The following is a 72089-nucleotide window of genomic DNA, read 5'->3' as shown; positions in this document are numbered from 1 at the left end:
TCTTGTTTGATTTTCTAGTCCCTCTCTCCTCTCTAATTTTCTCCTTTCCCCATTAATATATTATAGTCATATGTGTATATATATGTATACACACACATGTATATTTTTCTGCATTTTGGGATCTTTTTTTGTGCTGCTAAAAATGGGGATTCTGAGAGGGTAGCTAGCACATTTGTTTTAAAAAATACTTCAAAAAGTTTTCAAAAGTTTTGCAAATTTTAGCCAGATGTCTAGTATTGATTGAGGGAGGAAAGTTTCTCTGCCTAGGTAAGAACAATTTGGGGAAAGAGTTGGTGATATTCACCTAGAGAGGAAGCAGAAGGTTTCCAGGGTGAAGAGAGAGGGGCCTGAAACAGTGGTGGTTTGCCAGGGCCCACCCAGCAGGGTCAGGAGGGAAGGAAGCCCAGACGATGGGAATTTCCTGGTAGCAGGCAGAGCCAAGGGACTGGGGAGGCTACATGGCGGGTATTTTACCCCATCGCCTATATTGTGTTGTGCTGTAATTCCCCGTTATCACCTACAGTCTTGACTAAAAGTCTGTTACACTGTTAGCGGCCACGTGATATTAGGGGAAAGAATAACGGAGAGACCTACACAGTAAGGAAATGCAGTAGACAAGCCAAAGAAGAACAGTGGCAGGGCTGAATCTGAAAATGCCATGGAAGCAGGAAATCAGGGTGGAAAACTAGTCCTCAGAGAACCCTCAGAAATTCTGGGAATGGGGTGGCACTGTAGAATGTGGAATGGGAACAATACTTTGAGTATTAAAGGAAAATGTAACAAAGAAAACTCAAGGACTTGGGAACACTGAAAGGGCAGATCATTTAGATCATAACTTCTTTAGTGCAAATTTTCATAAGCAAAACCACCAAGTCAATGATTATATATTTTAATTATATTCCCATTAAAATGGGTATATAAATTTCTGCTTTTATCACATCCAGAACAAAAGTGGGTCTTTTTTTTTCCTTTTTGTCAACTTGGTAGGTAAGGTATCACATTCCCTGGTAAGATCCATTTGCAGTTCTTAGACTCTTAATGAGATTGAAAATCTTTTAATTTTTTTGTTTTTGGTATTTCTTCTTCTGTGAATTTAGATATCATAATTGAAAATGTAATCATTAGGTAATAGCCACCTAATTCAGTTATCTCCCCATAAATATATCTCATATTTTTTAACTAACAATTTTATAAATGTAGTAAAAAGGACATTTTTCAAAGGACCAAACTCATATTATAGAATTAGAACTCGATTTATCTTACTACACAATTAGCTGAAGCATGATTATCTATAACAAACAACAAATAACTTTTTAAAATAATAAACTTTCAATTAGTTTTTCATAAATATATGTTGGAAACTTTGAAATCCACAAGTAGTTGTGACCAATAGAATGAATTATCTGTGTCTTGATTAAGTTGGAATCTCTTTTCTATACTGTTATGTTCCCTCCCTTTTGGGTTCTACATTTGAGATTGGGATGGGAGGTATTCAATTCTACCCTATTTGCTAGAAAGAATATATTTCCAATTAGGATTTGGGTCAAAACATGGATCTTCCATTGCTCAAAAACATGAAGCCCATAAACCTTCCAGTATAATAGTAACTATTTTATTTGGATTCAGAATATATTAGTCAGCTTGGGCTGCTATAACAAAATACCACAAATTGGGTGACACAAACAACAGATATTTATTTCTTACAGTTCTGAAGGATGGAAGTCCAAGACCAAGGTGATGTCAGGGTTGGTTTCTGCTGAAGCCTTCCTTTCTGGTTTCCTGATGGCTACCTTTTCATTGTGTCCTCACATGCCCTTTTCTTTTGCATTTGGAAAGAGAGAGGTTGCTGGTGTCTTTTCCTTTTCTTGAAAGGACACCAGTCCTATTGGATTATAGCCCAACCCTTAGGACCTCATTTAACTTTAATTATCGTCTTAAAGGCATTATCTCCAAACACAATCACATTGGGGATTAAAGATGTAACGTGAATTTTGTGAGACACTCGTCAGTCCATAGTACAAGAGCTCAAGTTATACTATTTATAGTATATAGGCTGTGCTATAATAGTAGCATATTGTGCAAAGAGATACAAAGTGGGGTTCCATTATTCTGGTTATAAGATAGATGTGTCATTACTGGCTTTCAATGGGAAATGGATAATTCCAGACTGAGAGATAAATCAACAGAATATATAACATATGATTCCAGATTGACCCACAAAATATTGGAATAAATAGTTGTGCATGTGATAAATGAAAGACTATGTGCAAGTTATTGAGCAAAATCAGAATTGCCATTTAAAAAATCACACTCGCATTTCAACGTTAAGACTACAAATTGAAAATGGCTTAAAAGATTGGGCCTCTGTTCATAAACTGGTGCATTAGGAAAGCCAACTATCAGAAGTTTTACTTTCCGTTCTTCTGACATTTGTAAAGGTCCCCTCCTCCCTCCTCTTTTTATTAATCAGTTAGGGGCTTTCCAGCTGCAAGGCAGCTTTGAAGTTACATATCTTCCTAGGACTACTGACTTCCTCTAGAGATATCTCCCTAAATCCTCTTAGAGAATATGATGCTCAGAGCTTTTGTTCTATATAATCACTCCCTGATGAAAAGAATAAACTTAGAACCAAGCAACCTGACTGGGTGCTTAAGGCCCTTCTTAGTACAGCCAGATACCACCAGGTGGTGCAGGATTCTGGGGAGGGGACTCCCCCGGCCCCGCAGCCCTCATAAGAAGCAGTTCTCACCGGTAGTATCCACACTTGGAAGCATCACCACACCGTACGCTAACAAGAAGGGAGATGGAAACAGGCAGCAGTATCAAGAAAGAAACTTGTGAGCTGATTGGGTGTGCGTTTGCATACATAAATGCATGTATGTATGCATGTATGTGTATGTCACTCACACACACACACCCAGGAGTCACATATTTTCTTATGTACATTTATTTATTTTTCCCCTTTGAATACCATTGACCACCTCATAGAGCTCTTATAGGAAAAAATTGCAAACAAACTGTTCTCTTTATTATCTCTGAGGCTTCTTTAAATGTTGAGTGCTTCGTTTATTTTACTATTTAAAATCAGAATCGATTTGGTATTTCAAAGGCATCTGAGCACTTTCCACAAAGGTCTTGTATGCTTATCCTTTTGTTTATGAACTTTTAAGATCTCTAGACAATTCCAGAGCTTTTGAGTTATGTTCTGCAACATGACTTTGGCTGCTGACAAAAGAAAGAAGGAATCATTAAATATTGGCCTGAAAAGTCTGATTCTAACAGGCGGTTTCAAGGAGTTTTTCTAACCTGATACAATATTAGTGGTATAGATTTCTGTATAATTTGTTCTCTGAGGGTAAAGCAAAACTTTTTGTGCCCTTTTGAAATGCCATTAAAGAACATCATTAAAGACCACCTTGTAATCCTAACCGGGAATGCCAAAAATTTGATAAATTTCTAACTCCAGATGATGTTTTCTATGACTAAGAATGTGTTGTGCTACCATTAATGCCATAGGGAAGTGACCCGTTTTAGAGATACTCTGGAACCATGAAATGTAGAACAGAAGTGAGGCAGAGCCTTGGGCTTTTGCTTCCTGCCCACAAACCTCATGTCTACTATTTAGAATGCCAGGGTTTGCCCTGTGAAGTGGGGAATATTTCTTCTAAACAAATTCTATTCTGGCTGAGCCATCTTTTTAGCTTTCCAACAATGACTGCACCTAGCATAATAAGCTTTTGGCTTAATGTCATGTTAGGTCATCTCAGGCTTTCTGTTCACTTTGGAAGATTCAGCTCATAATGTCAGAATCTTTTAGCTTACCCCCAAGTGCACAGTTGAGCTTGTTTAAAATGAGGGTACATCATCCCTGGGGACTGGTCAAATTTTTATTGGTAACTTCTAAAACCTTCTTTTCCTCCATTTATGGTGCATTAGAGATTCAGATGGGTTCTGCTTTACTTGACCATCCCATAACCCAAAATATAGTGTTAAAAAACCTGATGAATGATGAATAGGCAGAACACAGAGAAATGTTAGGGCAATCAAATTACTCTGTTTGGTACCACAATAGCAGATACATGTCATTATACATTTTTCAAAATGCATGAAATGTACAACACCAACAGTGACCCTGATGGGAACTGTGGACTTTGGTGACAATGATGTGTCAATGTAGCTTCCTCCATTGTAACAAATATACCACTGTGGCATAGGATGTTGAGAGTATGGAGGGTGGTGCGAGGGGGCACAGAGGAACTCTGAACATTCTACTCAGTTTTTCTGTGAACCTAAAACTTCTCTAAAACATAAAGTTTATGTTTTTAAAAAATAAGTAGATATGATATAAGAAATATTTGTCCTTTTCCTTTGGTTCCTGGCACACAGCTCCTAAAACTCTTGAATTTCCTGAGTGCTAGGACAGTCTTTTGTTATTCATAAAGAGCCCCCTATTGGGTCAAGATAGCAAGAGAAAATAAAAGTTGTAAATACACATGCACCCAACATCCAAGCACTTAAATATATAAAGCAAATATTAATAGATCTGAAGGGAGAGAGAGACTGCAATACAATAATAGTGCAGGACTTCAACACCCCACTTTCAGCAATGGGCAGATCATCCAGACATAAAATCCATAAGAAAACATCAGGATTAAATTACTTTAGACCAAGTAGACCTAACATCACTAATCATCAAGGAAATGCAAAATAAATTCAGAATGACATATCACCTCATACCTGTCAGAATGGCTATTATCAAAAAGACAAAAGATAAGTATTATTCTGGTTGTGGAGAAAAGAGAGCCCATTCACACTGTTGGTGGGAATGTAAATTAGTACAGTGACTATGGAAAACAGTATGCTGGTTTCTCAAAAAATTAAAAAGAACTACCATGTGGCCCAGCAATATATCTCCAAAGTAATGGAATCAGTATGTTGAAGGGATGGATATCTGCCCTCTCATGTTTATTACAACCTTATTCACAAAAGCAAAGTGGTAGAATCAACATACGTGTCCAATGGCAGATTAATGGATAAAAATATGTGGTATATATACACAGTGTGATACTATTCAGCCATAAAAAAAAGGAAATCCTGTCATTTGCAACAACATAGATGAACCTGGAGGACACTGTGTTAAGTGAAATAAGCCAGGCACACAAAGACAAATGCTGCATGGTCTCACTCATGGATGGAATCTAAAAAGTTGATCTCTTAGAAGCAGAGAGTACTTCCACTTCTCTGATGGCAACCAGCACTAGGGGTGCCAAGGCCAGGGTTTGGTGTGTGTGGGGGGGGGTAGTTTGGAGATGTTGGTCAAAAGCTACAAGATTTTACTTAGATAGAATAAGTTCAAGAGATTTATTGTACATGGTGACTACAGTTAACAACAAAGTATTGAATTCTTGAAAAATGCTACAAGTGGACTTTAAAGGTTCTCACCATAAAAATGATAATTTTGTGACGTAACACACATGTTAATTAACTACATTTAGCCATTCCACAATGTATATATTTTAAAACATCATATTGTACACAATAAATACATATGACTTTAATCTCTCAATTAAAAAAATAAATGTAAAAAAGCCCCCTTTTATCACATCTGAGTTTATACTACTGAGATAGTTTTGAGTGAAGCCCCTAGATTTCCTCAGAATGGAGCTAATCATCAGAAAGACCAAATGATTAGAAAGTTGAAAATTTCAGTCCCAACCACCAGTCTTTGGGCATTGAATTATTAAAACTGTTGAACAATGAGATTTGGAGAGCTTCCCAGCCAGTGTGGACACATCAAGGTCCTGGAAGGGTGTTGCACCCAGAGAGGGCCGGGGAGCTCTTCACCACCCTCCACCCCTCATCACTTGCCCTTTGTGTCTCTTCTGTTTGTCTGCCCCTGAGTTGTATCCCTTATGATAAACCAGTATAGGTAAGTAAAGTGCTTTCCTGAGTTCTGCGAGCCATTCTAGTAAATTATCAAACCTCAGGAGGGGTTGTGGGAACCCCTGCTTTATGGCCAGTTGATCAGAAGTATGGAAGCCTGGGACTGGTATCTGAAATGGGGGCAGGCCTACAACTGGTGTCTGAAGTCAGGGAGTCCTGTGGGCTACAGCCCCTTTACTTGTGAGATCTGACACTATAGAACACCGAACTAATGTCAGAGAATTTGAGAATCTCATAGCAGGTGAATACAATTGAGAAGTGTTGGATAAAGTAAAATTGGACATATGCATTAAATACAACATTAATCTTATGTATTCTGTTTTAATGCATCAAAGGCATATAAATAAGACAGGCTTCTCATTTTCTATGAACACTCCCAAATCAAGATAAAGAACTAACTGCAAACCAATGTGGTAATATTTACCTAGAATGCAACTAGATAAGTATGTTGTCTTTTTTTTTTTCAAAATATTAAGGGACGTACACATGTTTTTGTTACATGACTTAAATCAAGGCTATAAATGTGTCCATCACCTGAATAGTGTTCATAGTACCCATAAGATGGATTTTTGCCCCTCCCACTCCCCTCCTCCCCTGCTTGGTTTCCAATGATTTTACCTCCCTCTGTCCACTTATGTGCCCATCAGTTAAACTGCAAATTAGTACAACCCCTATGGAAAACAGTATGGAGATATCTCAAAGAACTAAAAGTAGCCCTACCATTCAATTCAGCAATCCCACTACTGGGTATATACCCAAATGAAAAGAAGTCATTTATCAAAAAGACACCTACACTCAAATGTTTATTGCAGCACAATTCATAATTGCAAAGATCTGGAATCAACCCAAGTGCCCATCAATACATGAGTGGATTAACAAAATGTAGTATAAATATACCATGGAGTACTACTCAACCATAAAAAAGGATGAATTGATGTCTTTTGCAGCAATTTGGAAGGAATTGGAAATTATTATCCTAAGCAAAGTATCTCAAGAATGGAAAAACAAACACCACATGTACTCCTTAATGCAGTCCTTATTTGGATCTAACCTAACCCTTCTCAGGTATCCACTCCCAAAGACTGGAGGTAGAATGCTGGATTATCTTGGTGGTAATTAAAGCACAGCCCATATTGTGAATATCATTTCATCTTCTCTCTTTAGCTGTAGTTGACTCATAGTCATACTTCATGTATGTATAATACTTTTTATTTATAAGCATTTTTATATCTATTATTTCATTGGATCTCACTTACAACCAGTACCGCTCCTGCATTTGGAATGTCATCAATCAAATTCAGAATTCTAGGTGAAACTCAGAAAGAAATTCATTGCTCTTGCAGGTATTACTTTGCCTGAGTAGCACATATACATAAATGAACAAGCTGGGTGGTCCCATTCATTGCTCTGACTTTGTGCTGTGTGCCTTTGCAAAACTGAAAACATAAGTTATTGCGAAACTGAAATTGTAATTTAAGAGCTTTATTGCACAGCTTCAGAATAGTGCCACATTATTTGTTTCAATCTCTGTTTGCTCCTATATTTTCAGCCGTAAGTGAAATGCAAACATTCCCTGGTGTTCTATTTATGACTCAAAAGAATTATATTCCAAAAGGTCTCTGCAGATGATCAGTGATGAAAGATACTACCAGCATAGGTGGTTAAAGTAAAGAAGAAAAAAAATGTTCTTGATGGTTCAAAAATTTCAAAGGGAAGGGGAAACGGAGTGTCATTCTTAGATTACTAGGTAATAAAATAACATGCTTGTAGGACTAATTCATTAAAAATTTAATCTATATAAAATAAGACTAAAAAATCTTAATATACAAAGAAAATTATGACTAGATGTTTTTCCCTCATATTAAGAGGAACCACTAGTATTATAACAGCCCTATGCTTGAGATAAGGAAAATATTGATGAGAGATATCAATCGGAAATAATCCAGAGGGTCAGAATGCAGTTTAAACAGACTATTCAAGCAAAAAGTTTGAGGACTGCAGCCCAGGACACACTTCCAAGTTGCCCTGGGGACTGAACCGGAGTACAAAAGAGAGGATCAAGTTTTTAAAGAAAAAAAAGGATAAAAAAAAAAAGAGGGACTGATTACAAAAGTCATTTGTCAGGAATTCTCGTTGGTTTACAGAAATGACATTGGCTTGTGATTGGCTATACATTCTTGAACTATAACGTGTGTGGCCTTCTATGGCTACTGGGCTTCAGTTTCAGTGAGTCTAGAGCCCTCCAAGCAAGGGGTTTCAGGAAGTAATTATTTAGGTCAAGGGGGAGTGAGACTCCTGCTACATTTTAAATGCCCTTCTGGACCTGATAATTTAAAGAGGCTCCCATCCCTCAGAAAATAAAGGGGTTTGCACTTTCTCAGAGACATCATCAAGCTGTGCAATCTATTTCATCATATACATCAGACCAAGTGTTGTGAACTGGAGTACAAAATTGAGTCTTAGAAAATTCTTAGTCATCTTCAACTGAGCGAACAGAAAAGCAAAAGAATCTGAGAGTTTTCAGTCACGGAGTCTCCAAACCAAATCCTTTCTTCCTTGGGGCTACCAAGAACTTATATGTCTTACAACAAATCAGACAAAGTGAACAAGCAAGTTACACATGTTATTGATGTACATTTATTCAAAGCAATCAAAATATATGTACTAGAAAAAAGCCCTAGAACTTTAGTGATAACTATAATTTTAAATACCTAACAAGTGATCGAAATCAATTAACATTCTTCTGGATTAAGACAAATTCTGTATCTCGAAGGCCATAGGGAAGCTGCAAGAAGCTTAAAGAAAAGAATCCTAACGTTAAGATATATTAAGATTTAATCCTAGGTGCAAGCCACTTCTGGCCTTACAAAGCTGAGCAGGCTTCTCTTCTGAATGACTGGGGAAGGACGGTCCCATAGCTAGAGTCATTCAAGGTTCAAATCTCAGCTCTGCCACTCTTAGTCTCAAATCTCTAATTCCCTAATTGATAATATGGTGAATTCCACTTAGGTAATGAAATGAGATAACATTAGTTTGTGAAGTACTAACCAAGAAGAAAAAAAGAATGTGAGTTCATCCAACTGTTGTAACACAGGCCAACCACCTAAACTAAGCACGCTGGGAGGCAAGAGGTGACACACAAAGGACAACGTTGAGCAGCTGCATCCATTCATTTACCAAGTGCCTGTTATGTGCCTGGTACTATGCTAGGAGCAGGGTGTCCATGAGTAAGCAGAAAGAATCTTTGCCTTCAAGATACTCACCCTCCAATGAAACATTTAGTATTGTATGACAGGTTTTCTTCAGAGTTTCTTTTATATAGCATTAATTGGTTGTCTGTTCAAAGGTTTGGAAAATATTGGGTTAAAAAATACTAGCTCTTTTAAGTGCCAGGCATTGCTCTAAGAGTTTTACATATAATAACTATTTTAAGCCTTCAGACCACTCAATGAGGTAGTTGTCATTATTTTTTTTATAGTTGGAAAATGAGATGAATATTTTAATAGTTCTTTAAAATACTTGTGGATATTCTTCTTTAACACTACATCAAAACTCAACAAGTGATTGTTTCTTAAAAGTTAGATGCAAAAGGGAATTTGAAGTCACGTCAATGATCCTTTTATGCTCTTTCACGTTGGGCTGCCTTGTACTTTGAATGGATCTTTTACCTGTGCACTATGTTTCAATACCATACATTGAACATTTGGAAAATATTGGTTTGCTCAGTCATGCAGATCTTCCAGATGTTGACACAGTTCTTTATACAGTGTCATCACATGTCATAGAGTCTCTGGAAAACACATTACCATAAGAAAATGATAATAAAAAGGTAAATTACACTTTAATATTAATATTATTACAGAAATAGTTTTGACCTTGTGAACTCCTTATAAAGGTTCCAGGGACACCCAGGATTCTCTGGACCACACTTTAAGAGCTGCTGCAATCTGTCAATCAGACTCATGTCAATGTTCAATTATGGAAAATTCTCAGCCATTATAATGTTGCTTCTCTTCTATCTTTTTCATGCTTTGCATTTTCTATCATAGTAGTTTTAACTTCCATTTCACCAACACAATATTCTATTCTAATTTGTATACATTTAGCTCATCTGTTGAGATTTTTATTCTAATAACCATATTTCATTTTTTTAAATTTTATCTTTTTTTTCTTATTTGCCTATTTTTTCTTATACTATCAACTTTTGGAATGCCTGTTATACATACTAGAGCATATTTATCTGTTTTTTACATTTTTCATTTTTCTAATTTGTCTATTCTTATTTCCTAACTGCCTGTTCTTTCAGTTTGTATATCATGGCTATTTTTTTTAATTTCAAAATATTAAGGGGGTACTGATTTTACAGACAAGCAAACACAGAGGAGTTAAGTAGTTTGCTCAATGTCACACAGCAGGGTTTTTCAGTACTTCTGCATTTTGAATTTCTTAGAAAGATTAGAGTACAAATATTTTCCAATTTTTTTGATCATGGAAATTTTTTTCTCTAATGGACCATTTCATAGGATCAATGTTTTAAAGCAAATACCTAAGGAAAGATGATGAAACAAACTAAAGGTAAAGAATAAAACTTTATTTCCAATTCCACTTTGCTGTACATTATCAGCCACATTGAAGACTTGGTTTATTTCATTCACTTTGAGAAAGTTAAAGTCTCAAGACACTACCTCTATTGTCTAGCCTTTGTGCTCAGGTGTTATACTAGCATTTCTAACAGGTTTGGGAATACAAATGGTAAACAGACAGCACATGGAAGAGAAGTTAAGGCTGGCTTTTCAGCACACCTAGTAATGACAGTATTATGGAGACTGAGATCATTATGGAGCCATAACTTAGAGGAGAAAAAGAAATCTGACAAGTCTTTTTCATAACAAGATCAAAGAGATTGTGACAGATTGTGAAAATACAGCCTTATTTTTCAAGTTGCTAATTTGTCTTCTTATTGTTTCCCAGAGAGGCTGCTTATGAAGGGCTCTTTAATAGAGGAAGTTTAACAAGTGGTAGAGGATGCCCTTCTCAGCTGAACAGTTTGAGTGGTTTAACCCCCGGTGAGCAAATAGGGCTGTCATTGATTTGCAAGTGACTAGGTACAAAGGGGAAAAAGAAAAAATTATCTGTAACTTGAGTTTTTAGCAACACAATCATAGGTCATTGTGGGTTTCTTAAAAGTAAACTAGAATGCAATGTAGGCAATTTTGTATCACCTATATTCAGCATTGGAACCCAGTGAATAATGCTTAATGTTCTTTATCCCTCTAAAAATAAATATCCTAAAAAAATCAATGACAAAATGGTCAAATTGCTCATTTCCTTGATCAGACTTAAGCAGCTCCTTTTGTGCTTCATATGCTTCTAGCACACATTTTAATAAAGATAAATTTCACAATAGTGCGCTATGATTAATATACTCCTCTTTCCGTACAACAGTTTAATAGAGGTCAAATTTCAGAAGGTTTTTTAGAAAGTATTCCAAATGCATTAGATATCTCCAACCAAGAGTTATGAAACCATAATAATAATTAATATTCATAGATCCCTGTACTGTTTACAAAATACAGACGTGAAAAGGGTGAGAATGTTGATGGTAAGCAGATGAGAGGCCTCCTGTCTGATGCTTCCATTCTCTCAGAGGAATATGAAGCAAGGTCATTGGCAGGTAGGGCAGGGAGCAGGGGATGGGGTGGAGTGCCCATCTGAGATTTGTGACCAGAAATCTAAAGTAAAAATATCCAGTGAGCATGTGTATTTTTCTTTGGGAGCATTTGATTCAAATACAAGCCTAGAGTACAAAAGATTTTTTTTAACCAGAGTAGAGACTTTTCTATGAACATCAGTAGGAAAGAAAGAAAAGTAAGAGAATTATATTTGCAAGGGAATGTTACAGTTAGATGATAGAATCTGATCTGTGTGGGGAAAAAAAGGAAAACACAAGATAGAGTAACTGAGAGTGAGATGGTGGTAGAGTTAGTGGACAGGAGTTCTTATAAAGTCAAGGACGTGACCCTGGGAGTCCATGCTTTAGGTGGGTGGAGGATTAGAACATAAACCTTTCACGTGAATTATCTCACCTGCTCCTCACAAGGCCAAAAGAGAATTATTGTCACCATTTCACTGAAAAGGAAAATAAAAATCAGAGAATTTGTATGTCTTGTCCAAAATCACAGAGTAAATAACAATGGAAAGCAGGATTTAAACCCAGGATTGCAAACTCTGAACGCCAACCAAAGGATAAGGGTAATTATCTAAGAAGATATTTCATGACATTTCTACTATTCATTCAGTTCATTACTCTCAAAAAGACTGCTTCTTCTGGGAGGAGTCATAAAAAACAATGGAAAAGCAACAGGGATGTTTGGAACAAAACGTTGAGTGGCAAAGCAGCACAAGACTAAAATTGTATCTTTTTGTGAATATTCCCCATGCAACATGGGAAAATAAAATTGGGGGACCCCCACCAAGACTTATAAAATATTTTAAATGCATCATCAGAAGGAACCTACTGTTCAGATTCATATCCTACTCACATATTAGTAGTACAGCAGAAGAGAGCTAGTATGGAGCTACCTATGAAAACTCAGTCTCTCCCACATATCATTGTGACTGTAATTTAGGGGCCTACATGTAAAATTGCTTCTGTTTCTTAAGGTTACCAGGGGTCCTGGAGAGAATGCACATGAGAGACACATGATCAGAAACATGTGTTATTCTTGCTCATCCAAAGAGATAATAACCACACTACAGATGAGTTTTCACTGAAGGAAAATAAGGTCTATTTTTATTTCATGTCTTAAAGAAGTAAAAAAATTTCAGGTAAACAACTCCATTTCATTCCATGTAGATTGTGAATTTTGCCCAACAAGACAGATATTGGGAAGTAAATATCACAACGGTTAGAACACACAAATAAACCAGCCAAGTTTTATGGTCCATTCAATGCTTTTGCTTTATGGATGCAGAAATTTATTTATTTATGCCATCTTATTTTTTAAAGAATGGGAGTTACAAGAACCCCTACTATCAACATGGGAAAACATTAATAAAGATGCAAAACCAGAACTAGAGAAAATGTACATATGAACAGAAAATAAAAATGAGTGAGAAAAAAAGTACAAATGTTCAGGCTAAGAGGGTCTCCTTCCCTGTTGTAATTGATTGGTAAATGTCGTTTAAACTTCCTGGTAGTCTGTGTGGAGGGTGGGAGAGGTCACCCAAGTCAGGTTATTGGTTTAATAACTGATATTTATTATTTAAAACAGGGTTTCACATCTCTGAACTCAGAGCCCTTCCCCTCAGGGTTCTTTCTTTACTTCCTCATAACACAGGTGCAAATCTCAGCTCAACCTGCACCTGGTCCTAGACTGACCTCACCAGAAGGCCGGTGCCACCCCCAAAAAGAAACCCAGGACAGTGAATTTCCCTTATTAAACAGCTGCCTAGGGAGGTGTTCTGTCTGGTTAGTCTATAATTATCTCTATTTTGTTTCTGTTGTTGTTATCAATGTTGACAATAGTTAGTTGGTTTTTATACTACGTTTTTCAATACCTGGAACTTCTTGTTTTGGGATCACCCTCCTGACTTGAATGTGGCCCTAGATTATTGACTGATGCCCACATTAGAGCCTCACAAGTATCCACTGCCACTTCCTTTGGTCTCCTGGTCGCTCATTCTTGGATAATAACCCAATATAGTCCTGAAGGTGGTTAAAAGTCTTCTTTCCCACCATATGACTTAAACTGAGTGGATTTCAAATATATCCTCACATTGAATTAAAAAATCAGTGACAATCTTCCAAATTAAGAATAGCTAAGAGCCTTGATGAATGAGCAAAGTTATCAATGGAAATAAGTAAAATAAAATAAAAATAACCAGGCAATGCCTATGTCTTTCTTTCCTCCTAAATCAAAGGCCACGCACTGTCGATGTGTTATTAAATATACTGATCTCATTTGTGTTGTTTGTAACATGGCCCTAAAGCTTGTGGGGCAGGTAGAAGACATTTACAATCAAATCTGGCACAATGCCCAGCAGAACATTTACTGCATAGACACAACGTTACTGATGATGAAAACTTAAGAAGGGTGGAAATAATTTGGAAACCCTTCAGAGGAGAGCAACAAAGATGACTACTAAACAGTTGAAAAGTGATCTACACTTAAGGGAAGGTTGTAGAACTAGGGTATTTAGCCTGCAGAAGAGGCACTTAAGTGCAGCATGCTAGTAAATCCACGCTTACATGGTATCTGTTATAAAGATCATAAACAACTGTTCTTCCTTCAATCTATCACAGAACAAGGAGGAAAGAATCTGAAAGGCAAACCAGTATTTTCAGCTTTATTCAAGCCAATGTTTCCTTTGATAATCAAAGTTTTAATAACTAGATTTGTGTTTTGTAGCAAAGAGACAACAATTCATCTTCTGGAATTTTTTTAAAAAGATAGAACAGCAACCTCCTATCTCCCAAACATCTCCTTTTTAAAAATGAGAAAACTATTGCTTACCAGCTACAATATTCTTTCAGATTTTTTATATTTTACATATATGAGTTTAATTTACATCAGACACCTAGCTAGGAAGCAACAGGAACTTGGTGTTTTCGATTCTGTGCCTGAATACAGTTGTTTAAAGTGCCCAACTCTAGCACTTTGCAATAAGAACACCTTATAATGGTCATCTTTAGCAGTCTGTTTAAATCCCCTAGATGATCTATGCAGAAGTCATAAATGTGCTAGCACCCAGATACTGAACCTCCTATGAACCCTTGTTATTTTTTAAGGTTGTTATAGATGGATTTGGTTACTAATTTTTAATGGAGCGGGGACACACTGCCACAGAATATAAACAATTTCTCCTTGTGCATAAATCACCTTTCCCCTGTGCTATATAGTAGCCCTTGGAGCAGCTGGTTTCTGAGGATGGTTGTTTACTTAAGACTTTGTTCTCAAGTTGATAAGAATTGTCAAGCTGACTACGTACACACACACACACACACACACGCACACATATATACTATTACATAGGCACATACACTTCCGTTTATATATATTAATATATTTTATATATGGGGACATCTCAGGCACAAGGCATAAAATCGCCATGATTTAGGCTTTATTTCAGTATTTGAGGATCTAAACAGGTCCATTTGGTTGGATTTAGCTCTGCTCAATTAAAGTTGAATTTGTATAATACCATCAAGCTTTGGTATTGACATTTGGTGGCATTCAAGATGTTATTTACACTCAGTGTACTGAAGTCCATGCAACTGTTTGCATTAGGTTCAAGCCTGCAACTCTTTGTTTGTTGAGGTTCACCCAGCACAGTTTAGCCCCATAAAGATTCATGAAAGAGGCTCTTCAAGCTAAAGCAACTACATCGAGAGTCATGCACGTGCAGCACAGAATTTATCAGCCATCTGTCCAAAAAATGTGTCCATATGCTTCCTGGTGCATTTGTCAAATCAGACTTCAGCCCAAGTCCTTATAATCAAGTTGGAGAAAAAGCAATTCCCACCTCTCCCCTCATCAATTCATTGACCTTAAATGGCTTCCTATTTTACTATTTTCTCGTATGTTATTACATTTAATTGTCTCAGTAACTCTCAGAAGTATCATTACTCCCATTTTATAAGTAAGGAAATTGAGGCTGAGAGAAACTGAGACTTACCCCAGGTTATACAACCAGTAAATGGCAGAACTTCTGGACCCCCAGCAAAGGGAACAATACACTACTGCTGGGGTGGAGGGAAGTACGCACAATGCAAACACACAGAGAGAGCGCGCGAGAGAGATGCACACACATAAACCCATACATAGATATATGCATATATATACACACACACACGTTTATACACACACACACACACACACACACGAACAAACCATAAAGTTAGTAAATGTCCATGCCTCTTTGCATAAATAGTTTAGAACTTTAAAAGATGCAATTAATAAAAGCACCAGGGTTTGATTACATCATATTTTGAAGTCCTTAGAAGACAGGTTTAATAAATTACAAATATTATTAAATTCAACTTTACAAATAGGAGAGGGCTTGCTCTGTAATTTTCTTGGCACAAGAAAAAGGAGTCGTTTTTCTCTGCCTCAAAGCGTCCCATGTCATTGTCACATGCTAAATATTTAATGAATCTAGTTTTATCATCTTGCCCTCTACTTTTACACTGCTCAGGTGCCAGCCAGGGAAAGCTGGAACATGCCCTGTTGGTCCTTTCTTTGGCTTAAAACTCTAAAGGCTACAGCTCTAGAATACTAATACACTATCTGACAATGTGGTAACAGTGATTACCCATTAACATCTTAGCATAAGCTAAGTTAAAAAGTAACTAGTCAAATATATGGCAATATTTCAAGAGACTGCAACTTCAGGGAGATAAGTTTTTGTGTGATAGCTGGAAATGCCTAGAGCCAGGGAGTCCTGGCTTTTTAAATACTCGTCCACATGATTAGGAGTCAAAATGGTTGCCAAACAGTAAATTGCAGCAATAGCAATAAGGAGTCAGGAAGGTCCATCTAAATAGATGTGATTCAAATGTAAATCCAAACATGGATCCAGGGCATAAAGAGGAGACCATTCAGATTTCTTGTGCCAGTAATCTTCCTAAGTATTCCAGTTTTATTACGTAATTTAAAAAACAAACCTGAACTACTCAAATTCATATAATTGATTACATTTCCATTTACTTGTACAGTGCTAATTAATCCATTCAGCCAGCATGATTCCTGGAAGGAATTTATGAAAGAATGGTACCAGGGATAGATGCTCATGGCTGCCACATCTACTGGTTCATGTAGACTGGATGAATATGTAAAAATCCACCAAAACTAAAATTCCCAGGTGGTCACAGTTTGGGTAGGATTTTGGACACCAGAGGCTTGACAAATAATTTCTTGTGATCTTCCTCGACTGCTCTTGCTCCTCCACGGTAACTATAAGAACACATACAGTGCTGGAGGAATGTGAGAGAAATGTGGACACACGCCAAGGCCATTTTAGACAAGCCAACAGTCAGCTAACCTTCAAACATGTAGAAGAGCCCAGCCAAGATCAGCAGGGCCATATACACAAGTGCAACTGCCTACAGAGGCATGAGTGAATCTAGATAGAACTAGAAGAACTACTTAGCCAGCCTGTAGGCTCATGAACAATAGCAAATGGTTGATGTTTAAGCCACCCAGTTTTTAGGTGGATTGTTACATAGCAATAGCTGACTGATATAAAGAGTAACTATGAGAAGTAAATAAAGTCTACCGTATAGTAGCCATTTTATCCTGGGGACCTAGTGGACATATTTCATCCCATCCTTGGTCTTTATCTTATCTCCTAACCTTACACACAAACACTGCTTGGGCAGCTGCAGCCCACTGGGAACCTGTAGCCCAGCCTGAACACTCTCTTCTCAGTGCTCACTTTGTGGGAATCTTCTTCCAGAACTACCACAAACATCACCAACATTTAGATCAGAGACTGTCTTCTTTGTCTGCCAGAATTTAGCTGGGTGAGATTTGTTCTGAAATCCCAAAGTGTAATCTCGCATCCACGTTCCCTTAGGAATATTAAATGTGGTGATAACTCTGTAATAGTGTCAGAATGTATCTCCAAGGGAGTGTGGGATAACTGAGCTCCCACTAACTGACAAAAGAACTGGAACCACAAACACACTTTTTATTTTGAACAGCCCACCAACCACACTGCCCCTCTGAAATGCAAGGAAGTCATCTGGGGGACTCCCTGAATAACTTCCTACGTCTCTAAAACCAAAAGCCATAAAATTATGCCTACCAGGAAGCATTCAACATCCATGACATAAAAAAGACTTCTAAAGAATACAGACTTGGTTCAAAACAATTTCCTAGAGGATATATGTTTTATCACTTATTTTCTGAGCTCGATCTGAAAATTGAGTTTCCTCCCACCACTCTCAATCTTAACCTGATTCAGCCAGATTCCTTTTGAAGATCTGCCTTAGTCGAATAAGAGACATGCTATTTTCCTGATACGGTCTCGTAAAGAAGGACAGATGCCTAATAGATCGTAATTGAAATGGGGAGGCTTAGTTTTACAGACCCTCAAATATTTGACTTAACCGTGTTCCAAGATGTATAATTCAGAATTGAAACTGAGTCCACAGCTTGAAATTTTTGTACTTCTGTGAATGATGCCCTGCTGTTCTATTACATTTTAACCAATGCAATAGTGTATTCTCATTTATTTCCACTCAGGGTTAAAATTCCAAATTAGTGCCTATCAAATTCATGCCACATTTTATTCACATACATGTAACAAGTGAGCATAATTTGTCACGATGTTTGTTTGTCCTGCAGTGCCCTTGGTCATTTAAAAGGACACACAACTGCTTATGCTTATTCCCAAATTCTGTGACAAAGTCAATATATTCCATCTTAAAAATATCTTAGGTCTTCAAAGGCCCAGCTGGGTGGGACATTTAAGGTTAATTTACAATCATTCTTTCCCCTTCCTACGGAAAGAAAGAGAGACAGATAAATAAGCAAATTTTCAGGCATTCAAAGAATTGTTAGTAAAGAGCAAAGTCCTAGCTAGTGGCACATCCTGTTTGCAACTAAGTGGATAAACTATGACTAAATGGACAAACTTCTATATTTCATAATTAGATTTCAAAAATAAATGGTTTCAAAGGAGAGCATTTGTCTTAGCTTTGAGAAAACTTTTTGGAGAGAGTAACCAGACCCTTAATTATACCACATCTATAAGACATTTTTAAAACCGAGATTATGCTCATACATTCCTTTTTTATATGTGCTTGTGTGGTCCTTTATATGCATCCATGGCAAACGGGTTCAGAGCTTTCCTTAAAGTTTGTCTCTGGGATGAGCCTAAAATTTAGAAGAAAGTGTATCGGGAAGGGATTAGAAAGATGTGAATATTGTTTCCAGTTCTGCCATGGACACCCTACCTGATAAATTTGTTCCTGACTTTTGTCGTCTACAAACAAGAATAGTTGGGCCTGTCCTTATGGAATGGCAGGAGGCAGCTGCCTTCCTCTCTGTATGTCTCACCACTCGTTCTGTTGCATTCCAGTGTTTAAGAATAGTCTAAAGATGCAATGAGCAAGAAGAAACAGACAGCATGTTGAACATGCTTAATCTTCACAGCCATTGGCACCATACCTAAAATTCATTGAAGCAGTAAATTTTGACATAGCCGTCAAAAAGTTCCTGTTAAAATGTAATATTCATTTTTGGGGGTGTTTTGGTTTTATCAAATAATATGTCTGACTCATATCTTGTCTCTCTTCTACCCCCAACTCCATTCTGAGACAGTCACTTTCTAATTTATTAGCATATTATTTGTATTTTTATGAATAATCATTGCCTTTATTCATTCTAATTCTAACTTGGCATAGGTAAATGTTGATGTTGCAGGCATTTAAGGATAAAGGGATAGGTCTCAACAAATTGGCACGTTTTGCTTGGTCCATGCAATATTTGTCCACATTATATTTTTTAGTTGAATCCAGATTTCAGGCTTCCTTTGAAAAATCTGCAGATCTAGAATAAGGGTTTGTCAATATTGTATTGGAATGGAATACTGTCATGGCTACCCTATTTGGATGGGGCATATCACAATTTCCACGATTCCCACCTTGTTGGCTTTACTCATTCCTTTTAACTGTAGGCATTTCAGTTTGGGACTCCTAGTCTGGAATGTGCAGTGATGCCTCAGCAGCAGGTCTGTGGAGGGGACCCCTCAGGAAGCCCTAGACATGAGCTGTCCCACGGAAGGGCATAGAGGGGTGTTGAAGACAAGTTTCATACCCAGCCAGTTTGCCAGAGGATAGAACCCACATAGTTACTATGAAACAAAAACTCATGTGCAAAATAATTGCCTAAATAAAACTTTCTTTGTCTGAAAGTATGTGCAAGTGAGTTTTTTATTAATTGTAAATATAAAGATCAAAATACCAAGAACTTTAAGGGAGAATGGCAGTTTTATGGTAGTCATATAGAAATTATTGGCTAAAAATCAAGGCAATAATAATCTCTAGTTTAGAAGTTATAACTTTGAAATAAAAATACCTCTGGCAAGGAAGAAAAATGGACTTCTTAAGAAAAGTTTGTGACAAAGGAAAATATAATTTTACTAGAATAGATGATTATGGGTTTAAGAAAAGAGAATTTTAGACCTAGAAACACACGTGATCACCGTTTAAGCCATTTATGAAGGAGTTTTATACTTTTACCATCATTAGTCAAAGCACCAAGCAATGGCTAAAACACTCAGCACAAAATCATCATATTACAATTCTGAAATGCTATATTGAAGTATTAACATACCTTTTAGGGAGCCATAAATATGAAAATTTAGAAAGAATTTGCTTGTGAGGACACTTCAAATGATAGGAAACAATTTACACTTGGCTTTGAAAAATGACTCAATTTCAGGATCATTTTAGATTCTCCCTGTAGCCTGGGAGAATTCAGGGCGATTTGGTGAGCCTTACTCAATGGCAGTTGCCTGTCTCCCTTCCCCCAACCTTACCAAGAGACTCTCCTGAGTTTTACTTTATATGTACAGATAATTTTCACAATGTGCTTTCCCCTCTCATTGCCAATGCCAGGCCCCAAAGGCAGCAGATTACAAATTACATGAATCAAATCTGAAACAGAAATAGCTGGGGGAAAACTGAGAGGGATCGGTCTGAAACTCAAGGTAGAGCCCTTAAGACAGTGATTGTCAAGTTGCAGTCTGGGTCCCAGAGAACAATGTCAAATGTAGGATGAGAGCTAAGCAATAGAACTAAATAGGCAAGCATGGCTCAGGATTTATAAAATGAGTGCTAACAGCTAAAACTAACATTTATTTACTACTCACCATTTGCTGGGCACTATTCTACACTCGTTGCATGCACTAATTATTAATAATTTAAGCTTCAACACCAATAGGTTCTATGATTAGGAAACTGGGGCCCAGAGATGTTAGGTAACTTGTCCAAGGTCAGACACTGCTGGAGATGACAAAAGCAGGATTTGAACCTGGGCAACTGGATTTAGCACTCCTGAAGGTTTCCACTGTGCCTTACAGCCTCACTGGACAACTGGACAAGCAGAGCACTGCAGCATTATCCTGTAGAACTTTCTGTGAGGCTGGAAATGTTCTACACCTGTACCATCCAATAAGGTAGCCACTGGCCCTTGAAATGTCACCAGTGAGCACGTGAAATGGGATAGTAGGATCAGATAGTTTAAGCAGTATGAGGCACTGCATTTTTACATTTCTATTTAATTTTAATGAATTTAAATTCACATTTAAATAGCCTCATGTGGCTAACTGCTATCAAATTGATTGGACAGTGAAGGTTAAAGGCCAGGCACACACCTCACTAGGAACTACAAGAACACAAACAGTGGACCTCAAAAGGAAGGCAGATATTAATATGTGGAAAGCCAAAGCCATCTTTCTGATCAAACAAATCTCCTGTATAAAATCATCCCGCAGCTGGCTCTTTACTGCTTTCAGGGGAAAACTGCTAACTGTTTCTTATGGTATCCTGACCTCTTTACAAATTGTGTTCTCCTTAGCTGTGCAGCCTCATTCGTTCCCAGACTGGCGCACCTGCTCTACCACAACCATCCTGCACCCCAGATCCCCGTTTTCAGCCCTTGGACACACCAAACTACAATTTGCGCCTCTTGAAGTCATGATGTTCTTACTCTGTCTATGACCTACCCTAGCTCTCTTTCAACTTGCCCAACTCAACTTTCCAGGTCCAACTTCGGAGTGACCTCTTCAAGAAAACCTTTCTCCAAACTGAGTTTGGCGATGCTTCTCTGCTTCCCTGGGTCTGCACGGCATTCTCTGCATTCCACCATCAGTCATGTATTACAATGCTTGGTATTGGGCTTCTCTCCCTAGGAGATGTAACCTTCTTGAGGACAGGGACTCTGGTTTTCATTTCTAAACCCTCAGCCTTATCTATTGATTATTTGGTCCACAGTAGATGCTTCAGAAATGTTCACTGGACGAGTGATCAAAAATCTTCCAGCAACAAGACAAACAGAACATATACCTTAAGAAGCCTCTGGAGAACTGAAGTCTTTCTTGACTTGTGTTATTGCTTCCTGGAACAATCCTAGGAGATTGAAGGTCACAGAAAAACATATTGTTGGGAGGATCAGCAGCTTCTGACAGGCACAGTCTGATATTTATTTCTTTTATACCTCATTTCATATTTAGATAGCACCTTACTAATATTATCTCCCTAATCTTTCCATTAGAGAAGTGAGAAGAGAGGAGTGAAAATGACTTGTTCAAGGTTATAAAAGGCAGAGCAGTAACAAAATCCTTTAACACTTTCCAGCTAATCCAAGGCCCTACGTGCATAGGATTTAGGATGTGCTACATTAGCACTTAAAAAAAAAAAAAACTTTCTAGAAAGTAATTACGAGTTGGCGCTCTGCCTTGGTCCTGTACCTGGGATATCCAGTGGGACCATGTGTGCCTGCCAGTTTTGTAGAGATCAGTGCACAATAGAATTTAACAATGTGGCGGTGGACGGGTGAGGAAGTGGGGGTGGGAGACAGGGAGGGGGAATAGTGAGAACAGCTGCAAGACCATGAATACCACAGGGAGGGAGGGAGAGTGGCAATGGGAAGACTAAACTCAAATGCCATGGGGCAGGGCAAGGGTAGTGTCAACAAAGACCTGGAAAGAACATCATCAAATAAGCAATAATAGTAGAATGGTAGAATGAACAATGGAATAAACAAATATTAAAAATGCAATCACAGCTATTCCCTTATTATGTTATTTTTCATTTTCACCCCAATCTGAAAGGCAAGTATTATGTTGTCCTTTTTCTGGATGTGAGCACTGAGGTTGAGAGAAGTTCCATCAGCTCAGTTTACACAGCTATTAGAGGGCAGCATCTGGTCCTGGGCTCCAGGTTGCATGCTGATGCGTCTTTCTATGCAGGGGTGAGGGTGAGGCTCCGCTGCCTGAGGTCCTTCACTAACTATCGTCTATTGGCCCCGTTACAACTAGGGCAAACACTCCTTTTCAGTGAAAACCAGACCCTTCTGGGCACGCCCTATTTTCCCTCTTTGTAGAACTAGTCTGGCCCTCCCAGAAATTGTAGCCAAATCTCATTTGTGTATCTCAGGATGCAAGAATCTCCAAAATGACTGTGCCACTGGGTTTGCAACATCACGTTCTGTGCTCTGCTCTCTCCTGAGTCTTTGTTGTCCAAGAGACGTTTAAGATGTGGCATGGGGGTGGAAAACTTATTCCTTGACAGTCTACATAAAGTTTTTATCTAGAAAATACCTGACTGTGTGACAGAAATACATATCGTTAGTTAAAAATAACAAGAAGAGACTCCAAAAATGGTGAAATTCTTTTTTCCATAACAAAACACGTCTGCTCACTGCCATATGTACTCACTTACTCCCCCTGCAAAAGAAGCCCGTGTTTACTGATGGGGAGACAGTGGCCCTGTTGGAACCTGTGCCGTCTTAATAGCAACAGAGACAAAACAGCATTGTAATTGTGTATTTTTTCTGGCATCCAAATTTGTATTTACTTTTAGCCCAAAATTCCATTCATTGATTCCTTTTCAGGAACAAAGAAATAAAATGAGAGTATGTGTGTGTTACATCCACACACATTATCTCATTTTAAAGTCATATTTTTTTATCCACACTAAACACTCAGAAAACTGAGACTCAGAGAAGAAGTTGAAGTTCACAGAGATAGTAAAAAAAAAAAAAAAAGAGGAAAATCTCATACCCAGTTCTTTCCTTGGTCCCAACGAAGAAAATGAACAAATGAAATGGAAGATCTATGGCAAAGTTCTATAATTTAGCGCTGATACTTAGGTTCAATTCCAATATTTTTTCAGATATTTTCTGCCTTTATTTCTCCTTTCTTCAGAAAACTGTGAAGAAACAAGCTAGGATATTTGGGCTGGGCTCTTTATTCCATGCCATCCTGTTTGTTTTTCCCACAGATACACACAGAAAACCCTGCCTTCTTATTCTATAGTCTGGCTCCTTGCTACTTAAAAGTGTGGTTCAATAAGCCAGCATATTAGCATGGCTTGGGAGTCTGGCTGAAATGCAGAATCTCAGACCCCCACCCCCTCATCCCACTCCGGACCTACAAAATTCAGCAAGATCACTATGCATATTAAAATCTGAAAAGCACTAATCTAGACTTTTCCTAATCTCTCTTTAAAACAGATGCTCCTTAAAAAAGACTAATTTTGTATTCCTCTTTTTCCTATCCTGGGTGCTAGCAATGAAAGTACTTTCTGCTGAGCTATGAGTTGGCTAAATATAGGATTCTCCCCAGTTAGCTGAAGCTTGATCACATGCTGAAGCTCGATTAAAAACCCCATGGCCCTACAAGACCCTTAAAGAATACTACTACTGCCATTGTAGCAGGCCAGTGGAGCAATATTTTGAATCTTCTTTCTGTTTCTAATGGAAAAGCATGTCAGCTGCTGCCTATTCAGCTTGGGCCAATGGGCATGCCTGTCTTCATCCTCTTTTCATGGCCCAAGTTAAAACCATGCTCAAGTGTGAGTTCCAGGACCAGCTTAGCCATTGCACAGCTCTACGGCTATGGGTTTTGTAGTCAACCTGCTTTGACCTCAGTTTCCCTTTTTATAAGATGGGGGTTTTAAACGAGAATAAAATTTGTTTAAGTATCTCCCACAGAACAGTAGTTTGCAGAGATTCATATAAAAACACACACGTACACACACACACACACACACACGAGCACTTAACATTCACATGTGCACTCACTTCACACAGACTAACCTTTTGGGAATTCTCTTTTATGAAAATTTAAAATGCACTTAAACATTAAAGGGCCTGAAAAGTCTGCAGTAAAGAAACAAGAGTTTAAGAAAGCCTTTCTTAAACTTATTTGTCCAGAAGCGACCCCCACCCACCTTCTGCCTTTTTTTTTTTGCCTTTTCCTCCATTACCTTTGTGTGTCCACAGATCACACTGAGAAATACTGGGCTAGAAGACCTCAAAGGACTCTTTCAGCTTTTACATCCTATCGTTTTGCCATTTTACCCTCTCTTGCCTTTTATACTTGTTGTCTTATTGGTTTTTAAAGTAATTGCAATATTTATAATCATTTAAACCAAATTCTGCTTTAGCACACAAAAGATTTCTAAAGAGATACCTTTGCCTCTTGTTTCTGCCTTCTATATACACGAACCAGGAGCATTTCATTAACTTGGTACAAACCTTTATCCTGGGACCCAAATCATCCCTTGCACGGTGAACTCACATTTGAGCGTACTGCCTTCAACTCATTTGGAAGTCTGGGTTAAATGGGATTATGCTGCACTTGTTTAACTGTAGACATTATTATTTTGAAGAGAATGCACACCATGCACCTCTGTCTTCCCAGATGTCCTGTCAATGTACATTGTGATACTGTGAAATTATATATTTTTTCACAATACTTAGGAAAAGGTAAAGGTTCTTTAGATTATAAATAAATAAATTTTTTCCCAGAGAGCTGTTGCTGTGTTCACCAGAAAACACTCTTTTCATCATGCCCTTTGCTTCTTTATCCTAATTATGCCCTTCATGACAATAACTATGACATATGACAAATGACAAACATTTTTAGCCATGGTTAAGACATCACTCAGCATAATCCTATCTTTTTGTGGAACAATTTGTTGGTGAGTTTTCTTCCCTTGCTTTTTTTTTAATTTTTTTTTTAATTTGGCACCCACAAAAAAACTTTTTAATAACTCTGCAGCAATCAACAATTAATCAAAACAGAAAAGCCAGGTAATAACAGGTCTGTATAACTTTATGGGCACCCATAACATCTAATTAGGCAGCACCAAATAGTGATAAGAGTAATCAGATCACGTATTTCAAAGTATAAATAAGTTTCCTGAGTGGGTCGAAAGTCATATCCTTGTCCATCCCAGGTGGATTGTAGAAGGAAGGAGGCAGGTGAGGAGGAAAGGAAGGTGCAAGAGTGATTTCTTTCTTTTTTTTTTTTTTTTTTGTATGAAAGAAATTTAAGGACGAAAGGGAGAGGTTCCTATGCCTTCTGCATTTTCAAAAACTTATTATCTAGCTATCTGGAACCTTCCCTGCTGTCTTGTGCCTCACCCAGGCGTGCATGTGGTTTATGACGTGTAAGCAAGGAGTGGCATTTGAAGAGTTGCCTGCCAAGCTCTTGCTTTGGGCCGTATGTGGCCAGATCCACCTCTCATCAAAAGAGCCCTTGTCACAAATCTCAGTGATTTCAATTATGACACTGTTTTCCTTATTTTGAACACAAGTATAAATAGAACTTGAAAAGACTCTTTCAACCTTTTGAAAATGATACGAGGGCTTATGTGAGATAGCAGTGGACAACATTTGTCAATATAATGCCAGTTGAAGATTTTAAGTTGTAAACCTTTTATTACAAAAGATTGTTATGACCCGTGGTAAGTACATTTCAATAACTCTCATGTAGTTATCACTTCCCATTGATTTAACATGCTTGCCTGTCCTTCATGATAGTCTAGATTAGCCTGACAGGACATATTTATGAAAAACGTCCGAATACCACCCATAAACATGTTTTACTAAAGATTAATTTGATTAATTCATTCCCCCATGATTTTTTTTCTCTTAGAATTTGAAGGTCTATTATTTATAAGATATATCAACTCACCTTAGTAGCGTTACCACTTGAGTCGAGTCATACAGGAGAATAGCTCCAGGTGCTAGAATCATTAACTAAGAATATTAAACCCGTAAATAAGATCTTCCTGTATGTGTTTTACCAACAAAGAATCTTTCTCATACTGTCGCCAATTAACGCTAAGAAAATTAAACATCATTTACAAACAAGATTAAAGACATTTTTCCTTCCACGACCAATTAAGAAAATCAGAAGGAAAATGTTTTGATTCATGCTCATCATATATATGTAAATATATCACATAATGGCTCATATTTAGCAAATATGAAATACCAAAACACAAATGAAAAATATTTTGGCACCTGTCCGGCCCTTGAGCTGGCTAACGCGAAGTGTGATTTGAATGTGTTTTAGTCCTGCTGTTAAACATTCACTGATCTGAATAAATTAATTACAAATTATTTTTATCAAAAACACAGTGAACTTTTAAAACACAGGGAAAGAGGAGCCTATTCTAGTCACTCGTATCCCGACAGAAGATGAGAGAAAAATTATCATTGAGTAGTGGATCTCATGGAATGTATAAATGGTAAGGTTTCTGGGCAGAATGGCATTGTGAGTTTATACACTGAGGGAACCTCTCCTCAATAAAAACACAACAATAACTGCTAAAATTTTAGAAATTAAAATTAACCAAAAAAGGGGGAGCCATCTTCTTGGGCCAGAAATAGAGCAATGAGACCGACTCACACAGGTCAAAGCAGGGAGAACGCTGCCTCGAACCTGCCAGCACCCAGGCCCAGCAGCTGTGGGTAACAGAGATCAAAAGCAGCTCAGGTGTTGTGATGGACTAGCACCAGGATTATTTTTTTTTTCCTTTTGTTCTTTATGTATTTGTTCAATCATAAAGCCTGAGAGAAAAATTGAATTCCAAAATTCATTATTTTGATTCACCAAGGAGTAGATTACTATGCTAAACTGGAGGCTTGAGAAAAGCTCCTCCAACTTCTCAATTTAGCTAAAATTGAGAAACCTGGCTCCGTAAGTGGATCTGCAGTAACAACAAAAACAACATGGCACGGGAGCCCTAAGCCGCCAATCCTGAATCTGAACTGACCTGAGAATGAATGGGACCAGCTGGAGGCAGCTATAAAATGACTGGACGGGAATAATTAGGCAGAGGGAGAGAAACAACTCCCACTCAAGATGAGCATGCAAACAAAAACTGCAGAGCAATTGACGGAATTACCACCGAGGAAGACCATTATGAGGAGACAGGTTAGCAGACCCATTTCCCTCTATGAGAAAGCTGTTAGTTCCACCTGTGTCATCCCAGTATGCATGCACAGCCCCCTCAGGGCTATCTTACTCACGTAAAGGTGGGTGTGTGAGTATGAGTTGTGTGTATATGAGAATATATGAAACTATGGGAGCAAACACAAACACATGCCACCCTCTGAATTACAGTGATGCTAAAACACACTTTGCTGGCTTCCGAGTCACTGAACTATGATTCAATATGTCATTTCCCAGAATTCTAAAGTAATTTGCCTTACTATATAAGTAGACAACAAATGCTCATTAACTATATTGAGAAGGGAAATTCTGTCATGTCAGCATTTATAATTTAGGTCCCAATGAGAGGCAAGAAAACACTGCACTAACAGTTAGACGATTTAAGCTCAGGTCCCCTGGAAAGCTTGCCAGGTGGGTGACCTTGGGTAAATCATATAGCCATCTTTGAATCTCATTTTCTTTTCTGTAAAATCAACTAACCATGTTACCTGACCACCTCAAAGATGAAATAAGATTTTGCTCCTTTATTTCCTGAAAAACAAAGTTTATTGTAGGATCTACACTCTTTTTTTCCTTAAAGATTTCAGTTCACCATTGAATCACAGGGATTTATTTGCAGGAAGGTTTTTAACTATGAATTCAATTTCCTTGACAGATATAGGGCTAGTCCAATTTTCTATTTCTTTTTTGTCAGTATTATTAATTTGTATCTTTCCAGGAATGTGTCCATTTTATCTAAATTGACAAATTAAATTGCATAACATTGTTCACAATGTTCCCTTGCTATCTTTTACTATCTTAAAGATTTGTACTCATAAGTCCTCTTCTAATAAATTTACACTCATAAATTCTTTCTAATAATGATAAGTCTACCTAAGAGTTTATTAATTTTTCTGATGTGTTCAAAGATTCAATTATTGGTTTTTTCTTTCTCTACTGTTTGTTTTCTGTTTTATTGCTTTTTAGTGTTACCTTTTTCATTTCACTTATTCTATTTACATTGAGATAACTTGCTTTAGGGTGAAGATTAATTGGCAAAGAGCAAGGTGATGGGGGAGTTCTCACATTTTGGTAAGACTATGGATTTGTCAAAACTCATCAAATTATACACTTAAGGCTTTTGTACTTTACTGTGTGAATTATACTTTAACAGAACTGCAGAACAAATATTGAACTCTAACTGTTAAGTTTGTATTTTGCAGTAATGTGATTAACAATTCGGAAGCTGCTTTCCATGTATTCTAGACTTAAGCAATGAGTATTTATATTAAAGATAATTAGAGACAGGATTTTTACCATTAGAGAAGGAAGTCACAAACACGGAAAATAACAAAACCCTGTAGAGTTGGTTTGGAACTGGAGGCACAATGTTTTTACTTCCAAATCTTTCCAAAAAATATTGTAATAGGGGTGTGTGTGTATCTAGAGAAAGAGAGAGAGAAGGAGAGCTAGATATCGCCTACCTAGAGAAAATGATACAGCAAAATATAAGCTATTGGCAAAGAATATACAAGAGTTCCTTGTCTTATTTGCGCTTTCTTTCTGAAATTTTGATATCATGTAAAACTAAGAAAATTACAAAAAAATATATTCTGCTCTATGAATGAATATTGATCTATTTTATCATTTAACAACCGAGAGGTGCACTCTTAGTTGGACGGGCTCTGATTCATGCCTTAGGTAAACTTAGCAGTTTTCTGTGATCGAAAGGTAAAGAACAGAAGCACAGGGCACATTCTCTGGAAAGAAAATTGTTAAGATATGTTTGTCTTGAGAGACCCAAAATAGAAAACCTCCTTTCTTTTAAGAATACTTGCTGGTGGTGGCGGTGGGGAGGAGAAAATCAAACACTGGCACAATGGTGCTGGAAGCCACTTTAGGACTGACTTCTATAACCTTTCTAGTAATTTTCCATGCCCTGGACACAAAATTTGCTGTAATTTTAAGTCCTCAAAACAAATTGTTCTTTTTCCAAGAATTATGCAACATGTTCATTTCCACCTTTTTCCTTTCCTAATTTTAGAACAAAGCAAGCTGTTATTAGGTTGTCTTTTTGCATTTATCACATGAAAAACCCCTGCTGAGGCCTTTCTTGAAAATTGAAATAAAATAACTTTTTTATATATTTCTTTCATGTTCCTTTTTCTTTTTTTGGTATGTGCCTGGAAAGGTAAACATTATGAATTGCCACGATATAATTTCATTCCTCTCAAAGTCTGACAATGTCTTAATAACAACACATTATTAAAGGGCCTGTTTAAGGTCCCTGCCGCCATTTAACTTTGTATCCAAGCATTTATCTATTGTGCTTTATCCCGAAGTCTATCATAATTAAAAAAAAAAAAAACACGCATGTTACTTTGGTTCCGACCCAGCAGAAACATGTTTATGTAATGTCAAAGAAGGGGCTTTTCCATTTTCACCTCAAGTCTGACACTCGGGATTTCAGAACCTTTTTTTGCATGATTGCCATTTCCAGTAAACTTGAACATAGTCTAAAAGCCAAATATTCTCTATTTTTTTAATTATGTAGATTTCTATTGGAGGAATAGACTTCTTGTTTCTTAAAAAATAGAGAAAGTATAAATACTAATCCAGACATTACCCTATTCTATTTCTAACAGGCCATGTTTTTGGTACTACCAGATGTTAGCATACTCTTAATTCAGATCATCAGGTTCAATTACATCACAGGAAGGGCTGTTGTGTTCTTCCTGTATTTGAGCTATTAATAAAATATGTTTTTAATTTTAAAAATTGCTTGGCTTTTGTATGGGGCATTACTCTGGGGAGTTGGAAGTACAGGAAAGCAAAGCAACGTATTTGGACCACTGAGGTTTTCTAAGACACACATGAAAATAAATTTCACGTATTTTTAGAGCTATTTTCCCTTCATGCTTTATATTGTCTATGATATAAAACTGATTTGCATGCACTCATTAGCACTGATTATGGCATTTTCATTAGAGACTATCTAACAGGTTAATGAATCCAACACCATTTTAAATCCCTGAAAGAAAAGGAATACGTGTGTGTGCATGTGTGTGTGCGTGTGTGCCCACTAGGAAGACAGTCAAATTCTTTTCTGCAGTCCAAATCCTTTCTCTTTATGACTTGAAAAGATGGGAATGCACCCTGTGGGAAGCATTCGCCTAACCTGTGCACAAATATTTTGGCTGTGAAGTGGTGGAGACATATGGAAATCATTTTCCTTACATAAAACATGGCTGAGAGAAGTAACATCTAAACAAAGGTTTCCACGACCTTCAAGAGCCAGAGTAGTTCAGAGTAAAGGTATGGTCTTATTATGCTACTTCTTAAATGTCAGTGATCCAAAGAAAATGAAAAACTTAATTTTTCAGTCTTAAAAGAGACTTAATGGAAGATCATTATTTACTTTAATTATTTTAAAATGTACACACTGTTACTATTATAGTAACATTTTATTTTACTGTTTTTTTAATTGAGGTAAAGGTTATATTTCACAATAAAGAAGCTAGAAGGCAATTTTACCCAAGTTATAGCTAAGACGGGGTATATTTTTAAAATTACATGGAAAAAACCTCTAAGGCAGAGATAGCAAGTAAGTTTCATACCGAGTGCCAATTTTCATCAATTGGTAGTGACTGTATGAAGCATGGGTAGAAAAGAAATCTGAAGTGGTGTTCAGGCTTCGTGGGAATGAGACCCATTATTGATCAGTGATGTACAGGACTGGAAAGTTGCAGCACTTCTTTTGTGTATTTACCAAACATAAGCATGGTTCAATTTTGCCAGCTCTTCTTAAGTATTCTTGATATTTTAAGTACACACTGAATAAGTATGACTTACAAAAAGCAGTTACAGATATCATAATAAACATTAATTTATAAAAATCAGATAAAATAAGCATGAGATCAAAGTGAGACAAAGACATGAACTAAACCATACAACAGATGTGTGCACTATAGAAGCATTACAGGTCTGGCCCTCGACCTTTTATTTGGAAAGGGGAATCTTGGTTATATAATTCACAGTGTCCCTAGGATAAAAAAGAATAGTTTTTCAGGTGGTTTACATGCATTCTTTATGTGAAGATTGGCTGAGGATTTTACACTGAAGTTATAAAGATAAAAGAATGCCATGTAGTCAAAAACACACTTAACAAAAATGCAACACTGAACTTAATAGGCCTGTTTTTGATAATGACTTTCTATGTAAGTTGATGGCATGCCACCAAAATAGGGTTCAAAAGCAGAAATTTTGCAAGAGACCAACCTAATGTGCTCTGTATTGATCTGGTTAAGTTATATTTTTAATATCCAAGTCAAGAAATCTTTGAAGATTGATTCCCTCCCCACTCCACCCCCCAGTATTTATAGAATTACTGAGTGGCTACAAGGTTAAGACTATAACACTAGCAAGTATTTAGAACACATTACTTTTCTTCCAAGTATGGATCGATCTGCATGTGTTCAGTCTACCTGACTGAAATAAGTGTCAATCTGAGTCTGGCCACTGAAGCCCAGGGCTGGGGCTAAAGGATCAGTGCTCCTCCCTTCCACCACCAGGAGCTAAAACATTCAACTTTTACCTTCTTGGTAAAACACAGAGGTGTGCAATGTGTGTGAACTCAGCACACAGTCCCAAGTTTTCTTCTATTTTGTTTTATTTTCAATCCACTCCTAAGTGCAACTGAACTTTAGTTACAAAAATAGTAGAATATAATAATTTGGCATTACAAAAGTGTATTGTATAGAAGCCTAGTTGCACAAGAATCACCCAAACAAGGAAGTTAACAAAAGCATTTGTGAATCTAGGTTGCTTCTCTCCCTAGCCTAAGAGCTTTTGAATTTGAGTTTATGAATCCTAATAGGCCAATTAACTTAGCTGGTTAGAGCATGGTGCTAATGATGCTAAGGTCAGAGAGTTGGTCCCCTAGGAGTCAGTGAGCTTTGAGTAGAAAAAAACAAAATAAAAGCATTTCCACAGCCACAGCTTGGACTTTTATCCACAGTCATCTCTCTTGCAAAGGCTCATTCTTAATCCTACTGAGAGCAGGTAGGAGCGTGTGGATGGCTCAGGGCCACCTGTGACTACCATCTGATTGATGGTGGGCTTCTCTTAAAAAGAAGAAATTTTTATGACTTCTATAGACCTTTTAGTCAGATTAGATAGGCTATTTCCATGCCAGATATACATTGATTTTTTTGAGTTAATTTCAACTCAATTCAATAGAAATAATGAAATCCAGATGTAAGAAGGCAGATACTAACATTTATTGAACATCTATTATGTCAGGCACTTTTGGAAATCTTATTTACATATAAGTTATTTAATTCTCACATCAACCTTTCTGGAGAATGTACATATATATGCATGGACAGACTTATAACTCTAAAATTGGGCTTTGTGTATTGGAGTCAGACAGACTTGAGATTTGGTTCCTAATTCCTTAATAACGATAGTGTTAGGTAACCTTATGTGAGTTACTCAGCTTCTCAAACCTCAAGTTTTTTGTAATTAAATGGAATATTAATAGTACCTATCCCACATCACAAAGGTGATGTTAAAATTAAAAGAAATGATGTATAGTAAATGCTTAGCACAGTACGTAGACATGGCAGTATTCAAGGGAGAAAGGGGCAGAGAGAGACAGAGAGAGACAGAGAGAGAGACTTGTCCAAGTAAATTAAATTGCTTTTTCCATATTTTTGTACCTTGAAAATGAGATAACATTTCAGAAAAAAAGAGTCAGCAGATTTGTTTTTCTGTGAAGGGTAAGATGATTTCTGGCTTCCCCCGAGCCCTCCCCCTTCCCCCCACTACTCAAGTATACCATTGTGAAAAGAAAGCAGCCATAGGCAATGTATAAACAAATGGGCATGGCTGTGCTCTGATGAAACTTTATTTACCAAAAGAGACAGTAGGCCAGATTTGTCCTATGGGCCATAGTTTGACAAGCAACCCCTGGTCTAAAAGTTTTTATGCTATCTGGTTACATATTAATAACCTATTCAACTTTCCAAAATAAGAGTTTTCAGTCTAAATAAGCTTTACTTTTGCAATACTGTTAATTTTCTGTTATTGTCTTTCAAAACTTCTTTGTTCAATTAATGCAAAGATCAACTAAGTTTGGCCACAATTACAATGTTGTTAGAAATGGACAAGGAAGTACAGAACAATAGCTGAACTTCAGAGAGCATCCCATTTCCTGTTTTCTAAATTATTAGGGATTAATAAATCAATAGGATGGACTTGTTGGATTTTGAAATCAGATAACTTAAAGTACGATCAGATTTTATCTTAACCCTGGAAAAATCCAGTGCTTGTCTGTGGGTTATGGAAACCCCTGGACTCTCTCCTGACACCTGGACATTCTGAGGTCCAAACTCTACCTCTGCAGTAGAAGATTCTCAGCACTGCTGGCAAGAGTATGAATGAATTTAAAATAATGGCTTAGGGAATGTGAAAGGAAAAATAATTGAAGGAAAAATAATTACATGAAGATTATATATATATTTTTAATTTTGTTTATAATTGACAGATAATAATTGTACATGTTTTTATGGGGATAGAGTGTGAAATTCCAATACATTCATAGATCACATAATGATCAAATCAGGGTTATTGGCATTTTCATCACCTTAAACCTTTATCATTTCCTTATAGTAATAACTTCCAAGATCCTATTTTCTAGCTGTATTGAAATATACAATACATTGTTATTAGCTATAGTAACCATACTATGTAATCGAACACCAGAAATTTTTTTTCCTATATAACTGTAACTTTGTACCCATTGACCAATCTGTCCTCATCTCTCTTCTCCCTTCCCTCCCCAGCCTGTGGTAACCACTATTTTACTCTCTACTTCTATGAGATCAACTTTTTTAGATTAAACATATTAGTGAGATCATCAATATTTGTCTTTCTGTACTTGGCTTATTTCACTTAACATAATGTTCTTCAGGTTCATCCATGTTGGCACAAATGACAAAATTTCATTCTTTTTTATAGCCAAAAAATATCTCATTATGTATATATATCGCATTTTCTTCATTCATATGATGATGGACACTAAGGTTGATTCCATCTCTTGGCTATTGTGAATAATTCTGCAACAAACATGGGAGTGCAGATATCTTTTTGGCATACTGATTTCAACTCCTTTGGAGTTGAAATCACTAGATAATATGGCAGTTCTATTTTTAATTTTTTGAAGAATCCCCATACTTTTTTCATAATGGTTGTACTAATTTATATTCCACAGTGCATAAGAGTTCCTCTTTCTCTATGTCCTTATTGTGGTTTTGATTTGCATTTCCCTGATGATTGGTGATGTTGAGCATTTTGTCATATACTTCCTGGCCATTTGTGTGTCCTCTTTTGAAAAACGTTCATTCAGGTCTTTTGCCCATTTTTCAATTGGATAATCTTTTTCGTTGTTGTTGTTGAGTTGTTTGAATTCCTTGTATATTCTGGATATTAGTCTCTCATCAGATAAACGGCTTGAAAATATTTTCTCCCATTCTGCAGGTTGTCTCTTCCATCTGTTAATTGTTTTCCTTGCTGTGCTGAAGCTTTTCGGTTTGATACAATCCCATTTGTCTATTTTTGCTTTTGCTGCTTATGCTTTTGGGATCATATCCAAAAAATTATTGCCAAGACTAGAGTCATAGAGATTTTTCGCTATGTTTTCTTCTAGTAGTTTTACAGTTTCAGGGGTTGCATTTAAGCCTTTAATCAATTTTGAGTTGATATTTGTGTATGGTGTGAGATAAGGGTCTAATTTCATTCTTCTGCATGAGAATATCCAATTTTCCCAACACCATTTATTGAAGAGACTATCTTTTCTCCAGTGAGTGCTCTTGGCAACTTTGTCAAAAATCAGTTGGCTATAAATGCATGGACTTATTTCCGGGCTCTCTATTCTGCTCCACTGGTCTATGTGTCTATTTTTATGTCAGTGCAATGCTGTTTTAGCTACTATATATTTGTAGTATATTTTGAAGTCAGATAACATGTTGCCTTCTACTTTGTTCTTTTTGCTGAAGCTTGCTTCGGTTATTTGGGTTTGTGTGTGTGTGTGTGTCTGTGTGTGTGTGGTTCCATATGAATTCAAGAAATACACAAAAATATTTCAATGTATTATCTTAACTTTGATTTATAACCACTACTATCCTGATAATGTGTAAAATTTCTTTACATACAGAGATTATTTTTAATGATCTTTTTCTGGCCTTGATTGAAAGAGTTCCCACTAAAGATAGGAAGTAGTCACTCATTAAATAATATGTCTAGAAGTCCAATAAATCCTAACACCATTTATCTTGGCATGTATAAGCCAGGCTTACATCAATTCAAAAAATGAAAGGGGCTTTACCAAAAGGGGGAAAGTTTGAGACGAGAAAGAAGAGGAAAATACCAAGGCCATTGTTGATGTTTTGGTAAAACATGTACAAATACAATAATTTTATTTGGTTCTACCTGTTTCTATTTGGTCTGCCTTATACCAAAGACACTTTACCCCTACCAGCTTGATAACTATCATAGTCAGTGATTTTTATATTGTTATTATTTTCTTTTTCTTGTAAGTCTGGGACACTTTGAAAGCAGAATGTTGGCTGCTTCTTCTCTTAGACCTCCCTAATAGGACCATGAGTTTCATACAAGAAAAGGCTTTGCCATTTCTCTCTATAAATCATATTGCTGACATCAACCCCAAACTAAGGTGAAGATTTTATTGGGAGCTTAGAATCTGCTAAGAATAACACCATGTTGGTATCACTGAAATGTCTATTCCTTTATGCAAATGATGAGAAATAGGTGAAAGTGAAAATAGATCCTCTGTGCTGTTTCCTAACTATCTGAGTCTCATCTGCTTTCTTCTCTCTGTCACACGTGTTTGAGGAAACCTGGGACGTTTCTCCTTACTCATGACAACTTGAATTTCTTAGCAACAGTGTCAAATATTAATTTAGAATAATCTTCTAAATTATTGTAGAGAAAGAAAGGCTAATTTTTGGCAAGGACCTTCATTCATTGTATCTGAATAGACATATTCTTTCTCCCCAAACCCAGGAACTTTTTGAGAGCATCCCATTTAGCAGCATCTATAATGAAGTCTAAGAGGAGTCCCACTAATTAGCTCCCAGTTCCAAAGTGTCAGCACATCCAATTGCACGGAAAATCTGGTTAAGCGTGACATGTAAGAATTTTTACCACTTCATGTGTATTGTAATTTTTTGTGACATTGCCATAATGCTTTGGGAATTTTGCTCAGATTATTTTATTTTAAATAATTACATTTGTTTGGTATTTTTAATATCTACCAAGAAAATATAAATGTTCAAATGAATTGAACAGCATGCTTCTTCACCTCCGGCTCAAAGGTAGAAATATTATTTGGGTCAGTGGACATTTAGAGGAAAGAAATCAACCTGGCTGATGGACACTAGCATCGTTCCAAAATTTCAGCAATGTGGGTGGCAACTGAAATAAACCTAATAATTAAAAGAAATTTGACTTCATCCCATCAAAATTAGACTCCAGGACAATAAGAATTAGTATTGACACCATACTTCTTTGAAGCCATTGTATCTAGTTACTTTGGCTGAAATATTGATATAAGTAAGAAGAATTGTTGGAAATCAGTGTAATTATACAATGTGCCTAAGCCAATAAGATCATACAGTTTTTATTATAAACATACTGAAACATGGTGGTTGACATTTAAATTTGTTTTCCTTTCAAAACCAATCTTATGTTTAATGTCTTATTTACTTTACCCAACCCTTTGGAACCTGATCGGCTGGAGATTAGTATTTTTATTTAATATATAAGGAAACTATTGACCAAGATGGTTCACATCACCTCTCTTCAGAGAAGTAGATTATAACCGGATTCATACTTCAACCATTACATCTCCTAAATTTATTTTTTTCCAGCAGAAAGAGTGGTATATTCTTTTTAATAATTCCAAGAAGAAAGTCTTAATATTTTATTTTCTTGTTCATCAAATAATATTCACCTAACATTATCACTGCATAGGCAAAAGCCATATATACAACCACAATGACTATTTCATTGTCCAAGCCTCATGATGAGGAAAGTGATTTCTTCATATTTTAAATTTTTCTTTGTCACGTTTAAACTCTATGATCACCATGGATTCTATGGCAACACACAAACAAGGGAAACCAAACAGGAAATTCTCTATTTTTTTTTTATTATCAGCAGGAAATTTAGCTTGGGAAGAACAATAAAACCTTGACCATTCAGAATCCTTAGGGAATGGATCCTTCTAGAAAGCCAAGTATTGGAAATCCCTGAGGGCAAACTCCCTTAAGTATTAAAACTAGGTTATTCAATTATTTTGAACTAAAACATCTGAAAACATACTAGGCACTTCTTGTATGTTAAACTGAATTGGTTATTTCTTAGTCAAAGGTATTTTAACACAAATCATTTACTTTACACTACTTAAATGCCCTTAGATTAACCAAGGAATTCAAGTACACTTCAACAATTAAATTGTCCAAGTTTGTGTGTATGTCTCTGTGTTTGTGTGTGTACATGCTAATTGTGTTTGCCTTTGGAAGATTTTTCTGGCACCTTCTTTGCAATAAACTCTCTTTCCCCCTTTCATGTGCAAAATTGGGCAAGGATAACCAAGCCTGTTAAAACTGAAGTAAGGTAAGAGTAAATAGGTTGTAGGTGAAAACCTGAGTTCTTCTATACACATCTAGAAGACGGCTTTATCTTATGAACTTTGTGGTGTCTCCAGAAAATAAAACAAAACAAAAGTCAAGTAAATATACTTGATTTTACAATCTGGATCCAATTAGTGTTCTTAACTTTGTAGACACAGTCTAAGATAGAATGGGTTCAACAAATTTAAAGATAATGGTACATAGACATGCATGTACGTTCAATGATAATTTGGGTCCTTGGGGGTTTTGAAGGAAATATGCTCATATCCAAATCTCCATTGGGGTTAAAACTATCATAACTTGTTACTTTGAAACTACCAAGTTAAATTTCAGCAATTAATGCATCAATTCAAGAAATATCTACTAAGTGGTAATCACATGTAGACACTGTTTGGTGTTCAATGTGTACAAATAATTTCAGCCACATTGACATGCTTATTCCTTACCAAATTTTATTAATTTAGCTGCTATTTATTTACTTATTTGTTCATATCAGTATTTATTAAGTGCCTTTTATTGCCAGAAACTAGGCCTGAATTTGAGAAATTAGTGGCAAACCAAAACAGACATGGCCCCAGCTCTTGTGTTGCCAGTAAATTCTTAGAAGAGTTAGATAATCATATAATCAACAAATATGTAAAAACACAGGGTAATTTATAGGGAGTACAAAGCCCATGAGAGCACATAACTGGGGACACTGACCTTGATTGGGATGTCAGGAAGTCTTCTGCCAAGAAGCCAAGGTATAAAAGTAGATGAGTTAACCAGGTGAAAGCAAAGACTCTGGAGTGGGGGAGGCACATGTGAGGTACCCACAGAGGGATGTACGGCTGAAGCTCAGGGACTGAGCAAGAGAATGGAACAATGTGGCCACTTGGGAGGCTGGCCACTTGATAAACGGCCTGTAAACTTTGTAGACTCTCTCTTAGACATACTGTTTTTAACCCAAGAGTATGATAATCTACTGAAGTAGTAACTTCTTTGCAAAGAACAAGGACAATGTGCAATAGAAAAAAATAATTTCATATAAGAATATGAATGGATTCCACATTTTACATGAAACATAAAAGAATAGAATGACTTTAAATGCCCTCCATGACCCCTTTAGCCATTCGTATGTCCTACATAGGTATACCTGGATGTGAACTCCTATGGATATTCCAGTCAATACTATGCAATTCCAATTTCTGTTTCCTGTTTATCTGTGTTATATCTCATCTGAGAGAGCAACGCATGATAATCTCCTGATGTCAGTCAGCACCAGGTCATGAGCAAGCCCATCCACCTAGAGAAGGACAATACCAAAAGTCCTCCACCCTGACTGGAGGCAAAAGATGCCAAAAAACATGCCAAGTTGGAGAAGGATATGGAAGTCTCTGCAGTGGGATATTCCAGAAGCAAGTGTAACTGATGGATTATCAGATGAATATTAAGGAAATATTATGGATAAACATTTAAAAGATGTGTCAGAATGTTACAACACTTGGGGAAAAATTGCAGTAGGAAATTGCCAGAAAACTAAGCAATTTTTTTTGAAAAGGTAATTGTTAACTTCAGGAAAACTAAAGAATTGTATGAAAAAGGAAACATAATCATAGGATACCTCTTGGTTCAGCAGAAACCACTTCATATAACTATGTATAATCAGAAAGTGGGATGTGTATCTGTGTGTGGTGGAAGATAATTAAATTTTCATATTTATCTTCATAAATAGCTTATGTATGATATTGATAAAATCACTATAAAATATTATTTAAGAATATAGATTTAATTTCCAGAGAAGTGAAAAGAACTCAAAGTGATTAATTCACACAAATGGAACTATTAATTGCAGAAAGGAGAATAAAGGGCTATCATTTTTGCTTATAAATTTTCTAGGACAATTTAACATTTTAAAACATACGAATATAATGTTTTCATAAACATTAAAATTAACCCTAAAAGCAGATATATTCAGATGCTTCTCAAATTATTTGAATTTATCTGATCAGTGTGAACCAAAATTTGTCTTACTATTCAGACAAAACTTATGACAAGTTAACAGAAATCATTTTGGGAAGAATTGATTGATATTTTCAAAAATTTTTTCCTTGTCTACATTTCTTTTTTTTTAACTATCTTTTTTTCTAGGTCAATTTAGGAATTGCCAATACTGCTCTTGTGGATATTTTTTGAGATGTGAGTTTAAATGGAAAGTATTTATCTTGAAATTCTGCCAATAGGTAACAAGTATGGAAAAGAATAACGTGGAACTCCATAATTCTGAAACAGATACACAAAGACAAAATGTGGTTCATTGAGCTCTGCTTCAGGATTCAACCTGCAATAGTCACAAAACTACCAACTCCTTTTGAGCTTAAGAAATACACTCTCAGTACCTGAATGACATGACCTTCCTTATACTTTAGAAATTATTAACATTTCTGGCTTATAGATGTTTAAAGATTAGAAAATTAAGTGGAAAATATCAGAGAAATACTACTAATTATGCCTAATTAGTCTTAAAAGGTCTGTAAGAGCACAGGGTTATTTGAAAGGCTGTTTAATTTAAGATACTAATTCAAATTCATGAATACTCTGGAGTAAAGGTCAGAGGTCAAATCCTTATGACCTGTGGCTCAATGGTGAAATTGTTTTCCAAGAAAAGTAGTTTGGGACAAAATGTACAATAAACAGTTACTTGAAATCCATTTTTTTCTAATAATTTTTAAAAATAAATTCTACCAACTAGAATAATTGGGAAAATTTGATAATATTAATTAATAACAACTCAAGAAATTACAAACATAAATTGGACTCAATACCATCAGTGCCAAATTATGTACCTAATTTCCTTTTGTTCCCTGTGTAAGGCTGGGCTTTTGTACTAGTTAAAAATATTTAATAAAAAATTATTAACACCTACATGATAATCTTCTCAGAGCTGGAGGAGTGAGGATGAGTGATGGGTCTTTGTAGAACCTTGTTTTAGTCAGCAGTCTCGTTGCAAAACACAATATCCACTCTGCCTGGCTTAAGCAGAAAAAGAATTTACTGTAGGATATTAAGTACTCACAAAAGCTACCAGAAGCCAGAGAATCAGGTTTGGATGCTGTGCAGGAGAACCTCTGCTGGAAGTTTTGGCTACAGGAGTCAAGACAACATATGATTAGCAAAACACCATCATACTAAAATTTTGGAGCTTCTTCAGAGGAAGCACTGTAGCCACCTCTTTGGGAACACGGCCCGAGCATGGACACTGATAGGACTAGACACCAAAACCCCTGCCACCTCTGCCCCCTGGGAGTCAGACAACTACTTTCAGAGATGAGCTGGGCACATCCAGCACTTCACTGTGCTCACTTCTGAATAGAAGTTGTGAGACACAGTAAGAGCCATGCTTGCTCATTTCTGCTTGCCAGCCGAATTTCATAAAGCCCCTAGCTCTGCATTGGCCTGAAGCTCTGTGGTGGGATGCTTTGAAGACAAAACAGGAGAGAGAACACAGGCTGCCATGTGTCTTACCTGAACCACTATATTCCTTAAAATATAAATGACCTCAGTCCTTGTGTTTTCATACACATGAGATAACGTCTGACGGGGTTAGTGATTATGCTTCTGCAATCTATAACCAGATGTGCTCTTGCACCCAATCTTTGATGTGATTTTGTACATAATAAGCCCCCACTACCTGTATATATGCTGTAAACTAAAACACTGTGCTGGAAGAGTCTGACAGAACTTCTCTGAAAGATTTCTCCCGGGCTGCAGTTTCCAGTATACAGTCCTCAGCAAGCCTTCTGAATAAAACTAACTTTAATTCTTTAAAAGCTTGATTTTTTTTTTCCCTTCAGTCAACAATGTCTTGCCTGGATCCTTGGATGGCTGGAGTTTAGATGACATCATATGCCTGGACCCTGGCTGCCAAGGAGGCGGGGGTGTGAAACTCTCACCAGCGCGTGGGGGAGGTGGGCTTCAAAATACAGGACTATCTCTAAACATGAGAAAACAGAAAAAAAGTTTTTGGGCAGCCAGAACACATGACAAATGTCTACTATTCAGATGTCACAATAAATATAATTGGCCCAATCTCTAACTAGTGATAATCAGTGCCTAAGGAGTAAATCACATCATAAAGCAAGTTACATAGTGTGAAGCTCATGCTTGCATTTAACTGATATGTGATAATGGTAACGAGATGCCCTAGAGCAATAGTATTTCATGGAATGCAATGTGGATTCTACAGTGAATTATTTTCCCTAGAGTTGTCATGGAATGATAATGATGATGATGATGATGATGACATAAACTAATGTTTACTGAATATTTTCTACCTCTTAGGCACAGTGCTGAGTGTTTTAAATAAACAAACAGCTCATTGATTTCATGCAACAAACACATTAGGTTGGCATCATAATGGTCCCATTTTACTGATGAGGAAACCAGGTCTTAAAGAAGCCAAGGAATTTACCAAGAGGTGGGTGGAGGTAGCATTTGAACAAAGGCAAAGCTGAAGAGCACTGGAATTCAGAATTTAGAAAGTCTGATCTTTCAGTCCCAGCTCTAACTCACATAACATTCTGTTCTCTGAGTCTTGGCTTCTTTATCTGTAAAATGGGAATGAGAGCTCCTGTACTACCTCCTCTACATAGTTATTTTAAACATCAAATATGCTAAAGCTCTTCATAAACTCCAAGTTGTTAATAACGTGAAAGGTGTTATTTTAACTAGTAATTCAGAAAGGCTTTATCCGATCTTGGTTACTATTATTTATTTAATACTGTGTTGTAAGTATTTGCTGTGTTTGTTCTCTAGTTTCTATATCCCTTCCTTCAGGTAACAATGTCTCCCTGGAGGAACTCATCCTATACCTTCTCTGTCATACAGCACGGATGGAAATGTCTTCACCCTCAGCTTCAAGAACAGGTCTTCACTGGCTTCATTCAAAATTCATATCTGAGTCCATTGACCTCAATGATTGGCTTAGAAAGGAGCAGGTTATCCAATCAGGGCTCACGTGATAACTGGAGACGTTGGCAGGTTTCTGGAAATGAGAATGTCCTCTCTCTTTCACAAAAGCTACCAGAAGAGACCTTTCTCTTTCGTTACATAGCATAAAATGAATCTCTTGAGTTCTGGGAGGTTTTGTTTTTGTGAGAGAGGAGCTGTGGCTGGCAGGGAGCCACCTTGTAGAGCCTGAGGAAAAGGCTGATCAAACGACAGTGGGACATAGAGGAAGAAACTGGGACTCCAGTGACATCACCTGAGTCATGAATCCAGCCTAGCTTGGAGCCCCACCTTCCACTGAACATTTTGGTTACAGGGACTGGCACATGTCTTCGTTGTCTCTGCTAGCTTCAATTAAATTCTATGTGCCTTACAACAGTATTCCATAGGCTTTTCAAAATAGCTTTTTGTTTTATCACAAAACAGCAACTATCCTTCTACTCCTTTTTACTTTTTCTGCATTTGTAAGATCCCATTTAAACAACCCAACAATAACAATAACATAAATAGCATTCAAGATTCCCCACAATCTTGGATGATTTTATGTATAAACAATGAATTTCCCATATTCTCCTACTAGATTCAAATCAAAGTAGTAGAGCTGGAAGGAATCAGCCCAAGTCCCTCATTATACAGACAGAGAAGCTAAGATTCATAGTGAAGTGACTTGCCTAAATTCAGCTAATTATTTGTAAAGCTAGGGCTAGAATCCAGGTATTCTAATCTTTTTTCTTTTTCTTTTTTCTTTCTTTTTTTGCTTATTAATTCATAACAAAGAGACTCCTGGGTCTTCTTTCTGTTGCCTTCAGATCAGAGCCTATGGCATAATCTTTTGAATCCCTTCAGTGTTAAGAAATGCCTATCCTTTGAAGATGGATTTGATTTTGGGGAACAATCAAAAGTCATTTAGAGCCAAGTGCAACATACAAGGTGGGTAATCAAACCAAGTAATTCACATATTGGTCCAAAAAGGGTGTAACATTGAAGTAATAAGGCTATTTTTTTCCCCTGTAGCTCATAAACCAGCTTTGATGTCATTATATTAAAATGGAAATTCCTTTGACATTCATTTTGGAGTTATATTACTCATGAGTTGATTCTGTCATGTTCCCAGGATTGCAAAGGAGGCCCTGTTGGTATTCCTACATAATTAAGGTAACAGCAATGACATGGAATTTTTTCTTGCTTTAGTAGATGTAACTGAAAAAGAAAATATATGATCCAATTTAATAATAATTTGTTTAATGCTTATATACCAAGCATTAATGCAGACATTGATATAAAGAAAAGAAATACATGACACAGAAAATTTACTCTTAACTTCCTATTTTAATGATGAGAAGTTGAGGCTCATAAAGGTTAAGTGAACTTTGTAAAGATTCTTGATTCCCAGACCAATGGTCTTGGTAAAGAACCAACCTGTGTTAACATTCCACCCCTGATATAATTAAATGCAAAATAAAAGCAGTCTTTTGCCAAGGTAGAGAGTGGATTGGCACCAAAAATTAACAATGCACACTTATGAGCATGACCCGGAATGTGTAAAGTTATAGTTCCATTTAATTTCAGGGAATAAAATAGGAATGTTAATATAGAACTTGGAAGATGGGAGCAATGATATCATCTGGAAATTATGAAGATAATGGAAATCAGAAAATCTGCAAAAAGGAATAGGGAACCTGAAAAATTGAGTGGAAGAAAAGATCAGTATTAGTATTAGTCCCGCAAAGCACTGGAAAAGACTGTATAATCAGGGTAGCTAGAAAGTGAGAAAGGTTTGCTAAAACACTCTAGGGGAAAAATAGCCCATGATTCTGGAGCATTGTTTATGATTCCACATTCACTATGCAATTCACATATTCATTTGGTTTCGTAAATAGGTTTCCACTATAAAAGTCTCTGAGGGTGGGCTTTGAGGCAGTGACAACTCCTCCCATTGCACAACTTGCCTGGATCCTGCCAGAGACCTGGTGCCTTAGGCAAATGAGACTGGGTTCCTAGGGAGCTGCCTGGCTGTAGATTGAGGAATTGGTATTCTCTCCTGGCATAACCATGCCTGTGGAGTTGATATTCATGTTCAGTTGAAGGGTAGACCTGGGTGTTCAGATCTGGGGACAGAAGTGAGCTTTGTTAAAGTGCTTTCAACAAAGCAGAGCATGTTAACTTCTCCCCAATCATTGCGGACAAAACTATCAGGAATCAAAATTGTGATCTTTGTAAACAGTGACAAGGTAGGTTGCTTCCCTTGATTTTGGACATTTTACAAGAAAGGTAGAAATGAGTACTCCAGTAAAGAGGAGGAAAAGGATGCTTGCTGTGTGCATGCAATATGGAAATGTGCATGGTAGTCATATTTACAAATACACATGACACATGTGGATGACGATGGGTGTTTGATGGTCAGATAACTGTATCTTCCCCCTAACTTTCCTGTCTTCCTTCCTCCTGATATATGTCAAAAAACTCAAATGTACCATGACCTGAAAAATCTCATGGACTGCTAAATTAAATAAACCGGACCTTTAACGCATACCTTATAGGAGAAACATATGAGATCCAACATATGCAAGATTGATATTCAGTAGTTATGCACAAATGCGGATGTACTGAGACAGAGAGTTGGTTAGCTATTTTAATACTACCCCTGGACATATGCATACTATGAAAAATTCCCTAAAGTGATTCTGATATGTTCCTTTAACCTTAGGAGAGAATCCTAGAGGGCTCTGACTCTGTATACAAATAACTGTAGTATGACATTTAAAGTAAGACACGTTGGCCTTAAAATATAAACTGGACACTTGCTGACTGTGAATTTTTGGTAACAATCACTGTGAGCCTCAGTTTTCTCATCTGTCAGATGGTTGTAGTAATATGTATCACGTTAGGATTTTGTGACTATTACATGAGAATGTATGTAAAAAGGCTAAAATACCAGTATTTAATAAATGTTAAGGTGGGGGAGATCAGTTTTAACCTTGCTGATGATAAAAAAAACATGTAGCCTTAATAAGAATTTTTTGAGGTTTAGCTACCAGAGAGTTGGGATAAAATTGAGTTCCTAGAATAATAATATTATTTTCCCATTTACACTTTTAGCTGTCAATACCCAAATATTCCATCAGACAGGTTTTGTCTCATGTGTCATGCTTAGAATAATAAAAGTTAAAGTGTCTCAATTACTTCCTTTACTTAAGTATGGGAAAAGGGGAGTTGGAATGCTGGGTGGAGTTATATAAAGTCATCTTCCACTGACTAAAAGAAAATTGTCCTTGTATAATAACAACAATAAAATTCATAACACCTTACAGTACATGAGCATCTTTTGTGTCAAAGTTCTACCTGTGACATACATGTACCACAAAAGTCTTCACTCTGCCTTTAGCAATAATCTAGAATGAGGACTGAAGTCAAATAATACCACCAACTGAATTCATATTTAAAAAGTACTGATTCCATGATTTTAGACAAAGAAGGATCCTTCTCTAAGGAAAAAAATTATGGGATTTTCAAAGATACATGAGAATAAATCCAACTGCAGTTGTCTTTTAAAGTATAATCTGAGAAAACAAAATAACACAATTTTTATTTACCTTTACCTATAATTTCTTTACTTTTTCTGTCATCATAAAATATTTCCAATGTCAATTTCTATCTTATATAAGGTGTATCTAAGAAAAGAAAGAGTGATAACTACTGGTTATATTTTATGAGGATATTCTATGATGCAAATGGGACAAGAAGAGTATTTTTATAAGTTTAATATCTTTAGAGGATATAACAGTCAGGGTCCCATAAGGAAGACAGAAACCACTCCGCAGGCTTCAAGCACAGGGAATTCAATACAGATAATTGGTAACACAGGTGACTAAAAATTTTTTTGGAAGGCCTATTAAGGTGACTATGAAGCAACTAAGAGATTAGCAACAGCAGGAAACCAGTGCTAGCCCTAGGGCAAAAGGTACAAAGACAAAAGTTGGTTTTACTGGCATCTAAAATTAAGGTCCATGCAGCAGAGGTAGGGAGTAGGGTGAATTGTCTCATGGATAGAGGGAGAAATTTCTCTTAGGAGATGGAAATAGAGAGGAGAGGTAGCCACACGACACTCAATTGGGGCAGAGAGGGAGAAGTCATCATACCCTCTCTCTTCCTTTTCCCCACTCTTCACCCTACAGACAGCGCTTTGCATTGACCAAACCTACTCAAAAGCCAACGGGCCAATGAATAATAGGAAATGTTTCCTGTGATATGCAACAGAGCAGAAGGAATAGATCAGATAGAGCAAAGGTAATTAATTAAAGTTCACTTATAAACATGGACACAAACATCCTCAGTAGAATAAGTATAATTAATCTAGCAATGTATTTTAAAACAACATAATCAAGTAACTTGATTAAGAAGTGCTACATTTATTTAACATCACAAAACCAATAAATTTAATTAAAACAGTAAGAGTAAAAACCTATAAATCTAGAAAAAAATCACTAGCAAAATTTCTAATAAAATAAAAATAAAAAGGAATGTTCTTCACCTGATAAAGAACACCAACTAAGCACCTATAACAAGCATAATAAATAATTAATGATGTAATTTTCAGTGAATTCCCATTCAGTCAGGAACATTATAAAGATGTCTGCTATTTTCTGTTTTTTCGGCATTACAATAAAGACTTTTTTAAAAAACAAAGAAGTGTATGATTAAAAAAGAAGAGAAAAGGTATTACTGTTTACATCTTTATTGTTACAGAAAACCCTAGAGATTTTACAGATAAACCATTAGAACTAGTAAGAAAGTTCAATGCATTTATGGAATAAAAGATAAATATAAAAATTTAATAGCATTCTTATACACTAGCAATAACTAATTGGAAAACAGAATTGTCAAAGGAGAGATTCATGATAGTCATAAAAACTGCAAAATATCTAGAAGTAAGTTAACAAAATTATATAAGTATTTTATGAAGAAAGTTTTAAAACTTGCTGTGAGACCTTAGTAGATGTTTGCGTATTCCATTTTCATGGAAGGAAAAACTCAGTAAGGTCTCAATTCTCCACTAAACTCAATGCAATTTCCAAAAAAAAAAATATATATATATATATATATATATATATATCCACTATGATTCTTCATGGGATTAACAAAGGAATTCTAACATTTACATGAAGATATAAATGAAAAAGAACACACAAGACTATTTGGAAGAAGAGGAGCAGAGCTTGCTCTATAAGATATCAAAGCTTACTGTGCTTTCGTAATCAAAACTACATGGTATCGGCACAGGGAGAGTCAAATATGTAAGTGAGACAGAATAAAGGGTCTCCAAATAAGTAGTACTACACACTATTATATTAATGTATTAATATAATAGGGAAGAAATTACTAAATTAGGAAAACAGAATGAACTAGTCAATAAATATTGTTGGGACAACTGGCTTTCCATATGGAAGGAAATATAATTATGTTCTTGCTTCACACCATGCATGAAATTAAACTCCAGATGGATTTAAAAAATAAACAATGAAAAAGTAAAATTTAAGTTATTAAAAGAAACTGCAGAATAATATCCTAAATTTTTATAACTTAAGCATAAAGGATTTCACTTGTTCCCTTCATTTAGGTCTCTGCTCAAATGCCACCTCCATGGTCAAGTTGTCATGAAGAATTCATCTATTGCCCTGTCCCCCTCTCTCATCTGATTTTATCTCACTGTATTTTGTTTTATTTAAATATTCATAGAGTGTTTACTATGTACTAAGCACTTTATGTAGTATATACTCATTTAACTCTTCAAAATTATTGAAGATATTCAATATCTTTGGGATATTGAATGATAATATGAGAATGACTATTCTTTTATAATTTTTATAATTTTTGTAATTCCCATTTTATACGTGAGGAAACAGAGGTTCAATAACTTCCCTGAGCTAATAAGTGTCAGAACCAGGATGCAAACCCAGGCAGTCTAGTTGCAAAGGCTGTGCCCTTATCTACATTTCTATGTTGTCTTTTCTGTTTTATTTTTCTTTATAGCAGTTATCAGTGCCTGAGATTAAATTTGGTATGAATCAGGTTGTCTGTATCTCATCTATTTTTTAAACTACTTTTTAAACCACCATATTCTCTAGTGCCTAGAAAAGTGATAGGTGTTCAAAAACTATTTTTGAATGTTACTTCTGTGTGGGCGGGTGTCTGGCAGATGGGAGAGGGAAAGAGGAGATGGGTAAATTCACACGTAAGGGTATGGTGCTCGCTGTCTGGGAGGATGGGCACATTTGTAGCTGTGACTCTGTTGGTACAAAGACAATTTATGTAACCGAAGCATTTCTATCCACATAATATTCTGAAAGAAAAAAGAAAAGAAAAAAAACCATTTTGCATGAATAATATAAAACAGAGAAAGAGATTTCTTAAAATATTATCAAAACTAAAAATCACAAACTAACGTGATAAACTTGACTCTATCAAAATATAAAACTTCTGTATTAGAAATTGGACCACAAATAAGATTAAAAGGTAAGCAACAAAGTGAGAGAAGATATTTGAAATGCAAATGAATCAGAATCAGGAAATATATAAAGCATTTCTACAAATCAATAAAAGATAAACATTTAATAAAAAAAATGAAAAAAAAACTATGAACAGGCAACTGACAGAAGAGGTAAAAAAGAGTAAACATGAAAATGTATTCAACCTCTGTAGTACTTAGGAAATTGCAAATAAAATCAATAACTAGGTAACATTTTTCACATTAGAATGCTAAAAAAAATTTAAATGAGAATACCAAATATTGGTTAGCATGTGGAGAAATGGGAAGTTGCAAAAGTGCTGATGGGAAGTATAATTGCTACAAACATATTGAAGAATAATTTACCAATATCTAGTCAAATCGACAATGTGTATTGTATACCTTATGACCCCAAATTTTCATTACTTGGTATATACTCTCCAATACAAATATCTAAAGACACAGGTGTAATTAAAATTTACTGTACATTTTTGGTATAGTTAGAAGTTTTAAAAAAAAAAACAAAACTAAAGGCTTATCAGTGGATGAATGAATGAATAATAACAGTATGGCCAGCCAATGAGAATCTTGCACAGCAGTTAAGATGAAGGAGTAAGCACAAGGCAGAGTAAGCTGACAAACAGATCCACAGATGACAGCTGTCAACTCAGGACAAAATACAAGAACAGCTCCTGGAGGGCTCTGCAGATTTATCTAAAGCAATGAGACTTCAGAGGAGAGGCAAACTTGCAGAAAACGATGAGCATGGAATGAGTCCCCTGTGTTTCGGAGGCTCTGTCCCGAAAGCAGTCAGTCATGGCGGTGGCAGCATGAGCAGCTAAAATACTGTTCAGAGGAAGCAAGCAAGAAAGAAACTAGTTAAAACCATGGCTGCCAGAGAGCAAGAAGGACCTATAGCAACAGGGAAGAGGACACTCGGGCTGTGTATGAACAGCCTACCTCTGGCTGACCCCTGAACCAAGCAGGCACAGGAAAAACTGAAAGCACCAGGAACTAAGGTTTATAAAACTTAACTGAGCTCAGGCATGACATTCAAAATATGTGTCTACCTAAGGTCATTGCCTCCTAAACAGAAACATCAATACTTTTTTAGGGAACAATATAATAAAATCCAAAGATAACACAATGAGACATTCTCAAGGTCCTGGATAATATCTCACAATACTCAATATAGAAAAAGCCAAGAAAATGTGAACTCTTCTCAAGGAAAAAGATAATCAACAGATGCTAACATCAAGATGATCCAGATTCTGAAACTATCAAAGTCTTTTATGCAATACCTATAATGATAGTCAATAAAGCGAAGACAAATCAACTTAAAAAAGTACAGTAAATTTCAGCAAAGATATAGAAAATATGAAAAGTACTGAAAGTATAATATCTAAAGCTAATTTTATTAACTTTATTTCATATAAGCTATAACTCTTTATTGTAATAATATTTATTAAATAGGTATATAGGAAAATGGAGATGACAGAAGAAAGTGCCAATAATCTTGAAAAGAATCAATAAAAAGCAAAGCATACAATCTTATTAAGGGAGAAAAAAAGGAGAGAAAAAAAGAACAGTTTCGGGGACCTGTGAGACAATTTCAGAAAGTTTCATATGCAGGTAAATAAAATCACAGTAGGAACAGAAAGAATGAAACAGAAAATAAGAATTATTGACTGGCAATTTTGAAAAGTTAAACGTGTATCTACTATATGACCTTTGGCATTTCCACAAGAAAAAATGAGAACATATGTCTACACAAGGACATGTACATGAATGTTTGTAGCAATTAAGTTGTGGTAACCCAAAACTGGAAACAACCCAGATGTCCATTAATGGGGGATTGGATAAACAAAATGTGGTATGTCCATGCATTGGAATACTACTCAATAATAAAGAAAAACATACTGAAACATACAACATAAATGTATCTCAAAATCAATATGCCAAAGGAAAGGAGCTAGACACATGAGAATGCTCTTGAATGATTTAATTTATTAATATATAAAATGCAAATCAGTCTATAATGACCAAAAGTAAATCAGTGTTTGTCTTGGGCTAAAGGCAAAAGGAAAAGGCATGAAAAATGTTTTTGACAGCATGAAATGTTTTATATTCTCATTGTGCTGGTGGATTTATGGGTATGTACAACTTACTCCAATTATGCACTCTAAATGGATATAGCTTATTTGCATAAATTAGTGCTCCATAAAATTGATAATAAAAAGAAAATGAATAAGATATACACATTAATATATTCAATAAATACATAATATGGTTCTTAATATTAAATAAAAAAGCAACATATAGAAGTTACTACAGAGCTACAGTATTATACCATTTATATATAATTGAGAAATACACAAAAATACTATGACATAATATATTTCATATACATTATATATAATAATACATGCTATAGGTTATATATTATATGTAACTATATATGTGTAATATATGGGTTATGGATGAATATTAGTTCATTTAACAAATATTTAAACACCTACTCTATTACAGTTACCAAAGATACATAGCAGTGGTCAAAATCTTTGCCCTTCAGAAGCTTCTGTGCTGATACATCAAAACTCTACACAGTAAATTTAATGATAGCAGCTGCCCCTGGGGAGGGAAGGAGGGAGGAAAGGAGAGAGACAGAACTGGGAAAAGCTACATGGGAGACTTAAACTTTAAAATAATAGTTCTTATTCTGAAGCATTTTGAAAATGGTTATTATTTGTGCATTTTGAGTGTTGAATAGATGGGTGTTTGTTGTATTTGGTCCTTTGCGGTGTTTTGTATTTGTTTTAACATATAATCAAATGTGATGAAAATGCAGTAAATCAAAAGACCCGAGGGATTAAATTATGGATCTAGATTTAGTACTGATTGATGGATAAATGGATAAAAAAATTAAAGATGCACCTCCACTAAAGCTTCATTATTTTCTTGACTTTTATAGAAATAGAGAAGGAAAGATGACATAATCTGAGAAATATTAGAGAAAATGTATCTTACTATTTGAGAGGGGCATGAATGTATGGGAAAAATCCTGAAGAACAAATAACAAAATATTAAGAAGTTATTTGTGTGTACCGGAATTTAGGGAATGTTCTTAGTTTTTTTTGCTGCTAGAACAGAATACCTAAGACTGGGTAGTTTAAAATGAAGAGAAATTTATTGGTTTGCAGTTCTAGAGGCTGGCATGTCCAAGATCAAGGAGCCAGCACCTGGCCAGGGTCTTCTTGCTGCATCATCTTATAGCAGAAGGCAAAAGGGAAAGAGATACAAGAGAGGGGCTGAAATTTTTCTTTTATAGCAGCACTAATAACCTCTTAAAGGTCCTACCTCTTAATACTGGTACTGTTGCAATGGTAAATGAATGCAGCATGTGTTTTGGAAGGGAAAAACATTCAAGTCATAGCAAGGACTTTAACTTTCTTTTTTACATGTAGTTTCTAATTCCTTACGTTGTGTGAACATCTATTACTTAAAAAGCTATGTTTAAAGTCCTACTAATAATATTGGTTTAAGAATATTGTGATCACTACCTGAAGAGTCCCATTGTATTCATATATTGTGTATAAACAATCATATCCATCTATTTATATATAAGATCACAAAAGCTGGCATCAAACAATACAACGTAAATAAAGTATAGCAGATTTGAAAGTATATACAAAGTGAGGAGTTTTTATTGTGTATGTGTGTATATGTGTGTGTATATAATAAAAACTCCTCACTTTGCATACACATATAGAGACCTATCTTTGCACCTATATTCTTTAGTCCTTAAATAACTTGCTAGAGACTCTTTGATTCAAAGAGTTTCCAAGTCTTTACTATCTACATATTTCCAAAATGAGCATCATTATACCGAAATCTTTTTGTTTTGTTTGCATTATTCAGTTTAGATTTTATGAGGAGAATGACTAGATGAAAAGATACATTTTCTATCTGTTTATCTATCTCTTTAGACATTTTCTTTATCGCTATTGTCAAACTGTCTCTCCAGACTGAGGTACCAATTTACACTCCCATCAGTAGTGTATGAAAATACTCACCTTATGGTGCCTTGTATAATTAAGCATGTTTTCAATCTTTTTTAATTTGATAAGAGAGCCAGGATCTTTCTGTTTTGACATGCTTTGGGTTAAGTCTGTGCCATAGTCAGGTAGACTACCAAGCCACTTGCACCCCAAGAATTTTCTGGCTCAGAGCTAATCCCCCTGTGTGCTCCCATGTCACTTTATCTCACCAAGATTAGGTTACTTGGGCCTTCAAGGTCAGTGGAATATGAGCAACTGCAGGGAGGGGCGTTCCCACTCCAGGCCCTCATGGCTTGCATCGCCTTAAGGCTTACCTGTCATCCCGTGATATTCAGGGCAGTCTGGAAAGAGGTGCCAGCAACCTCCCCTACTTATCCCTCCTGCTGTCTTCCTGAGTTGTTGTTCAGTATTAGATACGGAATATTCTAAACCAAGGGGTCAGAAGTGTCTTTTTACCCTAGTAATTGTTAAAACTCTAGTGTCTGTACTGTTTTAATTCCTTTCCTCCATGGGTGGGAAACACTATAGCCTCTTTCCCCATGGCTTGCCTCTCTTATTTCTAGCCTCTTTCACTACTAGAACATACAGATAAATTTTGTTTAGATGCTAGAATGTGTTCCTAGAGTTGGGAAAATCTACTGAACAATACGGAAAAAAGTTCCTTACTATGATATACAATTAATATGGCATTAAATGTTTATTAGATGATGTTTTCTATCTTTCTCACATTTTAGATAGTGGATTCTGATTGAAACAAGGCAATGGTTCTTAATGGAGGTGCTATTGCCCCTAGAGAATAATTCAGACATGTAGAGGGATAGTTTGGAGTTGTCATAATGATGGGAGACACCACTGACATGTTTTGAGGCATATACTAAGGTTGCTAAGTGGGCAACAATGAACATGACAGCCCCAAATATGGAATAATCTGTTTGCAATTAACTAAGCCCAGATCTTCTCTGTCCTTGATATGTAGACACACAGTGTTATTTCCATGTTCCCAATCTCACTGAATATTTCAAGAGTGAAATTGACTGGGTAAAAGGAAGATTGAACTTTGTCTTACCTGGAATATTAGTAAGTGTTGTTCACCATTTCAGGAGGTCACGACACTCATGTTAATACCAAAACAACCCGCCTACATCATTCTTCCAGAACCATGTCTAGGTAGAAATATCTGTCAGCTCTTTTATACCTTCTCTTGTGGTCATGCCTTAACAGGTCCACATTAAAATATATGTATATATATATATATATATATATATATATATATATATATATATACATACATATATGTATATATACACATAAAATTTTGTTATAAAATTCTTATCCTTTATTTCTTTTTTATATTGAAGTTAGAGAATTATATTGATTTTTAAAAATTGTGTATGTGGAGGGTCACATAAAATTTATTTCATTTCAGGATAATAACAGGGGCATTATAAAATATTTATTAAAAAAGAGCACCTTTGGGTGAGATGAGGTTGAGAACCCCTTGTCTAGGGAAGGATCACTAGCCACCCGACTAACTCAACTCCCTAAAGAGGAGGCATGTGTGCTCCTAACCTCCAGCCTGGTTCCTCAACCATAAAATAATACAACATTTTTTCACCCTTTGGAAAACAGACCAATTATTTGCCAAGAATCAGAAAACCATCACCATAAAAGGATGGTATTAATTATATTTTCCCTCTCTCTCTCTCTCTCTCTCTCTGGCAAACAAAGAAACAACAACAAAGAACAACTTGGCAGATGCTGCTCAATTTGAGAAAAAAGAAGCTACCATTCCTCAGGTCAAAAGAGTTCTCTCCAGCACCAAACAACCTTTTTATTTTTCTCTCTGCTCGGATGTCTTTACTCTCTTCCACATCGGCTTAATCTCCATTTATTGTGTGTGATTTTGCTCAAGTTCAGCTCTCCCCATACTAGCCCTTCTTGGAAGCAGGAGCCATGGACAGCCACGTCCCTTTGAACTTCTCAGTCCCTTTGAACTCATCTCTCCCTCTGCCTTTAGGGTTTTATATTCTTAGCTCAATTCTAAGCTGTTTAAAACAAAGAATGTGCCTTATGTTCCCTTAGAGTTTCAAAATATCTACTAAGTAGTGGCGTTTATGAATTATTTGCTTTCTAGTGTATTTTGAAAGGTAGTGTGATGCCTTCAGCTTTGTTCTTTTTGTTCAAGATTGCTTTGGCTATTCAGGCTCTTTTGTGGTTCCATATGAATTTTAAAATTTTTTTATGTTTCTGTGAAGAATGTCATCGGTATTTTGACAGGGATTGCATTGAATCTGTAGATTGCTTTGAGTAGTCTGGAAATTTTAACAATATCGATTCTTCTAATCAATGAACTCAGAATATATTTTCATTTATTTGTATCTTTTTTGTGTTTTTAATTTCTTTCATCGATGTTTTATAGTTTTTAGTGTAGAGATTTTTCACATTCTTGATTAAATTTATTCCTAAAGATTTTTGTAGCTGTTATAAATGATATTGTTTTCTTGATTTCTTTTTCACATAGTATGTTGTTAGTAAATAGAAACACTGCTGTTTTGTGTTAATTTTGCATATTGTAACTTTATTGAATTTATTATCTTGAGCAAAAAGAACAAAGCTAGAGGAATCACACTACCTGACTTACAAATATACTACAAACCTTTAATAAACAAGACAACATGGTACAAGCATAAAAATTGACACATAGCTCAATGAAGTAATAATAGAGAGCCCAGAAATAAATCCATGCATCCACAGCCAACTGGTTTTTGACAAAGTTATCAAGAATACTCAATAGAGAAAGCATAATCTCTTCGATAAATGGTTCTGGGAAACTGGATATTCACATACAGAAGAAAGAAATTAGACCCTTATCTCACACCATATACAAAAATCACTTAAAATGAATTAGGTACTTAAATTTAAGACCTAAAACTATAAAATTTCTAGAGGAAAACCTATGACTTTGGGCAAGAACTTTTTGGATAAGACCTCAAAAGCACAGGTAACAATATTAAAAATAAACAAATAGGATTATATCAAGCTAAAAAACTTATGCATAGAAAAAGAAACAATGAGTAGCGTGAAGAGACAACTTACAAAATGGGAAAAAATATTTACAACTCATACATCAGATAAGGTGCTAATATCTAAAATATACAAGGAACTCAAACTACTCAGCAATAAGAAAACAAATAACCTTATTTTAGAAATGGCAAAGAACTTGAATAGACATTTCTCAAAAGAAGACATATAAATAGCCAATAGATAAATGAAAAAATGATCAATATTTTTAATCATCAGAGAAACACAATTTAAAACTGTAATGAGATATCACTTTATACCTGTTAGAATGGCTATTATCAAAAAGATGAAAGATAACAAGTGTTGGCAAGGATGTGGAAAAAAAGTAGTATTGTAAATTAATACAGCCATTTTGGAAAACAGTATGGAGGTTCCTCAAAAACCTAAAAACAAAATTACTATACGATCCAGCAATGCCACTGCTGGATATACACCCAAAGGAATTGTTATCAGTATGCCAAAGAGATGTGTACACTCCCATGGTCACTGCACAACTATTCACAACAGCCAAGGTATGGTAACAACCCAAGTCCCCATCAACAGAAAAATAGATTTTTTTAAATGTGGCATATATACAATATGGAATAGTATTCAATCATAAAAATATCCAGAAAATCCTGTCATTTGCAACAACATGGAGAAAACAACAGGACTTTATGTTGTGAAATAAGCCAGGCACAGAAGAGAGACAAATAACGTATGACTTCACTCATATGTAAAATCTAAAAGAGTTGAACTCATAGAAATAGAGAGTAGAATGGTGGTTGCCAGAGGCTGTGTGTGGGGGGAAGTGGAAGGGGAACAGGGAGATGTCTGTCAACAGGTATAAAGTTACAGTTAGATAGGAGAAATAAGTTTTGGTGTTCTTTTACATATAAGAGGGACTATAGTTAATAAAAATGTACTGTATATTTTAAAATAGCTAGAAGAAAGAATTTTATATGTTCTCTCTACAAAGAAATGATATTAATAAATATTTGAAGTGAAAAATATGTTAATTACCCTGATTTGATTATTACAAAATGCATACATGTGTTGAAATGCCACATTGTACTCCATAAATATGTACAATTATTATGTCAATTACGAATAAAATTTTAAAAAAGAAAATTATTTGGCAATGAAGAAGTTGTAGCTCTAATATTTTCCCCTATCAATGCTTTTCTTATAAGCAGATTCTTAATGCCTATTCTCAAATGTGCCTAGCAGGTTTTCTCATACCTATGACTCTTAAGACCACTGGCCAATTTCAGAGAAGGCAAGTTCCTCTCTTCTGGCAGAGGGAGGAGCACGGGAAGTGGAATGATTGCTAGAAGTAAGCTGCATGTCTCATGCTGAGACAGAACATGAACACATGGGGCCCCTAGGGTCTAAAACAGCACTCACACACTCAGATGTCTAAAGAATGACAATATGTTCCAATTTGTCAGGACCAGTCCTGGATTTTGTCTCTTGTCTCAACATAATTATTATTTTCAGACTTTCATTCTCCAAAGTGTCTGGGTGGGGATATGACATGGTGCTCCTGTGGGTAGGGTCCAGGCAGGTGCCCTGTATGAGTGAGGCTGGCAGGTGAGGTTGGTGATGCTCAGGAGAGAGCTTGGGAAAGAAATCCTTGTTGACGGCTGACACGTGCAATTGTTGGGCCTGTTGCTGTGAGATTGTTGGATGTTTCAAGAGAAGCTGAAAATATTTTCAAATGCTGGGAACCAATTCTGTTAAAAGACTGTTGTTTTTGTTTTAATTAAAAAAATAAAATAAAATAAAATAAAATAAAAAACATTGTGTGGATCAGATTTGGCCTAAAGGTGCTGGTTTAAAGTGTTTGGTAGCATAACAGGGTGGATATAGTTCATAATTTTTTATTGTATATTTCAAAACAGCTAGAAGAAAGGATTTGGAATGTTCCAAACACAAAGAAATGATACATGTTTGAGGCGATGGATATCCTAGTCGTCCAGGTTTGATCACTACACATTGCCTGCTTGTATCAATATATCACATGTACCTCACAAATATGTACAACTATTATGTATCCATAAAAATTAAAAATAAATTCGAAAAATATTCTTTAAAAAGCTCTTCTCTATAGGGGACAACCTAGATCTTGGGCAGTCCAGTCCTGAAGATGTGTCTTTATGAGCTTAGTCCATTTTATTAGGGAAAAAATAGAACTGGAGGCAGAGGGAGAGGGTCTAATATTGGCTTTATCATTTATTGCTGTGTGGTCTTGGGAAAACCATCACAAGCTTATGTTGTCTCATCTGTAAAATAAGAAACGTGGGTTAGGTGCCACCTGGATGTCTCTAAGCTCTAACATTCTATAGTTCTTTAATTCTGACATTAGCCCTTGCCTTTGTTTTGTCTAACGCATACTGTCCATCTTGAGTCTCCTAAAAGAGTGAGTTATTCATATTTTCCATTTATTAAGAAATGAAATCCATTCTCATTTATTTCTCAAGTGTCTCGCTCCTAATAAATGTGCTATTACTATTGATTGTTGATTACTTATAATTTTAGTACTGAATAGTACTAAAATATTACCTCAAAGCAGAATATTTACTATATTAATTGTCGATTCAATAATTAAATATCTCTCCCTTTCTATGTGCTCTTACTATTATTGAAAATTGTGCATAGGCAAAAATTTGAAGAAAATAAATTGGTTACTGAATTTGTGTTAGCTAGTGCAATTACGGGCATTTTTTTTTCTTCTCTATTTTTCTAGTTTTTGAATTTTAAATGTGATTACATTGCTTCAATAATAAAAAATGTAAAAATGATCATTATAGATAAATATATAGAAAAAGTTACAGAAAGGATATGCAGCAGAGTATGAATGATGGTTACCTTATTTGAGGGAAATGAGATTTGGGAGGGAAGTGTGAGTATGATACTTTAGTTCCCTGTATACTTTTGTATTATTTGAAATTTTTATACAGAACGTCTACTCATGCATTATTTATGTACTTAAAATGAATTAATTAAATTTTAAAATGAATTATTTACCTTGTATTTAGAGGAACTGAGTCTTTCTTGATTGTAGATTGCTTTGGCAGAGTCATGCCAAACAGAACCTTGTGCATCTGCCCCAGTTTCTGCGTTTTATTATAGACAGGCTGGGGAGATTATGTGACTTGTCCAAACAGCAAAGAATGTTGGAAATCACATTTGGGCTAAAACTCAATGCTTGCCTAAATCGAGTCCGAAGCATTTCTATTTGGCTTTTTAAAATTTCTTTCCAAATTAACAAGCATTTGCATTTTAAATTCTTTGATTCCTTTCTGTCCTGAAGTCCATAAATCTTCTTCTGATGCAAATTTAAGGGATTGGGAGGAAACATCAATTTCCTAATGTCTTTGTTAGTTAGAAAAGCACAGATCTGGTTAAACAGATTTTTATTTTCTCCTCTTTGAGGAGAGGAGGGAAATATAGACACCAGTTGAATTATTCTTTGAATATCTATCATAATTCACCTTCTTACCCAAATTCACTAGATACATGTCTCTGTGTGATGCAAAACATGTAGGAAGTTTATGGCTTGCCATTTGTTTCCCTTCAAGTCCAAAGGAGCCTAGCTGGAATCGCAGCCCCCAAAAGCAAACAGCATTTGTTTTTTGTTTTTAAAGCAGTCTGTTTCCTGAACAAATCTCTTCGAAAAAAGTCATCTATTCTTTCTTCTTTTAAAAATTACATGAGCATCTTTCTTAATCTCCATAATTTTTACCTTCAGTGTGGAGCCACAGATAAATTTTACTTGGGATTATATTTTTCCCATTAAGAATATGCACTGTCCCTTTAGTTTGGAGCCCACAGGCATCAACATGACCAAACCACAAATGGAGAGATTTGAAGAGTAGTAGAGATTTCTACTTTTTTCCCTTTAAAAAAGATAATCAAGCTTGCATTTCTTTAACTTCCATCTCAGACATTAGGATTTTTGTATCTTCAGTTTTTCTGATACCTGCTGCTCTGTCTGTAAATGCAATTTAGGCTTAGGCTCTTGCCTGGGTGACACAACTAATTAAAAAAAATAAAATATAATTGTACATATTCATAGGCAATTTACAATCTGTTCCAATTTATTTCCCTTGAAAACACCTCTTATCCTTCCCCTTTAGGCAATCAGCCTCCGCTAACTCTGTCCCACCTGTGCCTCCCTGAGATGCCTGACCCACGTAGTTGACAGGTGAAGGCCTCTCCTGCCAATTTCCTGTGGCTACTTCCCTTCTTCCTCTCATTGTTCCTTTCTTGTCTTCCTCGTTCCTCCTCCTCCAGGTGCCATGTAGAAGTCATCTCCACCCGTGCCTTCTTCTCTCATGTCCTTTCATGGGGCTGCTTCATTATATGGTACTGGTGGATTCTTTACCTGCTCTGTTTAAACTTGTTTTGAGTCTGGGACAGGTGAGGGTGCCTCCACCTCCTTATCCCCTTGTTATTGTCTCTGGCCCCAGGGCAAATGCTTCTCTTCTTTGCAAAGGTTGCACCTTCCTCTCTGCCCACAATTGCTGCCTTTGTGTTGGGAATCCGTGCACCTGAACCATCGGAGCCGGCTGCATACCGCACTAATTTTGCCTGTGTGGATTAAAGTATTATAATGATCCTGCAGCAGTGCCCTGTGACCTCCACAGCCAAAGTTCTGTTCTGAAGCCATGGTCCAGTGGCATCAGAATAGCCCTACTTATGAATAGGACACCAAAGGAATTTCTGGAGCTCTGCAATCTCTGATTCACATCTGAATCCTTTGGAGAGGACCACATAGCTATCCCTTAAATGCATACACAAAGTATTCTGATAATTAGAGTTTCCACTCTGTAATTTCAGTGTAGGCTGGAGTCAGCTTATACTGTAGCCAGTTGTTATATTTTAAAGAATTTTATGAATCAGTTGATATTATGTTGGTAGCTCGAAATTGGCCGTGGCGAGAATGTTTACACGGCTGAAATCGGCAAACACCGTTAACCAGGGCTTTTTCTTTTTCTTTTTTTTTATTTTTTTTGTCCTGGAGAGCCAGTGGTTACACATGTACCAGCACGGCTATGGCAAGCCTCTGATAAAAGCTTGCGTGAAAAACAAAAACAAAAAGATTCACTCAAAATATGACAATTCAGGCAGGGCGCGGTGGCTCACGCCTGTAATCCTAGCCCTCTGGGAGGCCGAGGCAGGTGGATCGCTTGAGGTCAGGAGTTCAAGACCAGCCTGAGCAAGAGTAAGATCCTGTCTCTACTGAAAACAGCAAAAAAAAAATTAGACAGTCAACTAAAAATAGAAACAAAAAATTAGCCGGGCATGCTGGCTGGCACCTATAGTCCCAACTACTTGGGAGGCTGAGGCCAGAGGATCACTTGAGCCCAGCAGTTTGAGGTTGCTGTGAGCTAGGCTGATGCCACGGCATTCACTCTAGTCCTGGCAACAAAGCAAGACTCTGTCTCAAAAAAAAAAAAAAAAAAAAAAAATTGACAATTCAGCTTTATAAAAACACTTTCTATCTTGTGTCCAAAAATTTTGGAGGCCCTTGAGAGGCCCTTCTCTTTGAAAAGGTTTTTCTTGGTTTCTCTTTCTTCCTAATATCTGGTTTCTTCTGCTTCTGACACTTTAGTAACAACAAACACACCAGTGAAAATACAACTATCAGCAATAGGTGTGGGATGTCTCTTCTCTGTTTCCGTAGTTTATTTCTCATCTTGCTTCTCTGTCCCAGGCCTTCCATTACAGCCAGGAGTTGGGGTGAATTGGCTGCCACATTGTATCTGGGAAAACGATTTGATTGTCTGTAACCTGCCTGTGACCCTGATTCTGTAGGATATGTCTTGTCACCTCTCTCTTTAGACTTTGCAACATCTAGTTGACTCATCTCTTCCCTGGCCATTTTCTGGAATTTCCTCAGAAGCCTCTTTGTTGCAATTTCATCACTAATGGAGGTCATTTGTGAAGCTTAAGTTGAGCCAGAAAGAATTCAAGGTGCCGTAACACCAAGAGACAATGTCCCCAAAGAACCTTAACCAGTGACACAACCAGGACTAGAACCCAGGTCACCTAAAACCTGAACCTAGTGTTCTTGCTAACATACATCCATACTTATTTTGATGCTGAGGTGCCTGCAATTCATTCTACTTTAATTTTCTTAAGCTTAAGCCAACTGGTGATTAAAACCTTATTCAAAAAGTTCAAGCAAGTGAAAAAAAAGAAAATGAGAATTTACTGCTTCACACGTGAGCTGTCTTGATTCAGGTTTTCAAATAACATCATCAGGAATCTTTCTCTCCATCCCAGAATCTGTTTGTTTCCTCTGTGTGTGCCTTCCTTTCAACCAGGCTCTCTCCATGGGATGGTAAACCCAGGAACACCGGGCTCACATCCCACAGGTTGAGAAAGTCCAATAAAAAGAAAGAAAAGCCTCCAGAATATTGTTTTGGTCTAGCACAGGCGAACTGCCTCACTCTGGTAAGTTGGGGTCAACTCTGTGCCACAGGGAATATTAGGGTACTGTTATCAAAGACTGGAAAAGAAATAATGGATAGACAAGCACAACAGATGTCTCATAGAGCCCCTAATGGAGAACAAAGAAAAGTTACATCTCCCATCTACACAGTCTGCACTTGGTCGTAGAGACGGTGCCTGACACAAGGAGTCCTGCCATGTCTTCCCGCTGCCTGGAGCATGAGAAGCCAGACGGGCATTTCAGATGTGAGGCAATTGGCGTGGTGAAAGCATGAATGTTGGCAGAGGGAAAACTGATACTCTTACAGTTTCTCAGTGTCAGAAGTCAACAATACACAGTAGCTTTCTTAACTCTTGACATTTTAGTTGAAAAATATTTCCTTCCATGTGTCCATTTATCTTTAAATATCTCACTTCCTCATTTTTTACAATAATTTTGGTGGAAATGGACAGAACACCAGATAGTCACTCCAGGCATACAGGGAATGAAATAGGTGGCATCTTGGGCATCTCGTGTTCCTAACTTACGTGATATTTAAGAGCACACGTTACTAACACAAAATGATGCAAGAATAAAAATTGTTTGGAAGTTCAATGCCCCCAAGGGCCTGATAGGGTACCCTTGGAGCACACTGCCCCAAATCTGTATATTATCCATACTTAATCTGATCTTCCATTTTGGAATCTGTTCCCAGTAATGAACTGCCTTCTCCTGTGTACTTTGAACATCAAGCATGTATCATGGCACACCCTGAAATGTTGTGATCTCCAATGACAAAAAATTTAAAAAATAAATTGCATTTTCAAGAAAAAATATTGTTAAATAACAGGATACTATTAAGTTATAGGATACCAAAGTGTGTTGTGTCCACGTGTTAATGTAATGCCTTACTCAAGGGGCACAGAGCAGCAATTTTCCTGAAGTGACTCCAGCATACACTGAGCCAAGAACTCTGGGGGTGGAGCCCAGCAGGCTTTGTTTTCACAAGCCCTCTAGCTGATGCAAGCTAAGTTCCAGACCCATTGGGTTTTACCTTTTAACTTCCCCAAGCCTCAGTGTCATTTTCTGTACTATGTGCATAACACCCAGTTGGCAGGGCTTCCCTGGGGACGAAATTTTACCAAAATTGTTATCGTTGTTGTTAATAATAATAAAATTAGAGGCCGTGTAAAAGTTTTTTGAGATATACAGATTGTGGTATAAAATATCTTCTCCTTTTCCATAAGAGAGGGAGACATAGGAAATCAACATTGAGTGACAGCATAAAACAATCAAATTCTCAATGACAGATGGCAATAAGTGATTAGCTCAGTGCTTAATCCCTTGACAACTCTTATTACATAGTATTCACTACATTTACATTTTAACAGAGTTAGGGAAAGTAAAATCCTATATTTCACTTCCAGAAACTGTTTTCTGAGAAAAAGATAGAGCTAGATTTAAGTACAGTGCTATTCTGCACATAGGAAGGGTAATGAGCATAAATATTTCACAAATACCTTTTCACAAATAGACATAATCACATTTCCATTCAATCTCAGGATTCTTTGACTCTAGGAATTAGTTTTCGGTTCTGTGTTACCTCCCGACAGAATCCTATAAAATAGATGAAATTCTTTTTGCCACAATTAACTTTCATTTCATTCAAAAGTCTAATGTAGACATTTCTTTCAATCTGAATTCTGGCTACATTTATTTTGAGTTTCGTAGCCCTGGATACAAGGCATGTGAGAAGGAAGCCTCCGGAGTGGGGATCCGATCCACATTAGGTTCCAATTAGCTACCTGGAAATTCATCTTTCAGAGATGCAGCATCCTTCAGACGTCAGCTACTTGTGAGGGAATCCCATCCTTTCCATTTTTTCCTCAGGAAAGACATAGGATTTTTACTTGCTTAGTGATTTGTAGACTCCTGAAAAATTGTAGTGAGAACTGAAGAGAACTCAGCTCAAGTGACCTCTGCACAAGGAGCAATGAATTGGGATTTACTCTTTCCTATTCTTTTCATCTCAGACAACTGGGTTTACTTTAAGCACCAAATATCTAAGTCACGAAGAGTTAAAGCAGAGTGTAGAGCAATGGTTTTCCGCTGTACTGAGATTCTGGCTTAGCCGGTGTCGGGACCTAGTCGTCTGCATTTTACCAAGCACCCTCCCTGCCCTAGTGGTTCTAATCCAGGTCTGCAAATCTCATTTTCAGAAACCCTGGTAGAGAGAAAAGACAACAGGGTTTTGAACTAGAAAATTTTGAATTCAAAAAGGTTTAGCTGTGCCATTTGTTAGCTAGTAGATTTGAATAACTTGCCTGGTATATGAGGCTCAGTTTCCAGGTCTATAAAGTAGAATTAACAGTAACATTTACTTCAGGTGTTGCTCTGACAATTATGTGAGATAATACATGCCATGTGCTTAGCATATAGTATACGTTCAATAAACATTTGTCCCCTTTCAAGGGGCTTTTAGGACTACATCTTTAGGTGAAGTGATGCCGAGAAGACACATAGGCGCATGCACATACACACCACCTTTCTAGAATGTTTTTCCAAATTCATATGGAACGTAGATATTCATAGAATATCACTGCTTACTTTTGCCCTTTTATTATCTGCACTACTGTCTTGAATTGTTTTCTAATGATTAACTTGTGTGTTTACGTGTCTGGTGGGCAAAAGCGGGTCTGTTCTGTACAACCATCTTACAAACTTGGGGCAGGGACTGTTGGCTGCTTTGTCAGAGATGCCTGACACAGTTTTCATCCACAGTGCTCTGCAAATCAAAGGTACTCAATAAACACATATTCCGTTAATGCATGTGTTGCAATAAATAATGCCAAATTGCTAGAGAATTGGGTAACCCTACTTTCAACTCTGACTAAATAAAAACAATTGGATCAAATAGTTTTAGCCTGGCTGAACCTCGGTCTCAGGTAAACTTAAAAATTTTGCTGTCTCTTTTATTTTTCAGAACAGAATAATAAGAATGATAAAGAATTAATAGTGCCTTGGGTTTCATATCAATCTTAACACTTTTCAGCTGTCTTTCACAAATATCTTACATTCCCCATCTTATGTTCACGATCAGTTAACTGGTAATTTGATGAGATCATAGTAAGTTTTGGGTGTCAGTTTAGGACACCTTTGGATGGATTGATGCAGGCACCCCCCAGAGACAGGGGAACATACCCAGATATAGTCCAAAGAAACTAAGCAAAGGAAAATTTTTTTCCTTTTAGCTGCAGTGGTGCTGCCTTCTTTGTGGGTTATAAAAATGTAAACAAACATTGCAGATTATCTATGTCAGCAACTTCATTCTGATTCTCAACAACCTGGGCTGTGTATCCATCTCATAATTGTTATGCTATATCCTTAACACAGAAATAGCCAAAAGCCCTTTAGCCATCTCTATTCAGACCTCTAAGATTGTTCTACCCGCCTGGGTCAGAAGTGGAAATATATAAACAGTCTTTCTGTACTTGAACTTGAAAGAAAAATCAGTCATCTGTACATGATCTGTGTTAGAGTAAAATGTAATTTTTCCCTGTGACAATGTGTTTATGGTTGTTAAGTTATCTTGATTGCCAAGAGAAATCTGTTTTGTGTGGCAGGCTTTTCTGACTTAAAATGTCAAATGCCACCCCCCACCCCCATATCCAGCCATGCTTTCAACTAATTCACAAATTGACTTGACTCTCAGCTAGGTTAAAAAAATAATTTCCTGAAAATTAAAAGTCTGGCACAAGACTGCACTAAAAGTCCATTTATCTTGTCTATTTTTATAAAGCTTCACCGCAGCATCTGGCAAAATGCCCACTCTCAGTAACAAAGGTCCCCAAGGACATTTGGCAAGAGAGACTTTTCTTCTAAGACCCTGAAAATGATCCTGGGCTCCCTAATGTATGATTTTAAAAGCTTACAATTAGGATTTGTAATCGTATCTTGTGTTTGATTTTTAAAAGTAAAGAGCAAGTGAAAATACCGTAGAGATGAAGTGACAATACTGCGGCCATGTCTTTGTCATCTTTGTTAAGAGCTCCACCTCTTCATTGACTACATCAGTCAAACGCTAACTGAAAGCTCCGAATTTCTATGTTGTTGTGAAAGATAATGGCTAAAGATTATCTAGATGGGGCAGTGCAATGATTCACTCTTGTTTAATCAACTACAACCTGTATTAAGCTCTATCCTCATCTCAATATAAACCAGACTAATCTTCCCACTTCCCTGCAGGAAACCGCAATGGCACTTGTTTATTCGGCTCCCCTGGTATTGAATAAATCCTTCCCTTCCCTTCCCTCCTCCCCGCACCAATCAGTTGGGGGGAAAGTTTCCAGCATTTCCAATCTAAGACTGATTGGGCTTTCCTGTTGATGTCAAGATGAAGCATTCCATTGAGAAAGCAACTTCAAGACTGTTGACTTTTCTTGTGGCTCCGAGCTAACCAGATGATTGTGCCAAGCATACCCCTCTTTCATGGTTTCAAAGAGAAACAGTCTGTGAAGAATTGTTTGCATGGGATGCTTTTTGAAGAACTGAACATTCGTGTCGAAGGAGCTGCAGACGTGCTGCACCCAATGTGACATGAGGTTTCCCCCTTTTTTGACCACAGCTCCACTTACCAGATCCTTCTTTTAGCATGAGATATGCTAAATGCCAAGCCACTTTGTCAGTTCGGTGACATTCGAATCAATAGTCATTTTGCCTCAGTGATTTACTCTCAATGTTCCCCATAAACCTCAATGTCATTTCATCAGTGAATTCCTTACATTAAAACTATTGATACCAAATTCCAATGTGATTACACAATTAGGTATTTTCTTTTTTGCTTTATTGCATTTAGAATATTGAAAGGTTTTTTTTTTCTTTATTAAATTAAGTACTTTAGAAGAGTTTGAAAGTCTTCTGAGGCATGACCAAAGACACAATTCCATCTGTTTTGTTTTTCTTATTCATGACATAGATGATTTTATTTTAAACAGTGCATGCATTTTGCTTTAATTTTTCTTCATGTCTGTCAGAGCACATCATCTGTGATGTGTGGATAGTTAACCATAGCTCTTTGCAAGAAGATTTAGGCAGAAAGTGAAAACAGCTTTGGAAAAAAAAAAAAAAAAAGTCAGCTAAAAGTGTATGCTGATACTTTGAATGCTTATGGGGTCGCTGTGTGTCCGTCCTGTATGGAGCAAAAATTTTAAGGACAACCTATTGGTACCTGAAACATTTTGGAAATTGTTCTCATCCAATTAGTCAGGGTTGTATCTCTTCCTTCTGGACAGGTGTCGACTGTCCCAATGACTGCATGCAGTGTCTTGTGTTAGTATTTTGTGGCTGGGATGGAAGCCAGGGACGGAGCAGCTGTGTAAATGAAGCCCTCCGCTGGGCACGCTCTTTGGTCTCCCCTCATTAGAACTGAGTTGTACCAGAGCAGAAGCTCCCAGCTCTGAAGGCTTTGGGCTCCCCTGTTCACCATACTTCCTAAACTGGGCTACTCAGACAACGTCCTCACCCTCACTGCCACACACAGTAGAGTGGGATTCTGGGGTCCACTGGATCTACAGGGTATTTCTTCCTAGAACATCAGTTTTGCTCAAAGGTAGGAAATTTAAAATAAATTTCATACCAAAGCAAGCCTAAAGTACCATTGAATAAAAGGTAAAATTCTCAATGGTTCAATAGCAGAGGCTTCAAGGAAATCTCTTTGTAGTTGTAGGCACCCTGGACTATACCCTCAGAGCACTTTTTGACTCTTCCTATCCATGCTAGGGTGGAAAAGATGCATGAAGTTCTATTGCGTGCTCTAGATTATCCTTCAGAACAGCATTTGATAATATATTTTCAAGCATTTAGCTCTCAAGTACCAACAATAGTAAAATTGGCATCACCAAGATGCCATATGGCTGAATTGCATTCAGGTTATTTTGGTTATAACCCCCAGCACTTTCTAGCCATTAACGTTTCTTTCATGCATTTCTTAAACCTCCACCCCAATAAAAAGTGATCTTGTGGAAACTGTTTCAAGCCATTATGAGTTCAGGTTCACATGAGATGTACCTGCAGGTTACAATATTTACTCAATACTCATCTGATAGAACACAAATTGCAAATCCTAGAAATAGTTTGCAGTTAGTTTTATGATGGTGTACCTGGTAAGATTCACTAACCTTAAACATTTTGAAAAATATATTATAGAATTAGGAGGGATTTTTTTGGCTTTATTATATTTAGAGTATTGAAAGTTTTTTTCTTTATTAAAATAAATACTTAAGAAGAGTTTTTAAACTCTTCTGAGTCATAATCAAAGAGACAATTCCATCTATTTTGTTCATGTGAGGCATATCTTCAGGTTATGATATTTATTCAGTACTCATAAAATATAAAGGAGGAATTCTGGAAACAGTTTGGGATCAGTTTTATAATGTTGTATCCACTAAGGTTCACTAGGTCAAGCATTTTGGAAAAAAACTAGCTTCCCCATCACTCATTACATTATGATTAAATACTGCAATACATGCTTCAAGAGTTTCCTTCCCTGCCCCTTCTCTTTCAATGCAATTATTCTTTTTCTATCTCTACTTCCAAAATGAGTTGCTCATGGGATTAAAAAGCTCTACTACTTTTAGGGGCCAGGCAGGACACACAAAAGAATAAAGCTGCTGGCTAAAATATTAGGTGCTACACTAGTTCTGTTTTGATCAATTGTATTATCTCCCTAGTTACATAAGCTTTCTGCAAGCCAAATCAAACACACACAATAGCCAAATTTACACTGTCAGCCTCCAGCATGCAGCCTCCACATGAAATACTTCCTTCCCTCTTTCTTCTAAAAGTGGCTTCCTCTTCTTCCTAATTTTTCATTCAAAATCTACTCTCTTGACGAATGGCTCTCCTATTACTTGCACCGGGGCTGTCATAGCATGCCCAGCAGGCTCCCACCCATGCTTGTAAATAGTACCTGGTAGGAGCATCAGCTTACCGAACAGGAGACACAACTGGACAGAATCAAGCCATGTAAGGTGTTGTAAGGCATTATTGTGTGTGATTCTTCCTACCTGGTCTACCCACCCTGATACCTGAATCATGATCGCGGTTATCACGTGGAGTTCTGTGCACGTGGAGACTGTGCACATATGTATTATAACAATTCTTGGAGGTATTATTCATCTCAAGTCATAAAGATAACAAAAGGCATCATTGAGAATGAGAGCCCACATGATAGGCATGAACTGCAATCAGTTTACTAATTGGTTACCGGAAGCATAGTCACCAGTATATCAAACAAATTACGAATGAAAAACATATCTACTTCAAATATATATTAATACCTCTTACTGCTCTTCCCTGCAGAACTGCTGGGGCCTTTAGTGAGTATGTTTAAACGAAATGATTTTTTTCTTAGTCTTCTTTTTTTGTAGCTCTTTGATGTTTTTTGTGTCCTATACTGCCTGCCTTGGGATTCTTGAATTAGAGATTTTAAAACAAATTACAGATATTTCTTTGTCTTTCTGCTTAACTAGTATTTAAAATTCATACCTTAAGGGAAAGGCCCAGCCACAGGAAACCCGACAAGGTGAGCAATAGCCTATAAACAAAGCAGGCTCAAGACTGTAGCCATAAGGCTGGCCCAGCTTGGTCTAGAGCCCTTGTGCAGTGCACAAACTGCCCAACCATACATGGCAGACCTGAGCCTTGTATTTTACTTTAACTGTTTAGTAGTAGCTTACGAATTTTATGTATATATTTTTCTTTTCTTTTTGGTTTATAATACTTAATTGAATTTATATCAAAACACTATGCATTGAAGGAATTTATAACCCAATGAAAACAATAAACTTGCTCACTGACAATATAAGGAAGTAAGGGTCTGTTGAGACAAAGGAAGAATAGGGCTAGATGTAGATCAATTTTTAGGTGCTGAAATGGCCAGTGAACCATGCTATGTTTTACTATAATTCCTGAATAACTGTGTGATTGGTGATAAAGGGGCCTTATCTTAAGTGTCTATGCCATCCCAAAATTAGACTGGAAGCTCCATAGTGGCAGGGACAAAGGCTCTGTCCCCTTTGGTTGCCCTCTCCAGGCTTTTGTGGAGCCCTCAGCATAGGGTAGGTGTGGAGGACTCCCCAGCCTGCCCCTTCTTCCCCACATTCTAAAATAGTCACAGCAAGTTTGCGTCTATCTTGCATTCTGTGTTTTCACTTAGGTTTCTGTGACATATTTTACGCAAAAGAACACAAATGCAAAAATCTAGAAAGTTAGCATATAGCCTTTCCCTTAAAATAGGTAAAAGTAAAATGTTTTCCTCCAAGGAGCAAGTAAATTTCATTATGTCACAATTGGAAATCTTGACAAATGCATGGGAATTGTTATGCCTCTCATCTATCCAATTTTTTTCATGTCCCCTTCGT

The sequence above is a fragment of the Lemur catta genome, chromosome 8, assembly GCF_020740605.2.
Source record: "Lemur catta isolate mLemCat1 chromosome 8, mLemCat1.pri, whole genome shotgun sequence".
NCBI lineage: Eukaryota > Metazoa > Chordata > Mammalia > Primates > Lemuridae > Lemur > Lemur catta.
This window is presented reverse-complemented; position numbering follows the sequence as displayed.